Source organism: Pyrus communis, chromosome 1, assembly GCF_963583255.1.
Source record: "Pyrus communis chromosome 1, drPyrComm1.1, whole genome shotgun sequence".
Lineage (NCBI taxonomy): Eukaryota > Viridiplantae > Streptophyta > Magnoliopsida > Rosales > Rosaceae > Pyrus > Pyrus communis.
In genome coordinates, this window is record NC_084803.1 from 26,169,835 (window position 1) to 26,241,923 (window position 72,089).

Below are 72,089 nucleotides of genomic sequence, written 5' to 3' on the forward strand. Positions count from 1 at the left end.
TATATATATATATATATATAAACTTTACGATTTCCAGAAACGTTTTTTTTATATGGAACTATGCTTTGCTTGCCATGTCATGAATAAGTTACATTTTAAATATTGCATTGTTACACTTGTGAATTGTATTGTGTGATGATGCGGAGACTCAAGTAAGCTTCAGGTGAGTATTATGTGATGACTAAATAGCCAAAATGGCCCCTGAGATTTGCATAATCAATAGAAATGGTCCCTGAGATTGTCCACCATCCATGATTTTGGTCATTCTGTTAAAAACTCTTTGGGCAAATTTCAAAACTTCATAACTCAATCATTTCTTAACCAAATTCGACCCATAATATATCAAAATGAAGATAGGCAAGTGTCAAACAAGATTATACCATTTGGAAGCCCAATGGTTGCCGGAGATGGCCGAAAAATAGCCTGAAATGTGATTAGTCCGCGGGAAAATTGGAAAACTCGCCGGAAACTGGGTAAACTTTAAATGTTCATAACTTCTTCAATACTCAACGAAATTGAGTGATTCAAAAACAAAAATCATACTTCTCGACAAGATGAATATAATGGTATCTTTGTCGATGGCTAAATCGAAGTGGTTTGGCCCAAAAACTGCTCGAAAGTGGCTAACCATTTTCGAGTTAGCCACTTTCGAGCCATTTTCCTGCCAAATCATGGCGATTTAGTCACCAAAAAAGGAGCCATTCTCTTCATCTCATCGAGAAGTATGATTTTTGTTTTTGAATCACTCGATTTCATTGAGTATTGAAGAAGTTATGAACGTTTAAAGTTTACCCAATTTCCGGCTAGTTTTCCTGTTTTCCTGCGGACCAGTCACCTTTCAGGATATTTTCTGGCCATATCCGGCAACCATTGTGGCTTCCAAATAGGTATAATCTTGTTCTACACTTTCCTATCTTCATTTTGATATATTATAGGTCGAATTTGGTTAAGAATTGATTGAGTGACGAAGTTTTGAAAATTGCCCAAAGAGTTTTTAATGGAAGGACCAAAATCATGGATGATGGACAATTTCAGGGACCATTTCTATAGATTTTCAATCTCAGGGGTTCTGCAAATCTCAAGGACCACTTTGGCTATTTAGCCTTATATGATTGAATGGGTTGTATTGCATTGGTATGCACACATTTATTTAGAGCTCATCATGGTTGCACCCCTGTATTAGTGCTCCCACCTGGGGCTAGGGCCAACCTTCACGTGATTGTTCACCTCCCGCACTGCACGCTTACCTTGGATCCAAGTCTGGTGCCAGCTTGTCGTACAGACCACAATACGTGGTTCCGACTCGTAGGTGACCTGTGATTTATCGCACAGCTTTCACGTGATCATAGCACTTGAGCGTGCATATTCATACCCAGCCTGTCGTATAGGTCATATTAGGTGACTCCGACTCGTGTGCTAGCCTAGATTGATGAGTTACATGCCCAGTCGTACAGTTCACATTAGGTGATTCCGACTAGCATACTATTTTATATTGGTTTCATGCCTGGCTTACATTTATTATTGCTAAGATATTATGACATGGCAAACTTTAGTTTTTGCTGCTCTTGTGCATTGGTTTTTATATCTACATAGTAGTATTATTTTCTGGAAACTATACGGCGAGGGGTTATAATGCTTTCAAAAGGTTTTTATTAAAACTTTATTTTTAGGCCCATTCACCCTTATTTTTCACCCCTCTAGGTGTTAGTAGCAGAGTTTTTGTACCGACGAGGATTATTGGCAAATCTTGGTGTAGGTGATTATCATCGATAGTATAATTCTCACCCTATTTTACTGTACTGTATTGTACTTATGCTCTGCCATCACGTGTGAAATGGGTTCATACCCGCTCACTGCGCACTCTTGTATTTAGGCACTTTTAGGTTTAAATTTATTCACATGTTGCACATCAATACACCCTATGGCTTCGTCACCTTCCAAGTGTTGGCCAACATAACTCGATTCGGAGTCCTAGTGGGCATATCGGGTCAGGGTGTGTCACTATTAGATGAAGAGTTCTCACAGCTAAACCTTAAAATTGGAGGAGTAGGCATCAACTGTTGGTGAAGAAATGTGCACCCCTAAACGAAGATGAGTGTAGATGGTTAATTTTTTGCACTTTTCCTCATCTACGTTTTCTCTTTGCCTTTGTAGTTTCTTCCTTCGATTAAATATTTATGGAAGAATGAACTGTTAATTTTTGTAACATTATTTAGCTCAACTTTCCTTTCGATTATATGTGCTTCGTATTTAATTTTCCACACCTTTGCATTATTAAGGGTGTTGTTTGTGTCCGGATTCTGTTTTGAAGATTATCATTGACTATTGTAGTGAATCGAGATATTTGTTGTGTTCTTAGAAAGTGCAAAAGGCATATTTTAAGGTTTACGGAATATATATTCTTTGGGTGCATATTAGAAAAATTAGTGAAAGCACCACTTGATTATCGCACAAGAATTTTTTAATCAACAACTAGTTATTTGTATGAATTAAGGGTATTTGTGTCTATTTATGTGATATTTTGAATATATTTGAAAGCTTTTATAAAAATTGACATTTTTGAAATTAAAGGCTAACATTTGACTATAATTGATAAATACTAATTTCTGTTTGTCTAAAATTTACGAGAAAAGGAATATAGCATGCTAATCTTTGAAATCACAAAAATACCTAATGCAAATTACTTGAAACAACTTCCATGTTAGTAAATAAAATAACCTTGTACATAAACAGTTTGTTCTTGTACTAAGATTTGTAGCGGAGCCCACCAAGCTCCACGGACAACCCACAAGATTTGTAGTTAAAAACAAAAGATGTAAATAAAACAAAATTATCACTTAATATTACAGTATAGTGATATTCTTCTTCGCTTGCAAATAAAAGGTCTTAAATTCGATTCTCGCCAAAGACGAATTTGAACTACATTATTACTAGCCCATAAGTGAGGCTTAGCTCACTCCCCCCACCCCCTTAGTTTAGTGTGTAGATAATATCATTTGTTCTAAAAAAAAAAAAATGGTATTTATACAGTACCATGGAACAAAAATTCCAAAATATAATTATAAATTGGTCATAGTGATAACAGCTTCCCAATTCTCACCTGGACCTGGCAAAGCAAGTATTATACTCTGATAAATCTGAAAAATTACAAAAGCGCGCATAAATCTCATGGATTTGGGAATAATTGCACTCCAAAGTCGAAACCAGTCGGAGCCTTATTAAAACAGGAGGATTATTCCCCCAATTACCCCCAACTAAGTCATCAGTTTCCAGATTCTACCAAAATATTTGGTTCATCTCAAAACAAGCCACTCTCAATGCAATCCCAGATCCTTAGATGAAGTTTCGGATGTCTAACGACTTCACATCAACCATTGCCTCATCCTTAAATTCCTCCCTGACAAATATTCAAAACCAAAACTACATATCAGTCCTGTAAAGGGCAAGTTACATCGACTAAATTTCACCAATGCCAATTTAACGATAATAAAGACTCAAAATATATATTGTTAGGAGACTGCAAGCAAATGGTTCAATCTCCAACTCTAAACAAAACAGTATGCTGAATCCATAACGACCCTCAATGGTTTAGAGCTGCAAAAAAACATACATGACAAAAGAGGAAGTAGGCAAAGACATGGATAAATTACCGTTTCTTCTGAGTTTCCATTGCCTCAAGAGCATCCTTCTTAAGTTCCTCCAGCTGTGCTTTGGCTTTCTTGAGTTCTAGCTGTTCTTCATACTTTGGTAGGTCCTCCTTACGAATTCCAAGCCTTAAAAGACAAGGTTAGACTAGATCAGAATTTCGTATCTCATATCAGCTATGGAAGAATACGATAAGCAAGAGTTTAGCCATATGCAAACCAATCAGTGGACAGCGACTTGGAGCCTGAGACACAATGGGTTTACAATCCCCAGATTACAATTGTGACCATCATAAATAAGATTAACTTCACCCCGCTGATTATAATTTTTTCATAAAGAAAAGTAGTTTCTGGGGTTGGTGGTGGAGTGCAAAGAAGGAAATAGTGCAGCCAAAATCAGCTTGAGATTGAACATTGTTTGAAAATCCCAGCCTGTCAACAATGGGATTAGACGGGGCAATGCAATTTTAATCTAAAATCTAAAAGGAAAAAACAAATCAGTGCTTTAGCAGAAACTACTTTTTATATGAGAGTTCGCAATTAACCATGAAAAGATGTGATCCAAAAACTTGGACCATGCAAGCACAGTAAAGGTGTAAATAAAAGTTAATCGAGTGTCTTGCTCTGTATTTAAAACATTATTTAAATGAAAAAAAAAAAAAAAAAAAAAAAAAAAAAAGGGAAAACAATTGTTACCTACTTCTGGTTTATTTTCTCAAATTCTGCCATGAGAACAGCCATCCCCTTTTTATCACTCCTCAAAAGTGGTTTCTTCAGCTCCTTTTCAACTTTCTCCAATGCATCCATCATCATAGCCTCTGCACCAAGTTCGTCAGTGAGACCTCTCCTGCAAAAGGGAAAGAAATACGTTAATTGGCAAATGTAACGGTAAAAGCGTTAAGTATGGATGTTCGCAAGGCAGACGTATGCGTAAACAGAAAAACCCTAAATGACAATAGGTACTCAAACAAAATCCATCTTACATTACACATAATCCTACCAAAACAATACCACCACATAGAACTAGATTTTAGCATTACACTGCAGGCAATCAGACGATTCTGAAGTTATTGTAGCCCAAAGCTAAGTCCAAAATATAATATTCTCTTCAATCTCCTCCAATCAGCCCCTCCACAATCTTCAAAGTCCTCTTGCTTCTTTCCTACCAAACTAATTAAATAACTGCCACTGCCAGCATGCCGCATACCTTCAACACTTTAGCCGTCTTCCCTACCCCAAATAACTTCTGCCACTCACGTAACCATGCCTGACATCCTGCTGGGATCAACACAATTGAAGTCTACAGAATGGTGGATACACCATTTTCACCTCCACACATAACACACCAACAAGGTGATAGACAAGGTTTTGGTCTTTGCATTTCAATCTTATCACATGTACTCACTTTACCGTGAGCAATCAACTAGGACAAAATTTGCACCTTCACAGGTACCTCTGATTTCCAAATGGAGGAGTAAGAATAGAAGGCATTATCACCCGCATTGTCACACAGGCTTCGAAAGAAAGGTACAACATATTGAGTCCAGTAGCAACATACTAGAAACAGCTCTATTGCTAAAAAATATTAAAAGAATCTCCAAAGAAGAGAACAAATCAGCCATCTTCCTTGCCTTCCAACCATTTAAGTTCTTCATTAAATCATAGTCCCAGCTGAAAGACAGTTTTGCATGCTAAACCACCACCCCCCACCCCCCCCCACCACCCCACAAACAAAAAAAAAGGGGGAAAAAAAAAACCCAAAAATAGACAGTTTTGCATGCCATCCATCTTCTTGAATCCCATGCATGCTTCTTATTATCATATACCATAAAGCTTTGTTTTAAGGAAAGAGGCCACAACCATTTAGTGATTTGAATCCTTCCCAACTCAGCCCACAAGCATCTCTCATGATATCTTGCGCAACAAAAAATTGTGTAAAGGATGAGTTTGCTGTGTACTGGCCTCTCACCCTCCCAGTCGCCTCACCGCCTGAGAACCAGCCAGCCTTTCCACTTTATCTTCTTGGGAACTTATTCCAAATATACATTGGGACCCAGAATACATCCCCTCAATACAGAATCACAATTAGTAAACTTATCCAAAAATTCCCCTAAACATTACTCAGTGTTTAGAAACATCAGGTAGGATAAGCACAAATATTAATAGCATCAATGGCCAAAAGAATAAGGTAATTGTTTCTGACTTTAGATCACTAAAATGACAATCACACTAAGTTTGGTAGAAACTATATATTAAAATAAGGCTTCATGAGTAATAACAGAAACAACATGGAGTATAAGCACAAAAATTAAAAACCACATTAATCCCATTATACAAAGGACATCCAACAATTTGAAGAACAGAGTAGCACGTACTTGATCCTAATTTCTTTCAATGTCAACAGATATGTTCTAGCATCTAGGATATCTTGTGTTCGGGTTTGGATGGTGTGTTTGATGCGCTGGGATTCTGAGAACAAATCAGCCCTGCAAGACACAAAAATGCATTAGTAACCAATTCAAAAAAGTTAAAACGATGAAAGGTGGCATCTGATGAAGAAAAATACAGAACAGCACATAAGCTCCCTCCTCTAATGCGATAGTCATTTTATCTACAATTCTCAGTCATACAATACCAGTAGAAGTTTATGGAAATAAAAGCACAAGACAAAAGGAGATCTACAGTAACAATACAAAATTTTGGAAGTCAAAAGTAAATTATCCACTTACGAGTTACAGAATTACTAAATGTTCATGATGATAATCAATTGGTCAAATGAATTTGGATTTAAGTAACTTTTTGTACAGATGATTCCAAGATGGAGATCTGTAAACTAGATGGTTTGGATTATTAAACCTCATTCAAGAGTGCCTCGAACAATGAATCACTCTCAACGAATGGGATTACTCTTAAGAAGGGGGTCATATATATTATACATGCTATGGTTCAAGTTCCTTCACTGTTGATCACAAATATTGATTGTCCATACCCTTTTTCCCTTCTCATCTCTGTCAATTTCCTTATTTGCATTACCTACAACTCCTTTCCTCTGTAAACTGTAGCAGTATATTATGTAAAAACTATACAAAAAGATTACAAATGAAGATAATGTACATTCTAGAAACATAACACTGCCATCCCTTGTGTTTATATATTTGTCACCAAATGTGAAATTATACAACATGTGAAAACAAATAGGCACATCTGTGTAAAACAACAAAGAAATTATATTACTCTAAGAAATAGACTGGTAAAGGGTTAAAAAAACTCACTTCTCTCTTATGGTTTTCATGACCTTGGCATACTGAGAAACAGAAGCTGGATCCTCTGGGTCAATGGTGATCTTCTCTTTGCGAAGTATACCAAGAGCTGTCTCAAATTTCTTTTTAACATCCAAGAAGATGTTCTTCAGCATCTCTTTACCCCTCAAACGTAAGAAATGTTCAGTAAGGTTTCATCAAATAATAACAAAGGAAAGACATAAATAAGACCAACAATGGATAGCCAGTCACCCATAAATACATCCTATCTAAAAGACACAAAAATACCAGATATCAAGTTTGGAACTTAGCATTGTATAGCACTCACATATTAAAACCAATGTAAATTTGAGAAAAGCGTAAAGCAAACCATTGTTCTCAACGTTAACCTCGCAAATCACAATGAATAGCATCACATAACCTCTTAAATAGGGCCAAGCATTTTGACTCACCATCACCCTTTAGCACGGGGCGACTTGCTTCCTTGGCGAAATAACGGACCGGAATAACGCGATCCTGTTGAAGAATAACTCCATTGCCACACAGCTGAAACATTACAAAGAAAATTAATACAAAAATCCATGAATCCCTGGCTTTCATTTATCCAGAGATAAACACCCCCGAAGCATTTCGCATATTCATCATCTCTCGGATCACGAAGACTTCACATTACAGTATATCGCAAACTATGTCATCTGATACGCGATAATTTTAAGAAAATCAAAAATGAAAATCTGAAATGCCCTAATTATCTCAAACATTTTCTCAGAAGCCAAACAGCTAAAGAAAGAAATTTGAGAAATGAGGATCGAGTGACTGACCTGTCTGGATTTGGATAAGAGGCGGGAAGAGAAGGCCATGATCGTAGCTCAGTCCTCGTATTCTTCCTGTTCGTTTTCGATTTAGGGTTTTGATTTGATTGCTCTGAGGCCTCCGAGCTGTGAGAAGTACAGAGAGAAAGAATGAGAGAGACAACGAGTTCCTCGGCCTATATCTGGATTGTGAACCGTTGGATGCTCACTTGAGGACGTAGTCCCTGGTAATTTACCACAATACCACAACGTTTTCTTTTTTCTATTTTTTTTTTTTTTTAAAGAATAGAAGTATATTTTTTTTGAACAACCGATATTATCTACACTAAGGGGAGATGGTGAGCTTAGTCTCACAATGAGCTTGTAATAATGTGGTTCAAATTCGTCATTGACAAGAATTGAGCCTTAAGACCTCTTACTTACAAGTGAAGAAGAATACCGCTAAACTATAATACTGAGTGGCTTAAAAGAATATAAGTTAAAGTTGTCATATGCACTAATAGAATTTGTAATCTTACACGTTGATTACTGGACTATAGTACTAATAATAATTTCCTATTATCATATATTTGCTTTATGATTTACTATCAAAACATTTGTGCACGTGTCCTTTTCTTTTTGTTTTTCCACAGTACAGTTGCCTATCTAAGGTCATTTGTAAGGTGGTTTGCACAAAGGTGTAGGGCTTTTAGTATTTTGGTCTTACTAAGTTTTTCTTGTTTGTGACATGCAAGTTCTTGACAACTTTTCAAACAACAATCTAACATTCAAGTACAAATATAATGGTACGTATCACTCAGTAGTATAGGTTTTGCGAAATCGACCTGTTAGAAAGATTCACTAGATTTCTATATGCAAGATGTAATCATTGACAACTTGCTAATGATAGTCTAGCCTCCAACATATAATTTTAACAACCAAAGAAGAGGTGATGTGTTATTATACTTTAATTGCTCATACAGAGGTTGAGGGACTTGATGTTTGATTGGGAAATCCATCTACTTCAAGCACATGGAGTAATGAAGTAGGAGGAATCTTCTGAGGGCAATGCTCTCAAAAAGGAACTCTCGTGTAAACCGCACGCTCATATATTAACTTGGATGTACAAAAGTATTAATTGGAAAACTAAAAGGGAGATCATTCTCCTCTTGCTCATTTCTAACCGTTGTAGTTTATTTATTTCTAACTTTTGGATTGAACAAATCGTACAAGAATCAAATGACATAAACAAAATGAGGTGTAATAGAAGAATGTGAGAGTTACCGGAATAAATTATGCTCCAGATGACCGGAACAAATATTAACAAGAAGAATGTGAGAGAGTTACCGGGAAGAAATAAAATACAAAAAACTGGATGCAGACTTGTGCGGTAATGCAATTGACATTAATACATGGTTTTAAGTGCATCACTGAAACATGTAGCGCAACATACTAAGTTAATACACACTGGAAGTTTTCTTTATCATATTCTATTCATTCTATTCAAAGGTTCCATGTACGTCATGCTACATCTCTGCGGCAAAAGATTTACCGCATCCACATGTCTGTGTAGCATTGGGGTTCTTGAAAGAAAAGCCTCCACCGATAAGAGCATCACTGTAGTCTAATTGCATGCCATACAAGAACAGGAGGCTCTTTGGATCACAAACTGCAAAACAAGGGGAAACCGGAGTTGAAGCATCCTTGGCAAGCACAATGCATAAGTTATTGAGAAAAATCCAAACAAACCCAGTGCAATGTAATATGGCATGGCATAATGTATCAAATAGTCGAAATACAATCAATCACCCAGACAACGGAATGGTCAAGGGAGAATGTAAAACATATATACTTAACATCTTCTGCGCACAATCTTTTTGTTGCATAAGACCACATTAAGTGAGTAGATCTATTAGGCAAAGTGGAAAATGGTGCCCAAATCTTGAGAAAATGGGGGCAAAGAGAAATTTGGACTAGTTGAGAAGTAGTTGTGGAGATTTTCTTTGGAAAGGGAATACCTGTGAAATAATATCATCATAAGCAGATATTGCCTCGCCGACAAATAGAGGTTGATGCAGGAGCCAAGGTCAGATATTGATAATTACAGTCTTTGTAGTTCCTTACGTAATAAATGCAGTTTACACATACACTTTGTACGCTTATTGTCTTTTTAGTCACTCTATGTTACACAACTAATGTACTGGGTGTCATAAATTAGTATTTAGAATTCCCATGTATATTAATGTGGATCTTTCGTGATTCATGTAACAGTTTACCTATTGAAAGGATACTGTGTAAGCTTTTAAAATCATTGTTAGTGAAAAGAAGTTCTGAATTTTCTACTTGTGTGTGAGGCACAGCAACGTCGGGGTGATCCCAAGGCACCTTCCATGTGATGACAAACGCCGGTGTGGTGCCAGAATTTTTCTAGCTTGTCTGTTGGAGTAATTCCAATACACCTTTGACTGATGCCAAAGGCTAAAGTGAGTCTAGATGTCTACCATGTTCCTAACTATTCCTATTGTCCTGCATCGATTGCAAACCATTGTTAAGATGCCAAAGGCCCGAGTGAGTCCGGATATCTAAAATATTCCTATCTATTCCTATTGTCCTGCATCAAGGGTTCAACTAAAATCCCTTAGAACTTCATGGGATTCATCTTTTCCAACTTGTTGTGGGCAATGGGAACATAATTAGGTTTTGACAACATAAACTGATGGGGGAATTCATTCGTGATTATTATTCGTGTCCTGTGATCAGACATAAAAAGTAGATTTCAGATCTTCCATGAAAAACTGCATTGGGATTCGAATATTCAACTTAGCAATGCTGGTTTTTAAATACGACAGACTGTCAAATGTTGACATGAATACAGCAAGTCCTAAAGATGACTTTGTATGAAAGAAAGAAAGTGTCTAGACAGTTTAAGATATTCATGAGAATGCTTCAACATGCACCCTCAGGTAAATGGACAATCAATCAGTCATCTACAAGGCTACTAAAATTGAGAGTGGAACTCGTGCAGTCATAACACTAAAATACAACAAGTAACACACAGATCGATTATCTGTCACAAATAAGCACCTGCCTCACATGACAAAGAGAATGAAAATATAAAGACTTACCCATAATCAAGCCATTATATTCAATGATAGAATCATCTGGCCTTGCATTTGCTTTACTCTCGAAGTCCATGGTATAAGACATGCCGGAGCATCCACCCTGTTTAACACCAATTCTCAAGCATAAGTCTTCGCCGCGTTCAGATCTCATCTTATTGAAGTGCTTCAATGCGCTGTCTGTAAGTGAAATTGCAGGTGCGAGCCCCTCGGTTTTTGGCACAGCTGAAACACAAACAAATCTCAGTACCATTGGATTATGAACCAAACGTAAAAATCACTGGAGAAGAAAATGTCAAATTATCAGAGAGAAGGGCCAAAGGCCCATTTTCAACAACATTGATATTGTCCCCAACTTGGTAATTACCAAATGCCCAGTCCACCAAGCGTCAGGTTTTATCACAAATGGCCTCAGTATTAGTTGGAGTGGGATTGAGAAATTTAAACTTTTTTTTTCTCAGAAATACGGTCGATGTGAGATATTTCAACAGAAACTTAACCTGTTTTATCACAGGACTCAACACAACAATCTCAAACTACAGTCAAATCATTTCAACCAGAAGTTGGCTCAAGTTCAGCTAGTAAAAACTCTAGTTCACTAGGTATATAAGAGCATACCATGTACAAAACCCAAAATTCAAACAGCATCATTTGTACAACATGATTGATGAAATTGAAAAGGAAGACAACACCATTTCTAACCTATTCAGATCAATTTCAAGTCAAATCGAATCAAATTCAAAACAGAAGAAAATTAATAAAAATATAAAATTGTAACCACAAACTTTAAAAGAAAACAAAGACAAATTTTAATACAAAATACCCGAAATTGAAGTTGATCGAATTGAAACGGGTTTTCTACGGCTGAGGCTAATCGACGAAAGCCGAAAAGATACTGAGGTAGGAGGTAAGGAGGTTGAAGGGGCGTTCGCCGGCAGACGAACAAGAGATGGGCAGTGCGTGGTAATTGCAGACAGCGCCATCGTAGAAGAAGAAGTGAAACTGATTTTCTCGGGTTTCCTTTTCTTCGTTTTCTTTATTTTATAGAATCAGAAAATATGTTGTTATATACGTGTGACTCAGGTTGGGAGATTTTGAACAGAAAGATCCTAGCCGTCGAATTATCTGATGGTTTTCGTTGAGTGAGTGATGCATTCAGTGTTGCGCAGATAGATTATAGATACGGCTCTTATTAAATTTGCTAAACCCTTTTCATTTTTTCAATCAAAAATCAAGAAAAATACGTTTATGTTGTAATCATATTTATAATAAGAATGTAATTATTTAAATCTTAGAGTATCCAGTGATATCTTAGAATATTCCCTAAGTTAGATATTATCCTATTAGAGTTGTAATTCTATTAGGGTAAGATTTAATCTATCCTACTACTATAAATAAAGGCACAATGAGATAATAAAACACATCTCATAATTAAATCTCTATCTTCTCTCTCTTATCACTGGCCTCCCCCTCTTTATTCCCTTAGAATAGTTTAGTAAATTAGGCCTACAAGATTTTATTAGCATGCTCTTGCCAGAAGTTAAGCAACTAAAGAATTGTGGAGGAGGCTTTCTTCTACAAAATTCAAGGGCCTTTATTTGTTTTCTACCAATCACGTACGATTAAAATAAAGTAAGATATTTGAAACGTCCACGAAGCATGAAAACATTTCCCATGATGCATGAACCCCCTATATTTGTATTTTCCTTCAGAAAGATATATATATATATATATATATATATATATATATATATATATATATAGCTTCAGTATTAATGAAAACTGAAAGATGAACAAGATGAACAAATGTGCTTATTATAAGGATGATAACTCAATTACCACTCACTTGGCTCTGATACCAAATGGCGGAAGATCTAATGGTAATAACGATGAGGACGACTGAACCAAGGGCAATAACCAGGATTAAATATGCCATGAAATCAACTGTTATAAACAAATAGAAAGAATTGAACAAATGATTGGTATGTGTTTACCTTGAATTTGGGATATTCAATGAATTGACTGTGAGTAAGGATTTTATGTCATTCAGAATCAGTTGTTATGAAAATATTCTTCATAATGAAAATAATGAATTCAAAATAATGATGCAAATATAATTTGAAAATAAGTTTTATTGCAAAACTTACACTGAAACTTACAATTGATTTACTTAAGATTGAGTTAGCAAATAAGAAAATGACTGATGAAAAAGATATTGGTGTATGCAGGCATCCTTGACATTTGAAAAATTAAAAGTGTTTACAATTTTTGATTTCCTTGGGTACAGTGTGAACTCAAAGAAAGCTTTTACCATTGACATTTGAAACTTTCTCCTCTGTAGTCCACCTCTTATAGACTTGGAAAAGGAGTTGGATGATGACTTGCTTTTACTATTGATGAATAGTGAAATTTGTTGGAATAATTGCTACTTTCAATGTAGAACATCGATGATTGAATGACTCCAAGCTTTGTCAGAATCATTGGTGGGAACATGCTGGTTGACTGAATAATTCCATGTTGTGTCGGAATTATTGGTGCGAATAATGCCTGAACGCTTCACATGGTGATTTTGGAAAGATGACTGAAGTTTTCTCGTGACTTTATGCAAATGTGTCATGGGAATCTTGGTAGTCGACCCACTTGGCTAACTGTGTTGTAGAATTCCATAACTTATTGACTCATTTGGATTTTTGTTTTGCAGAATTTCATAACTTCTTAACTCATTTGGATTGGTATGGCTTTTATTGGTATTTTCTTTTCATGAAATTCCTTATTGTAAGGAAGTTTAACAATGCGTTGTTTTCTGTGCCAAAAGGCGTTGGGAATATCCAAACAAATTTCATTGACAACTTTCTTTTCAAAGTTGTCAATGCTTTGTAACAAAGATTTGTTTGTTAATTGTTCTTCAATTCTTTTGTAATTAATTTTTTATTTTTAAAATTAATTTGTTGTGATTTTTTGGTAACTAGATTGATGGTTTTTGAGATGCTATACTAGATTGATGGTTTTTGAGATGCTATCTTTGTCTTAATTTTTTGAGATCTATTTTCGTGCAAAACTCAAATGTGATTTTTCGTCTTAACATTCATGTGGTTATACGGTTATGGTGTACCTTAAAAGGATATAGGAGAGCTATGAAGGGGAAACCTAAAATGACTGGGTCTAAAATATTTTTTTATCAAAACAAATGGAGTTTTAAAACAAACATTGTTTTGACAGACAGGGGCTTTTGGGATTTCATATTTTAATTGCATTGGTGACTGATTTGCAGCACTAAGAATTTCTGTTGATTTATGAAAATACTTAGTGGGAATTAAACCTTCTTGAATACAATTTAAGTCTGCACTTGAGTCAATTAAGGCAATTATTTCTAACTGGAAGTCTTCAATTATTATTTTTATTTTAGAATACCATTTTTGAATCCTAATTTTTTGTAGTAATCCTAAAACTAGGTTTTTTGTTGGATTTTCTATGGACTTGGATTCTGATTCTTGGTCTGAGGAAGAACTATTGTGTTCTTCATCATTATTGCTAAGGAGTGCTTGTGTTTGGATACTACTGAGATGTGAGTGAATTTCTATGTTTTCTGATTTTAAGGACTTAATTTCTTCTTTACTTTTGTTGACTTTTCTTTGTAGATCTTTGACCGTAATTTCTTTCTTAGCCTTGTTAAACCTTTCCAGGGTTGTGCTAAGACAGATTTTTGGGGCCACTTGGGGTTGACTAGTACTGACTTCTTCAAGGGAAACTAACTTCTTAAGTTTCTTTAAATAAAATGACTTTAATTCAGGGTCATCTACTTTGCTGATTAATTTGATAAGAAGATCTTCTTATTCTTCTTGTTTACTGATGACTGAAATCTTTTTACAACAAGTATCAGTGCATCCTATTTTAATGTTGGAGGATGAAAGACTACTTGAGGAATTACTGGAAGAAGACGTATTAGAGCCTAAATCATCTTCGGATTGACTATGGTCTATATCTCTTAATTCTAAGACTTGGATTAGCTGGGTTTTCTCTTCTTCAGAGATTTTCAATTGGTTGATTGTTTTCTTGACTCTACATTTATTTGCATAATGGCCGAATTTGCCACACTTGTAGCAATTTCCTTTTTGTTCTTGGTTTTTGGAATGGAATTTTCCTGAGGGTTTCCTCTTCTACTTGTTGGACTTGAGTTTCTCGTAAAATTTATTTGTTTCAAAATTCTTAATTTTGAATTTGTTATATTTGGGGTGTCTCCTACTGGAGTACCTATTTGGATACCTATTGTAGGCTTCTGATTTTTTCTTTTTGTTGGATGGAGCAATATGAGGTAATCTGTACTGTTCACAAAATGTGCCTAATTCATATTTGGTTATTGACCTGTCTTTGTTGACTTGTTTTGTAATTTTCATATCAATACACATTTTCAATCCTTCTTTTTGGATAATATTAATAATATTTCCATAAGTAAGGGTATGATATGGTATCATACCTTCTTCATTAATTAAAACATTTCTAATTTTATAGGCAAATAGATTGGTAATCCATTAATGAAAATTTTTTTTTCCAACATGGTTGATTACTATCCTGTCTAAGCATGACTCTAGACATGAAAACATCTTTGTACCATCTAAAATCAGTTAGGGTTGGACATCTTAAGTTACAAAGTTGGTCATGAATTTTGAAAGTGACATTACTGGGTGTCCCTATGAAATGTTCTATAATGATGAAAAGTAATGTGTTGACTGCATATGGGACTCCTCGTCTTATATGCTCATCAAAGATGGGTGTTCTATCTTAGTCTCTTTTGACTGCATTTTTTATTTCATTTCTTGATTGTTCAGTGAGATGTTTTTCCCATCAAGAATGGAGCATTCTTGTAAATCCAGTGACCAAAAGGTCGACAACTTGAGTTTGACTGAGGTTATGATTGGTAATATAACTATTAGCAACCATGGAGATGTGTTGTAATTTGTTCAAAAGTTCTTGTTCTGATAATCCATCTATGTTCCATTCATAGAGTTTATTAGCTGATACTAAGAATTGCTTTTGGATGTTTCTTTCTTCAAATTGAATATCTGAGGGTATTGTCCTTGGATACCAATTTTTGGTAAGAGTTGTTGGGTTGACTCTTTTGTTTGTGATTTGTTTTAGTTCAAGATTTTGAAAAGCTTCTTTTACTTTTCTGGTGGAATTTGTTTCACTTTCACCTTCAGAATCCCATATTGCAAAAGTTGTTTCTAGTTGAGATTCATCTGGGTGCTGTAAAACATTGATTGTTTTTTCTTGTTTTAACTCTTGTAACATTTGATTTATTTTCTGACGTGTGGAAATTGTTTTCAAAGCGATTGTGCTGGAGGAAGACTCTGGGAAGTTAGCTAAGGGCTTTTCCCTAATTATTGGTTTTGGGTAAGAAAGTCTATCTATTTTGGTTTCAATTTTGTCTAACTATTTTCCTATGGTGTGTAGACTCTAGTTTGTGAAATTTTTTTGTTTGATGACTAGCTTAACTCTTGCATCTTCTTTTGGAAGTTTGAAAGGAGTGGCTGGTACTTGTGTATTTGTAGTTGTAATTAAAATTATTTCTTGTGGAGGGTGACTAGAAGAGACTATGGTTTTGTCTTCTTTAACCCAATTTTCTTTGATGATGACTTCTAACTTCTTTTCAGACTAGTAATATTTTTCAACGAAATCGAAGAAAAATACTTCAAATATGTGCTTTTTCATGAAATTGGTCCATTTATTGTAAATGTCCAATTTTTGTTCTTTTGTATATTTTGTTTCGAAAAATATTCCTTCTTGGAATATTTTCTGTTGCTTCGATGTCAGCATTGAGTTTCTTACATCGAGGTTTGAATGGTTTATTTAAGATTAGTAATTGGTGGTTGATTTGACTTGCTTCGAAGTCAGATTCTGTTGGAGAGGTTTGTTCTCCTTGGTTATGAGTATTGGGGTGATATCTTGGGTGAGTCACTTGAGAGACCGTTTCTATTGATTTTGGATACTAACTGGTTTACTTTCATTAATCAAACACCAATCTGAAGGCAAATTGATATCTGACCACCTAATGGTTCTGGGTATTTTGATGGCGTTTTCTTGATTAGTTTGGATTAGGAGTGTATGGTCTTTAGGACTTTTAACTAGGGCTTGGAAATTCATGTTTGTTCCTGTGACTTTATAGTAGACTCTGAAAATTAAAGCTAATGGTTGGACTCCTTCAAGGACTTGGTACCCTGAAGTTTTTATGTTTAATTTTAGTGCTTTCAGCATGTGGGGATCTGAGAGACTTATTGTGAGATCTAGGAAACAATAAAAATGAATTGGTCCATTGTAAAGACTTGACTCGATCATTCCAAGAATACTATAATTAAAGTCAGTGAATCTTGCATCTTAGAGACATAATAAAATAAAGGTATTGAGGCCTCTTCTTGTTAAGGGCTTGACTACTATTTAGACTGGACCTATGTGAATGTAATTGTAACCATCTTTTCTACAAGTTTTGATTTGTTCTAGTGTGAATAATTGACAAGTTTCATGTTCTTTACTAAGAGCATAAGTTTTTTCAACTGTTTTGACATGATGTTCACTTCTAAAAGAAACAACTGACCATTTCTTTTTGTAAATATTTTTACTAGAAACCTTGGGGATATTCCAATCTCCAAAGTCGACACTGTCATTTGTTTGAAATTCTAATTTTTGTTCTTTTATTTACTATGTCTGGAATTCTACTTAAACTGGACCTGGAGCTAGTGCTAGCAGTTGAATTAGTTCTAAATAATCTACTCATATTGCTCAAAAAGTAGGTTTTCAAAATACAGAATCTTACTGGCTTTTACCTTTCTCGCATATTTGCTAAACTCCCACTCTGCTCATGCGATCCGCTCATGTCAATCCTATGGACTTATTGTTTGAAACACGCTTTACTGTTTGGGTTGAGAGTAAACAATCCTACATAGAAGGTTAACAAATAAGATAAGCTGTAAATGAAAACTGAAAGATGAACAAATGTGCTAATTATAAAGATGATAACTCAATTACGACTCACTTGTCCTTGATACCAAATGGGGCGGAAAATCTAATGATAATAATGATGAGGACAATTAAACCAAGGGCAATGATGATCTGATCATCATTGAATGAACTGTTAATTGAATTATTGGTAACTTAAGATGTCCAACCCTAAGTGATTTTAGATGGTACAAAGATGTTTTTATGCCTAGAGTTATGCTTAGACAGGATAGTAATCAACCATTTTGGCAAGAAAAATTCATTAATGGATTACCAAATCTATTTGCCCATAAAATTAGAAATGTTTTAGTTATCGAAAAATGTATCATACCATATCATACCCTTACTTATGGAAATACGTATTGAAAATGTTTACTGATATGAAAATTACAAAACAAGTCAACAAAGACAGGTCAATAGCCAAATATGAATTAGGCACATTTACATTTTGTGAACAATACGGATTACCTCCTATTGCTCCATCCAACAAAAAGAAAAAAATCAGAAGCCTACAATATGTATCCAAATAGGTACTCCAGTAGGAGACACCCTAAATATAACAAATTCAAAAATAAGAATTTTGAAACAAATAAATTTTACGAGAAACCTAAGTCCAGCAAGTGGAAAATGAAACCTTCAGGAAAATTCCATTAAAAAAACCAAGAACAAAAAGGAAATTGCTACAAGTGTGGCAAATTTGGTCATTATGCAAATAAATGTAAAGTCAAGAAAACAATCAACCATTTGAAAATCTCTGAAAAAGAGAAAACCCAGCTAATCCAAGTCTTAGAATTAAGAGATATAGACCATAGTCAATCCAAAGATAATTTAGGTTCTAATTCGTCTTCTTCCAGTAATTCCTCATGTGGTTTTCCATCCCTCGACATTAAAATAGGATGAACTGATACTTGTTGTCAAAAGATTTCAGTCCTCAGTAACCAAGAAGAACAAGAAGTTCTTCTTATCGAGTTAATCAACAAAGTAGATGACCCTGAATTAAAGTCATTTTCTTTAAAGAAACTTAAGAAGTTAGTCTCCCTTGAAGAAGTCAGTACTAGTTAACCCCAAGTGGCCCCAAAAATCTGTCTTAGCATAACCCTGGAAAGGTTTAACAAGGCTAAGAAAGAAATTACGGTCAAAGATCTACAAAGAGAAGTCAACAAAATTAAGGAAGAAATTAAGTCCTTAAAAATTAGAAAACATAGAAATTTGCTCATATCTTAGTAGCATCCAAACACAAGCACTCCTTAGCAATAATGATGAAGAACACAATAGTTCTTCCTCAGACCAAGAATCAGAATCCAAGTCCATAAAAAATCAAACAGAAAACCTAGTTTTAGGATTACTACAAAAAATTAGGATCCATAAATGGTATTCTAAAATAAAAATAATAATTGAAGACTTCCAGTTAGAAACAATTGCCTTAATTGACTAAGGTGCAGACTTGAATTGTATTCAAGAAGGTTTAATTCCCACTAAGTACTTTCATAAACCAACATAAATTCTTAGTGCTGTAAAATCAGTCACCAATGCAATTAAATATGAAATCCCAAAGGCCCATGTCTGTCAAAACAATGTTTGTCTTAAAACTCCATTTGTTTTGATAAAAAATATTTTAGACCCAGTCATTTTAGGTCTCCCCTTCGTAGCTTTCCTATATCCTTTTAAGGTACACCATAATCGTATAACCACCTGAATGTTAGGATAAAAAATCACATTTGAGTTCTGCACGGAAACAGATATAAAAAAATTAAGACAATTATAAAAAGATAGCATCTCAAAAACCATCAATCTAGTTACCAAAAAATCACAAAAAATTAATTTCTTAAAAGAAGAAATTAATTACAAAAGAATTGAAGAATAATTAACAAACAAATCTTTGTTACAAAGCATTGACAACTTTCAAAAGAAACTTGTTAATGAAATTTGTTCGGATATTCCCAACGCCTTTTGGCACAGAAAATAACACATTGTTAAACTTCCTTACAATAAGGAATTTAATGAAAAGAAAATACCAACAAAAGCCAGACCAATCCAAATGAGTCAAGAAGTTATGGAATTCTGCAAACAGAAATCCAAGAACTTCTCAATAAAGGAATCATTAGGAAATTTGAATCACCCTGGTCTTGTCTTGCTTTCTATGTCTAGAAAAATGCTGAGTCAGAAAGCGGAACTCCTAGGTTAGTCATTAATTACAAACCTCTTAATGAAGTCTTGAAATGGATACGGTATCCAATTCCTAAGAAAAGAGATTTAATTAAGAGACTTAATCAAGCTGTAATCTTCTCAAAATTAAACATGAAGTCTGGATTTTGACAGATTCAAATTCATGAGGATGATAAATACAAAATAGCATTTGTCACTCCTTTTGGTTACTATGAATGGAATGTAATGCCATTTGGTCTTAAGAATGCACCCAGTGAACTTCAGAATATCATGAACGAAATATTTAATCAATGCAGTTATTTCTCAATTGTTTATATTGACGATGTTCTCATTTATTCCAAATCGATAGATGAGCATTGGAAACACTTAAATATGTTTGCTAGGATGATTAAGTCAAATGGATTAGTTGTCTTAGCAACCAAAATTAAGTTATTCCAGACCAAAATTAGATTTTTAGGATACAATATCCACTAGTTAACCATTCAACCAATAGATAGAGTAATTCAATTTGCAGATAAGTTCCCGGATGAAATCAAAACCCAATTACAGAGATTTTTAGGATTTTTAAATTATGTTGCAGAATTTTATCCACATCTTAGACGTTTGATCATCTAAAAGAAAATCCCTCATCATGGTCCAATACTTATACCTCCATGGTCAAACAATTAAATCACATGTTAAGACTTTGCCCTGTCTTGGCATTCCAACTCTTAATTCCTTCAAAATTGTTGAAACTGATAAATCTGAAATTAGTTAGGGGGTATTCTCAAATAGTCAATCTCTTCCGGATCTCCTGAACAAATTGTTCGTTTCCATTCCGAAGTATGGAATCCAGTAGAAAGTAATTATAGTACTACTAAGAAAGAAATATTATCTATAGTATTATGCATTAGCAAATTTCAAGATGATTTATTAAATCAAAAGTTTTTAGTCAAAGTTGATTGCAAATCTGCAAAACATGTTTTACAAAAAGATGTTCAAAACATTGCATCAAAAAAGATTTTTGCATGATGGCAAGCTATATTATGTATTTTTGATTTTGAAATCGAATATATCAAAGGTAGTCAAAATTATATCTTTGATTTCCTAACCAGAGAATTTATGCAAGGAAAGAATGATAGCAAGAAGACTTGATCAGAGGAGGCTTCTAGCCACTCTACCACCACCATCAATCAAACAAGAATCAAGCCTAAATTCTTCATTGGCCTTAGCCATTACCAATCGTTTCACTCCTTTAGGTTCCACAATAGGAAACCTTAGGCCAAATTACCAAACACCACGTCCCAACTATCAAATGGCATTAGTCAGTCAATATGATCCTTATTCAACCCCAACATACCAATCATCATCATCCCAACCAATCAGTTATACCAAAACATCACCATATGTCAAGAAAATTCCTAGTGAATATCTTTTCAGTATCCCTTTCAATCTCAATCAAGAACAAGCACAAACAAAATTAGCCAAAATGGTATTTCCACCCAATTTCCATTATCATCCTACATAACCGCATAAAACACTAAAATACTATCAAGCCATCCTCAGCGAAACCGAGTCCATTTCAATCAAACCTCTCTACAGCGAAACCCATGAAAACAAAATCCTCTAGCATTTTCTCTACATTGGATGGTTTTTAACCGAATCAGATTGGGGAATCCCCCTTTACAAAACCAAACCTCTTCATACCCAATATGTCCACATTCCCAATAACCATTACAATTACTTTGATTATATTGATTCATGGACTAACATATTTCTCCATCAAACAAAAGATTTTAGTCATTCATGGTTCATTAATTTTGACAAGAGTTTCAGATTGAATGTTCTTGCATGGTTCCCGAAATGGTGGTCAATTCACGGCCCAATAGCTAGTTTCCTACCAGAAGAGCTTATGCAGGTCATCTCCACCAGTTTCCTGAAGAAATTTGACAAAAGCCGATTCAACTATAGAATTACACTTCTCCCAATATTCATGGACAAATACAAAGTCCCATAGATCATGAAGTGGAATTATGAAGTCGAAACAGGTGAAGTCTACAGAGCCAGATCAGTCAAGTGGTGGGATAAATTCAACCATCAGAAGACCATTAGTCTGGTTCTCACAGAATTTCCCATTACTCTATCTCCAGTAATTCCAGCATAGCGAGCACATCCATCTCTGCTAGCCATCTCGAAACAGTCATTATCGGACATTAGTCCATCATCATCATTCAAAGGAACGACCAAGTCATCCATGTTAACTAGCTCAAAAGGCAAAGAAAAAGCCACCCAACTCAAAGACCTAGTTCAACAATTACTTGCAGAAGCAGCGATGCTCCATACTGAAGAAGAAGAAGCCGCATAATCCGAATCTTTAGACGCATCCTCACATCAACCAGCCAACTCAGCAAGCCAAAAAACATAGTTAGCCAAATGGGTCGACTACCAAGATTCCCAGGACCCATTTACATAAAGTCTCAAGAAAACTTCAGTCATCTTTCCAAAATCACCATGTGAAGCGTTCATGCATTATTCGCACTAATAATTCCGACAAAGTATGAAATTATTCAGTCAGCCAACACGTTCCCACCAATGATTTTGAGAAAGCTTGGAGTCATTTAATCATCCATGTTCTACAGTGAAAGTAGCAATTATTCCAACAAATTTCACTGTTCAATAGTGAAAGCAAGTCATCATTCATCAATAGTAAAAGTAAGTCATCATCCAACTCCTTTTCCAAGTCTATAAGAGGTGGACTACGGAGGAGAAAGTTTCAAGTTTGGAATTTCCACAATTTCTCAGTAAAAGCTTTCTTTGAGTTCACACTGCACCCAAAGAAATCGAAAATTGTAAACACTTTTAATTTTCAAATGTTAAGGATGCCTGTGTGCACCAATAACCTTTTCATTAGTCATTTTCTTATTTGCTGACTCAATAATCAGTAAATCAATTGTAAGTTTCAGTGTAAGTTTTGCAATAAAACTTATTTTCAAATTATATTCTCACAGTCAATTCATCGAATATCTCAAATTCAAGGTAAACCCAGACCAATCATTTGTTCAATTCTTTCTATTTGTTTATAATAGTTGGTTTCATGGCATATTTAATCCTGGTTATCCTCCACATCAAATTACCAATAATTCAATTAACAGTATATATATAAATTAAAAGCGAATAGGATTTTACAAACCCTAGACAAAGTCGAAAAAAAAAATTGAAATTTTCTAGGATTTTTGCAGCATAGGCCGTGGCTCTCCACCCCTGGCCTGTAACCCGGCAGCGTCGAGCACACCATAAGGATGACGTCGCTTTGACATTTGGACCATATGGCAGCAGCCATTTGGGCTTTACTACGCTTACATGGACACCATGCCTTGCCCTGGTAGGGTTATCGTGGGCTTGTAGCCCCTCTAGCCTTTTTTAGAAACTTTTGAGTTGTTGGGCTTTATTCCACGTGTCCCTGGCCAACCTGCAGCAAGCCCAGATGCTTGTTGGGTCCATTTTGTGCCCTAGGCCCTCATGCAGCAAGCCTACGTTGCTTGTTGGCTTCCCCAACCCTCAGCCCAACTTGCCAGCAGATTTAGATGCTGCTGGGCTTGAACTGCCTAGGCCCAAAACCCAACCCCACATTCGGCTAAGCTTTCTGCACTAACCCTTAGGCCAACAATTGCTGGGCCCATATCCCGTGCTTGTTTTTGGCCCAAACCAGTAGCCTTTGTTGCTGTGCTTACCCTATACCACATGGCTCAAAGGTCCATAGCCCTTCTCGAGGCCAAATGGTTTGCAACCATGCTACGTGGCCTATCCCAGCACCACAGCTAGCCTATTTTTGGCTGGGCCACGTTATTTTTCGACCCAATTATTTTATTTGGGTTCTTTGGCTTACCCTAATTAATTTTAATTTAATTATAACTTGGCCTATTGCCAATTGACGCTAATATGACCCATCTGTCTTTATTTTTGCTTCCACGATCGACCTTGTTTAATCTCGATCTGTTGAATTAATTAATGGACCAGCAGTCTATTAATCTGATAATTAATCCAAAATTATTGACCTGAAGATCACTTTTGGACATTAACGATTCAATAATTTATTTTTCTACTTTGAACTGTTGACATCCTTTCGTAGTCCTAAAGCTCTCACACTTGAGTTCCCGAAGCAACTCAAATCCATTGCACTTAAATCAGCATATTGCATTATGTGTTCTTGCAGGAACCTTTCCTTTATGAACTATTCATTCATAAAACTAAATTGAACCTATAGTTTCGTATTTAGTGCATTTCAAGCCTGAAGTTTTCATTCAAAACTTACCACATGAAACCTGCAACGTTCATGTTTAAATTAAACCTACACATGTTTATAGAACCCGAATGTTCTACAGTGTATGTCTAAGGCTTACCATATGACTAACCACATTTTGTTGTACCCTCCGTTTTGGGGACATGTCGAACTTGAACAAGCTCGATTTTGCTGTTTTGGAAGTATTTGGAGGAAACTACCTGAAGTGGGTTCAAGATGTGAAGCTCCATCTTACCGCAAAGGGTATTAGAGCTACTATCGAGGAACCTATCGATGACAACCCTGTCGAGGAAGTTGAGAAAGCTACTGCAATGATTTTCATTCGAAGACACATCCGTGATGCATTGCAGACCGAGTACTTTGGTAAGGAGGACCCATGCACCATCTGGTTAACTTTGGCCGATCGTTTCGATCACCAGAAAGACATTTACTTGCCTGAAACAAGACAAGACTGGCAGCATTTACGCTTCTAAGACTTTAAGTTTGTGAATGAATACTACTCTAAAGTTTGTAGAATCCAATCACTGCTTAAGTTCTGTAAAGTGGACTTAACCGACAAGAAGACCCATTTGACCTTCAATGCCACCAATATTGTCTTGTAGCAACAATATAAGGCACATAAGTTAACCCATTTGACCTTCAAATTTGATCTTTGTTTTTCTTCTTGCTTAAGACCAGAACTAGCTTTTGATGAGAAATCATCAAGCTTAACCCACTGGCTCGAACTCTCCACCTGATGCGCATACGACTAATTCTAGCAGCCATAAACGATGAAAGAGTCATCGTGGCCATCAAAATGGGCAGCAAAGCCAACCATGGGTCCAAGCTCAACAGAGTAGAGGCCCAGCCAGGGGAGGAAATTTGACCTAGAAGCACTAACCCCTTACCCCTAAGGCCCTAAACTTTAAGAACAAGGGAAAAGTTATCGTTCAATTGGCTTTTACTGAATTGGAGATTTGCTACCACTATGGATCAAAGGATCACTGGTCACGCTGATAGGAGCATATTTATGCTACTTAGTTATGTTGTTTCCTTGCATTTAGTGAGTTAATTACTATTTATTTCAGTCTTTTAAGTTATTTTCGTATGTTTTTAGGTCCTAATGACAAAAGGAGCAAGAAAGGGCATTTTGAATCTAAAAAGAGCATTTTTGGGCATGGATTGGATAGCTTAACCATGGAGTAAAGAGGATGGACGAAATTGAAAACAAGAATGGCTAGGAAAGGCTACAAATCTGGTGGAAGAAGTCCAAACGCAAAGAAGATAAGGAAATAGCAAGAAATAAGGAACCTTATCCAACCTTATCTTATCCTATCCTGACCAACCTTATCCTATCCTATCCTGACCAACCTTATCCTTTCCTAACTCTAACATTACCCTATCTTATGCTATCCAATTTAGGTTGTGCCTTAAATCTAGCTAATTAGATGGGATTAGGTGCATATTTAAACACTTAGAACAGGTTCTAGAAGCTTATCCATTTGTTTTGCCGCATAAACACCATTCCATATAGGTTTAGGAATTGTAATCCTTCTTCTACACCTATATCATGTGTCCTTGCCCCTTTAGGTTTAGGAATCTGCCCTAAACCATTCCTTCTAGAAACCTTATCTCATCCCTACAAAGATGCCGCACCTAACCTTCTAGAATTCCCTAAATCCTAGCCGTGCATTACCTAGTCCATTCCCATTTGGTTTCTGCCTTGAATTAACCCTTTTTCAATGGGATTGTGCAATCCTTTTCCTTCACTAAGTGTGCCTAATTAGCCTATATAAATAGCCCTATGCCGCACCATTCATTGATCCACTCACTCATTCATTCATTCATACTTTCATCCATCAAACACCACAATCCATTCTACACCACCCTAGTGCCGCAAGTAAGGAAGTAAGGAGATGAGGACTTGTGCAATCTGCCATCCAAGGGAGTGCCGTGCATGCCATTGAACTGTGGAGCGTTTTTCTTGGTTCTTTCTATCCTTAGTCTTAGTTCAATGTTTAAATTTAATTATCTTTATTTTGCGAACATGAGGAACTAACTTCTTTTTAGTTAGAGGAGAATTTGAAGCCATGATTATATGTTTTATATGAATTGATTACGTCCGGTTATTATTTCTCAAGGCATGAATGTGATTTGCTTATCTAAGTTATTAAAACTGGTTTATGTATGTGGGTTGGGGGTTAACACTTAATTTGCATGCATAAACTTGATGCTAGAGTATAGGGGGGTTTCATGTAATTGTTATTCACTTATATTCACAAGTAGTGGAGGTTGCTAGTCACAATTGCGTTAAGTAAATCCTTGGTATGAATCTCATGCGTTTCATAGTGATGAATGCCTTGTCAATGCTTATAGTTTTCACAAAACTTAATGACTGTTGATATGTATCTTTGTTATGCATCTCATATAAAGAACTTGGAAAAGATAATTTGGTTGTAATGCGTTTTCATTCAATTCAATGAAATAAGGAAAACTTGAGGGTTAGTTGTGCGATGCAACTAATTTGGGGCATTGTCATTCATGGTCTAAAGGAGTAATAACTGGACATTGGTTCGTATGCACATATCATGTGTGGAGAAGGACCCTCTAACTAGCCTTCCACCCATTTATTTTACTTAAATTCGTTTTTCAAAAGTGTTTCCTATAAAGTTTTTGTTTTGAGTCTAAAATTCGTCAAAAACAATCCCCATGTTATTTAGTCTTCATATTTGAGTCAAAACTTGTTTTCCTTGAGTCTTTTCAGTCAAGTCAAGTCCTATTTTCGTCCAAAACCCTTATTGGGTCTAAAATTGAGTATTGGTCGCTGTTTTAAGTGTCTAAAGTTAGTTTTGAGTCCATAGAGTCTAGTTTAGTGTTTTTGAGTCTTATTTACATAGATTAGCATCCCTAGTTAATCTCCGGTCTAGAACGATCCCTACTTACATATCTACTACAATTGTCACAAATAGGGTTTAATTTGTGTGTCAAGTTAATTTTCACATCACACGCATATCCCAAGCTACCCCTAAGGCCATTGCCAAGTATCATTCCCGTCGTGAGTCTAACTTTGCTAATGTAGAACATCCTAAAGATACTACTACATCTATGGAGATATCATATTTTCAGGAGGCATCAGCTCCAATGGAAGAATAAATTTTTATTTTTCTAGACATGTTTTAAGGGTGTTTTTACCCCTAGTGGCCGAACCCCCTAGGTGTGGCCGAAACCCCCCTATTTTCTTAGGTTTATGGTTTAATTTTTGGACAATTTTTCTAAGTCTTTGGAATAATTTGTTTGGTTTGGTTTGTTTTGAATTATGGATAATTATTTTCTCGATTGATTAATTGAATGAATGAAATTATATTTATGCATGTGACAGATTTAATTAATTTATTCTTGTGTATGAATAGTGGGGAAGTTAGTTGTCTGGCTGATAATGCTACTCCACACACCATCTTGCGTGAGCGACACTATTTTACTAACTTCGTACCTAAAAATGCACCTATAACAACCCTCTCAAGCTCATCCAACTTGATAGAAGGATACGGAAAGGCCCATATAATGTTGTCTAATGGTACTGTCTTAACCATTAAAGAGGCATTATATTCTCCATGTTCCAGAAGAACGTTGCTGAGTTTTAGAGATATTCGAGATAATAAATATCATGTTGAAACTATTGAAGAGAATGGTTCTGAATTTCTTTGTATCACTTCTTATGAGTATGGCCAGAAGCGTATTCATGAAAAGCTGAGGAACGGGTTATACATGATGACCATTCGCGGCATAGAGACCCACCATGTGGCTGGCCCTGTGCCTGGGTTGCAGAGCACTTTGCTGCTTTGGCATGACCGTATAGGACATTCCGAACATGACATGATGCGCCGTATCCTCAAATCATCACATAAGCATCATTTACCTCCCTACGTTAGATTCCCGCCATGTAAAGCTTGTTCTTTGGGGAAGTTGAATACTCAACCCTCAATTACAAGGATTATTCACTACCCTCCTAACTTTCTTCATAAGATTCAAGGAGATATTTGTGGACCTATCTAGTCAATATGCGGACCATTTAGATACTTTATGGTGTTGGTTGATGCATCAACACATTGGTCACATGACTGCTTATTGTACACACGCAATGCTGCATTTGAGAAACTCTTATCACAAATAGTTAAGCTTAGGGCTCACCACCCTGATTATTTGATCAAGTTGATTCGACTAGATAATGCTGGAAAGTTTACGTCACAAACTTTTGACGATTATTGCATGTCAGTTGGGATTGAAGTTGAACATCCTATACCCCATGTTCACACCCAAATTGCCTTGGCAGAAGCTTTCATAAAGCGCATTCAATTGATAGCTAGGACTTTGGTTATGCGAACCAAACTGCCTGTAGATGCTATACAATATTGCACGTAGCTATGTTGGTTTGCCTAAGGCCCACCGCTACCCAATCTTATTCACAGTTACAGTTAGTTATTGGATACGACCCTGACGTCTTGCATTTACGTGTGTTTGGGTATGTAGTCTATGTGCCAATAGCATTGCCACTACGTACCAATATGTGTCATCAGAGAAGAATGAGAATCTATATCGGTTATGATTCGCCATTAATTATTCACTACTTAGAGCCCTTGACAAGCGATCTCTTTACCACACGTTTTGCAGATTGTCACTTTGATGAGACAATTTTCCCATCGTTAAGGGGGATAAGAACACTAACGTTCCTGTAGAATGCTACGAATTATCGTGGTATGCTCCCACTATGTCTCATTTAGATCCCCGTACTGCTCAGTCTGAAACTGAAGTGCGTTATATTTTAGATCTTTAAAGCATTGCTCAAAGCATGTTAGATGTTTTTACTGATCTAGCAAAGGCGACGAGATCACATATACCAGTTGGAAACACACCTACAAAGGTAGGGCGGCTGAACCTTCCGTGGGGCATGGTACATTGGCGGCTAGCCAATCTTCTACTTTTACCATGAAACATGGAAGACCTCATGGTTCAAAGGATTCACAATCTCGGAAGAAGAAAACGGCAAAAACTAGTGACCCTAGTTTTAATCCAACCATTGCGTACTCATCTATTCCAACGCATAAGGTTATTCTAGATTGCGATGGTCTTAGATGAGACAACCCGGCCTCCTGAGAATCACAAGATTTTGGTTAATTATGTTGTATTGGATAAGGTTTAGAATGGAATGAGATGATCGTCGATGATGCATTTGCGTACACAACAGCTACTGACATCATGCTTAGCGATGACATTGAATCACTTTCCGTTGATGAATGTCAACATAGAACGGGTTGGTCAAACGGGAAACAAGCAAGCTAGGTCGAACTAGATTCGCTTGTGAAACGTAAGGTGTTTGGGCTCATAGCTTCTACTCCACCACATGTGAAGCCTGTGGGCTACAAGTGGGTTTTCGTGAGGAAGCGTAATAAGAAGAATGAAATAGTGTTATACAAAACACACCTCATAGCGTAAGGCTTCTCTTAATGCCCTGGGATTGATTATGATGAGACGTATTCCCCTGTAATGGACGTCATAACGTTTCGCTATTTTATCGGTTTAGTAGTTTCCAAAAAATTGAATATGTAGCTTATGGACGTGGTAACTGCGTATCTCCATAGGGATCTAGATATGAAAATCTACATGAAAGTTCCAGAAAGAATTCCATTGACTGGTTCAAATAATTCTAGACCACGGAACACTCTCTCGATTAGATTGAGGAGATCATTCTATGATTTGAAACAATCCAGACAGATGTGGTATAACCATCTAAGTGAATATTTGACAAGTTAGGGTTTTGTGAACAACGAACTATACCTATGTGTGTTCATTAAGAAGTCACATTTCAGATATGCAGTTGCAGTTTATGTCGATGACATGAACCTCATCAGAACTCCTGCAGAGCGTGAGGAAATTGTCACTTAAAATCAGAAATTGAGATAAAGGATCTTGGGAAAACTCGATATTATCACAAAAGGTTTTGCAACATTTTAATGAGGATAAAGTGAAGCCTTCGAGTAGTCCTATGGTCATTCGGACTCTACGAGATCTTTTCCGTCCCAAGGAAGATGAGGAAGAGATTTTAGAGCTTGAAGTTCCATACCTAAGTGCAATTGATGCTTTATTGTACTTGGCTCAATGTACTAGACCTACATCTCCTTCATTGTTAATCTTTTGGCTAGATGCAACAATGCGCTTACTCGCAAACAATGGAATGGTGTCAAAGACATTTTCTACTACCTCATAGGTATGATGAATTTGGGCTTGTTCTACACCCATGAATCCTCGAGAGGAGTAACCGCCCCCTTGGTCCTCGGGTTAATTCTCGCCTTGTTGGTTACGCATATACTGGTTATCTGTTTGACCCACATAGGGCACGTTCTTAAACAGGCTATATCTTTATCGTTGGAGACACTGCAATATCTTGAAGGTCTACTAAGCAAACGCTAGTTGCGACTTCTTTGAACCATGCTGAGATTCTCGCTTTGCATGAAGAATTGTGTGGGTACTTTTGGTTGAGCGTAGTCATGGAGCATATTCAAAGTACTGGTGGTTTTACTACCATTGTTGACCATCCAATGACTATCTTTGAAGATAATGCAACATGTATCAAATAGTTAAAGAAGAGATACATCAAGGGAGACAACACCAAGCACATTGTGCCGTCTTTTATACTCACCAGCAGCAACAACATCAGAACATTGAAGTTAAGCAAATCCATTCCCAGGACAACTTGGCCGATCTCTTCACCAAGGCATTGCCTAAGTCTACTTTTTGGAAGCTCGTCCAAGGAATCGATATGCGTAAATTATCTAAGTTGAATTGCTTATAGTTCTCTTATTTGGAAGTTATGTCTAACTCAGGGGAAACATCCAAAAGCATACTCAATTGATCTTAATGTACTATTTTTCCAACAATTAGGAGCATTTTTCTCACTAGATTTTTGCTACCTAACGAGGTTTTGATGAGGCACCTATCATGGGATGATCATACTCTGTTGAGTTCACTACCTTCGTCATGTATGACGTTTGTTTTAGTCATTATGTATACTTCTCATTTTTCTCCTTAGTCTATGAGTTTTTACCTATCTTAGGTTTTACCATAGCGAGGTTTTGTGAATTTTACTATCAATGCATACTTTCTTTAATTTGAGACTTGCATTCGCTAGTTGTGCCGACGACTTCATCAATTGTTCTACCTCAATTGGCGAAGACTTGATGCGATGTATTGTTTGAGTATTTACACACTCAAGGGGGAGCGTTGCAGTCGTGTTTAGAATAGGAACGTGACTGTGCAAATCCTAGTGTATCTAGAGATATCTTGGAATATTCCCTAAGTTAGATATTATCGTATTAGAGTTGTAATCCTATTAGGGTAAGGATTTAACCTATCCTACTACTATAAATAAAGGCACAATGGGGTGATATGACACACACCTCATAATTAAATCTCTCTCTTCTATCTCTCTTGCCGCCGGTCTCCCCAACTTTATTCCCTTAGAATAGTTTAGTAAATTAAGCCTACAACAATTTATACAATTTCATGCATGATTGAAGGAAAATACCCAAAAAATGAACATTAATGTAATTTCACAAAAATAAAATTGAGCGGTGCTAAACCCACCCATTGTCCTATTTTCTTACCTACATTATAATCTTAACCAACATAAGAGCAACTCCAACCCATTCAAGGCAACTGAATTGCCTCCCCCCAAAAAAATCCCTCTGCCCACACCAATCCACTAGGCTCCAGGGGAGCCTGACACCGCCACCAGGTGGTCCAAATCACCTTGGCTAGGGCCTGGGTGGTGTGACATCACGTTGACGTCAGCCACAGTTAAAAAATTGCAAAAATAATTAAAAATAAAAAAAACTATAAAAATTAATTAAAAATATAAAAAAATTATATATTTTTCCGATAAATACCTAACCATGTTCCTCCACCTTACATCACATTTCAATATTTTCAAATACTTTCAACCAATCTTTGATTATTATATGGAATTAAAAATAAAATTATCTTTTATTATTTTGAAAAAAAATAACAATATTTTAATACCAATAGCTTGGGCTATTCAGTTAGGGGTAGAGATGCACTTGGGCAGTTCTTGTTCACTAAAGGCAATTACTGTTCACTTTATGGGATTTGGTTGCCTATAGCCCAGGAGAACATTTAGGGGTTGAGTTGCTCTAAAAGGTTAAAGATACTTATTACTCTTACTCGACACACCGTTATGTCTAAAATGTCTTGAATACAATTCACACCATCCGGCCCAATGAGACAACAACCCCTTCCCACAAGCAATAACTTTTTCTCTTTAGAAATTTGGAGGGTAAGACCTTGACGCGGCCCATTTTTGTGACGACTGAAAAGAGGAACGACATCCACAGTTGAAGTTAAAGTTGAGTTTGAATATTTGTGGGTTTGATTGAGGTGGAGAAAGAAAAAGATTAGGTTGAAGTGCCAAGGCCGTGGAGGATGGTTACCGTCAAATTGAATAGGGTGGGTAGCTTGTATATGTGTGGAGTTCGTTGTTGGGCTCTCCGCTTTTGTTACAACCCATTTGAGAAATTATTCTATTTTATTTCTGAAGGTTTGAAGTGACCAAACACCTTATAAGAGAAAATGTTGACTTTTGTTGACTATCGTGTCATGGTAATGACACGTATGATTATCTTAATATATTATCGTAAAGTTCGACTCCACAAATGCGTAGACAAAACCATTCACGTAACAGAGTGTAATGAAGGAGACATAAGCAAGTAAAATCAGGGGCAATTTGGTAATTCTATATATACCTATTAGCCTAATCAGATGGGTAGAACCCAACAAACCTGAATTGGGTCTCGTGACCCGATTTATGACCCAGTCGAATTTCACTATTCTTGCTACCTTTTTTGACCCCATTTCTTGGGTTTGATTCCTCTTAACCTCTTCTACGTCCAAGTGATTTTAGATCTCCTCATTCCTACCCCTATTTTCAAATCGAAGCCACAAAGTTTTGAAAAGGTTTCCAATAGTTATTTCTTTTTTCTTTTTTTTTTGTTTTTCGGGTAATTCTGGTAACCGTTTTCATCGAGTGAGGTAAGAAACTTCATCTACACTTCATGATGTCCATGTTGGTATGGAAATTTGATTTTTCCTGGTAATTTTGGCCGTTTTCGGTTACAATTGGTTGATGAGCTAGTTATGAAAGTTGTCCCATTCATCGACGTCTAGCTATACTGTGAATTTGAGCTCATTTGGTTAAAGGTTGAAAACTTGGGTTTTTGAAACTTGCCATGTCACCACCATAGCTGCCACCACGCGTGGCGATATGTGCAGCCCAATCATTGAGTTTCCTTAAGCGCCAGAGAGCGACTAGTGACCTTGTGAACCTGTGTCTAGTTTAGTTTCCCAAGATTCAGTAGTGTGGTAATCAAATTAGACTGCCACTAGTTTTTATGATTGATGAAGATCTAATTGCTGGATCGTTGTAAATTAGCAGAATGTGATACTCCTAGGATTTTATGGATCAGAAATTCAATGTACTAGTCTTCCGAATTGGATTGTGTAGGGTTGTTGACCCTACCATTAACCACGACCAATGGTTGAATTTTGGTTAATATGCCCGAGTCATTCTTAAATAACAACTGAGACCCAATTGAGCCCTATGGACCTACCTTCATCAGGGTGTCATTCTTAGGATGTGCACCTCAGTTCGTGTGCAAGTGGCACGTACAGAGAATTAAGTGTTTATTAGGCTTCTAAATGAGATTGACGTTATGTGTGATTGCTAGTATGAGTAAATAAGTTTTGGATCATGTCGAATGATCCTGTAGAACCTGTACATCTGTGTGGCTAGGTGTTGGAAGTCATTGCAAATACAATTTGTTTTTTTTTTTATATTTGTATTTTTTATGCTTAATGGTGAACTACGATTAGTTTGATTCCTTCATAGGGTATGTAGGGAGTCTAACTCAAAAGTTAAATTCAGCCATAAGGTTAATAAACTTAAACCGTGTATTCTCTAAGTTTGGGACGTGATATTATTACGATTCAGTCTAGGTACAAATTGACAAGGGCAAAACTCTTGTAGGGAGTGCTACCCGGAGGTGTGAGGACATTTATTAAATGTTTTAGTCATTAAACTTTCTAAGCATGCCAAGATAAATATGAATTTTAGTTACAGTTTATTAGTTAGACAGACTTTGTGATTTTATTACCAGGCTTTATGGTTTATGAATTATATTGATGTTGACGATTTTATAAATATTGTTTTCTTTATTATTACGTATCTTTTGGCATGCATACACCCACACGGACTTAAAGTATTTTACCAGCCCACAGCTGTAGGACACAACTTGCACATGTATGAGTTATATTTCAGCTTGTTCATATTTTGAACATCCTCCTTCTAGCTTGCACCAGCTACGACTAGTCATTACTTTGAGATTACTCAGTAATGACATTAGTATATGTTTATTCCCTCAACATGTCATTACTTCGACATTATTCAGCAATGACATAATTATACAATTATACCCTTAGCTTGCCATTACTTTGAGACTACTCAATAACTACATGATTATTACCTCGCTTACATTAATTACCGCTAGTGCATGATATTGTATGATATACCACGAGTAAGTAACATCTCAGTACATGTACGTATCAGTTTTTCAGTTTCTATGGCAGGCTCAAATTTCCAAAAGATATGATATAGGTAATCAAAATAGGGTTTTGTGTGTTTTTTTTTTTTTGGGGGTGGGGTGGGGTGGGGTGTGGTTTAGTATGTTCAAAAAACAAAATATTTTAGAAAATTTATTTTTCACCCCTGAGGACTTAATGGCATAAATCTTCTTGACGTCAAAGCAAACTTCGATGGTTCTGATCAGTTTCTCTTATTTTCTCTTAGTTTGTATGAACCGTCCATCCTTTAATGTAAAACATATGTCATGCTTTGAACAACTTGTCATGCATATAGTGGATCATTACTTAGGTGTGGCCCTTGGGGCATGTGGTCTTGAAATAATTATAATATTTTTAGTAAGTTTCAAATTTGGACCCAAACTAAATTCAAGGGAAACTCTGCTGAATTTTCAGTAGATTATTTGAAGTCCTTTGATTAGATTGTAATGCATGCTCGTTATGGCTACGTCACCTCGGTGACGGCTATCATGCTTTAATTTCGGTGTTCATCTTGACATCAGGGTCAGAGTGTGTCAGTTTGGTATCAAAGTCAAAGGTACTACTTTGGAAATGGAAGACCGTATGTGGGTTCAGTTCCACTTTGGTGTTGATGTACTTGTGAAAATTTCAAGAATGATATTTTCTTAAAAGGAGTAGATTGTTTCGACCTATCCGAAAATTATCCTATGTTATTTTCAAAGGTTTGATGACCAAAATACCCCCAGAAGGAAGAGTGTAGACTTTTGTTGACCATCGTGTCGTGACACGTATAAGGATCCAAGTGAAGAAGAAAACAGCTATCCAAGTGAAGAGAAGATCAAGGGTCAAACTAAATGACACTTGTCAATAGATTAAAAAGATGAGCTGTTAGAAGTAGTTAAAAGCTGTTAGAATTATAGTTGAGATAAGGAGGTGGAAGATTAGCAGCTAAGGAAAGTGAGAATATATAACTGAAATTGTAATCATAACGAAATTAACAAGATATCAATACATTTCTCTCTCTCTTTCGATCTCTCTCTCTTCTTCCTCTACATTCTGTGTAATTCTTAAGAACATATTCATTGAAGTTTTCTTAATGTTTACAACACGGATGATGAATTATTTTGGTATATTCTGGTAGTAGAGCTTGATCCCACAAACATGTAGACAAAAACCGTTTGCGTAAGGGAGTTGTAACAAAAGAGAAATAAGTAAGCAAAGTCAGAGGCTCGCACTTTGGCAGAATGACTCCATCCCAGTGCTGGCAGTTGTGGCGATGGTGTCCTTGAACACGTCGCTGCAGTCAGACATGTTGCTCTGGCCAGATAAGATGATGATCTATTTGGCGTCGGCGGGTTGGGAGTCCATTCTGGCCGGGTCATTGTTTGGTTGTAGGGATAGGGAGGTCTTGATGTTCTTCCTAGGTCTAAATAGGGCGTAACCATAGCTGTTTAGAGAGGAGTGGGACTCGGTGGTTGTGGGTTCGGTGCTTTTGATGGGCATAATAGTCCTACGAGTTGGACAACATTGTCTTCGGGTAGTCCTGCTGTTGGCGAGAAGTAATAATAGACAATTTTACATCATAAATCATTGACATCAAAAGCTGAAGAAAATAAGTAATCCCTGATCAGAAGAAATAGAGTTTTAAATATTGTAAAAATGATTTAAATTTGTGGGTTTAGTGAAACTGAAAGAAGGCATGATGATTTAGATTTGTTAAGTTTAGAAAAAATGTACCCTTTTAATTATTCTGGAGCCAAGATGCCACGCGTCAGAGGAATTAAAACAGTATATACTTTGACTTACTCTGAAAGCTATGGTCTTTGGATGACTATCTATTCTCAAAGATAACAAGTCATTTTTCTGAAACATAGTTGGGGGCAATTGTTGGACCATAATTTTCTAGGGCCGGAGTAAGACGGATCAGAATACGAATACCTCAAAAGTTCAATCATGGATTTAACAGTGTTCTAATAAAGCTGAATAAACTGAGTAGCAATGCCACCATCATCATCTTCTGGAGCAGTGGGCGAGGTTTGACAGCTTCGCTGGGATTGAACATGCTTGTTTCGCAAGATAAGGAAACCCAACCCAACAAAGAATCAACATGTTTCTTATAATTTTGGAGTCCTTACAATCTATAGATTGGCGTGCCACACTAGTAATCACACTCCTAAGAGGATTGAATATCTACTTCCTAGATATCCTTAGGGGTTCTTCTAATTAAATATGGATTTCCTATCCTAAAAGGTCTCTACCTTGACTAGTATAAATACAGCCTTCTAGGGTTCATCTCTGGTAGTGCAATTATCGCACACTTATTCTCTTGCCTACTGCTTGAGTTACATAATAGCTACTAACTGGATTGTCGGAACACCCTTGACCGACACCTCTTGGGCTTTAGCCACTTACAGTTGCCTACTATTTTGTAGGTAAACAGATTTTTACATCTCCACCCTTCACGGTAGTGTGTGAATTTGGTTTGACACTGAACAAATCATACTTGAGCAAGCTTTGAAGCTTGAATTTCAAGCAAGCAACAACTAGGATGAGTATGGAATGCTACTCCCCGGACTTAGGACATCAACGGAACTTTAAGTGAAAGAACTATCAATCCATTGGGACTCGACTCTGATTCTTAACCAAGTCAAGGGAGAGAATACGTCACCCATAATCTAGCTATGGGGCTTTGTTTGGCCAAGGCCAAGAAACTATTCAAAAAGTACGAATTCAGCAAGTCCCACATAATGAAAACAGTCATGTCGATGCACTTGAAAACATCGCATCCACTGTGAATCACTGTCCGATGAATTATTCTCTTCGAGTACCTCACCACCCCAAGAGTTCGCGAAACAGAGCCAGACATGGTTGCTACTATCGATACGAGAGAGAATTGGATTGATGAAATCATCGACTACATCCAGGACAAGAAAATTCTTAAAGATGCTCACTTGACAGGAAATTTGTCCAAAAGGCTTCAAGGTGAACTGTTATTCACGAAAGACTCTACTGGCGTTCTTACTCTAGACCTTATATATTGTGCGTGACTCCGGAAAGGGGCTTACAAATCCTCAGTGATATTTATTCGGGTATCTGAGAACCACTCTAGTGGAAGATCCCTAACAGATAAGGCACTAATGGTAGGAAACAAGGAGTACTTGATAGCAGCAACATATTACTTAACATGAACATGCATATGTGACAAGTGCCAGAGGTACACATCAATGAATCATGAACTTGCAGAAGAACTGAACATCCTTACTGGGGCATGACCCTTCAAGAAATGGGGAATCGATCTTGTTGATCCGCTTAAGAAGGCCATAGGAAACAAGGAGTACTTGATAGTAGCAACATATTACTTATGTAAGTGGATTGAGGCAGAACCTCTATCTTGGATAACTAGCGTAGTGGTCATACCTTTTTTTTTTTTTTCTTTTTCCTGGAAGAAACATTTCCTATCATTTTAGAATGCCTCACACTATATTTATCAACAATGGTTTGCAATTCACCAGTTTCGAAGTCATGGACTGGTACAAGGTTTTAGAATCCGTCATCTCACCTCCACTCTGCGATACCTCAGGGCAACGGTCGAGCAGAAGCTTCAAACAAGACAATTTTACAATGTCTGAAGAAAAGGCTTGAGGAGAAGGGCATACGGCCAAAAGAACTGCCTGGAGTTCCATGGCATATCGCATCACTGTTTGTAAAGCAACTGGGAAACCTCCATTTTCACTTATGGAACATAAGCTATTATTACTGTCCAAGTCACAATGATGCCAAACTTATACATTCAAGAAACGACTGTGTTAGAAAAAGTTGAGATCGTCAAATCAGACCTCAACTTTGTGGAAAAACGCAGGGAATGTGCCCAAGTTTGATTTGCCGCCTATCAACTTCAGATTCGGTCATACTAAAGTGTTAAGCCTCAAAGTCTTCATGTTGGAGACCTTGTCTTAAGGAAAATCTTCGAAAACACAAGACTACCAAAGAAGGCAAGCTCGGGGCAAACTGGAAGGGTTGTATAGAGTCGTGGGAGTAGGAGACAGGGGAACATAGTACCTGACTCACATCGATAGAACTCCAATCGCCAAAAGGTGAAATATCACAATTTCCAGTGGTACTACTAAAGATCTCACAATGCTACGGCCTATGTATAAACAAATTTATGGAGAACTCATCTTCTTAATGCCCCGCCATAGGCTACTCACCAAGAATGGTTCATGATGCATTACAAATCATGACATTCTTTCTTAGAACTAGACCAGTGATTTGATTCTTCTTCCCAAAGATATAGGCAGTTTAATTCGGGTTCAATCACACCCCCTTATTAAACCCCTATTTCTTTTATAATAAAAAAGTTTAAAGTTTAGTTCTCTCCCGACTTTTGTCTGTTCCTTCATTTGTTTTTCTTTTTTTGGGGTACAGGGAATCCCTAATATCCTAAATAATACAAGCTTTGAAATTTCGCATAATTGCAAGTTTAAAAATTCAAATTGATAATGTAAGAAGAGTCTCTTATAGCCCATTCCGTGGTGTTCCAGTTAGCATCTTAGGAGGCTCGAGCCGTATTAAGTGCGGCCAACAGACACGGAGACATTGCCCCTTGCTTTGCAAGTTCCAACTTACCATCCAGCTTTTGAAAAGATTATACAACCAAATGATTGTGGGTTATAACATCTGAACCTAAGCTATACAGTATACACCATTTGAGCGAATAATCGAAAAGGCTATCCAAAAATTATCCGAATGGTTGCTCTGAACTCCGACTTGGAGTATGATTACTTTTATACTGAACCAGCGTACTACGCCAAGTACATTATGCGGTACCATATGTCTAATGCAGGTTTGAATTAGGCATCTAGACTAGGAAACCCTCTAGAGGATTTTTTTATTTTAGTGGAGCTCTAAAACACGAAAACACCTTAGACAAGTTAACTAAGTGTAGTCCGACCAGAAATGCTTAGGTCCAACACATATGGTCTGACAAAAAGATCAAAAAGGTGTTTCCGATCCACACACAAGCGACCAATTCTCTAATAAACTTTCATTTAAGATTCACTAGGATGAACACATAATTTGGACTAAGAAGAAAACCCCTTCTTGGTGGCACGTTGCAACTATTAAAATCCTCAAACTTGGAATGGGCAAGATGAAAGAACAAACGGACATATAGTCTCACTTAAAGGAAGAAGATTATACTAACATTAAAAACTGTAGATCATTCCGAGCATGACTCATCAATTTCTCATCCTTTATCTGACCAATGCATCAAAGCATGCTTTAGAGTAGAAGATTTTTCATGAGTTTTTAAACCTGGTGTCAGAATATGGTGGTACTCCGATTATCACAGTGAAAATCTCTGCAAACACTAAGTTTGGGAGGCAACATTTTTCCGAATCAATGTTATCGAGAGAGGCTTATAGCTTTGTCCCATGCTTACAAGCTTATTCGTGTTCTGCTCTGTTACTTATTACTCCATAGGTTTACTTCATAAAGATTTGTTAGATTAAAACTTTATTCCGTGATTAGGAAACACAGGATGAAAAGTTCCAAGCGCTTTACTCTAACAGGATTAATAACTTCGGTAAAACAACACTTAAAAAACATGTGTAGGCACATGTGTATTGCATAATCAAAGTCCCATGAGTTGGGAAAAAAGTAAAATTCTTTGGGAAGACACGCCTTCACCCTTATCGCAAAATTCCTGTAAGAAAGGTGCTTGCTCAGTTGACTTTACGAGGATGATGAGAGGATTCAATGAAGAAGAACCCACTGAACAATCTCCACACTCTGCTTAAGTTGAACGCGTATGCAAAGACTGCAAGGAGGATGTTTCTATGGAGCAGAGTATGGAGATATAGAATCCGATGAGGACAAAAGTTTACTAGAGAAAGGTTTTGGCTTGTCCTTAATTTTTTATAACAATTAATGTTGCAGATTTCTTGGCTACATGTCCTAATTATCAAGGGCTAAAAGTGAGGAATGGGTACAAGAGTTGGAGTATAGCAAGAATGGAGGAGAGCCACACTTTGGAAATGAAATTTGAAAGAGAAAAGTTTGAAAAAAAGGAAAGAAAATATAAGCTATGAGAAGAGTCTTTGAATAATCTCACAGTTGAATTCAAAATGCCTCACCTCAAGATTCATGTGTCCAAAGGTAGAAGTCAATTGATAATGTAAGGAGCCACCCCTTGTTTATTGTGCACATGTAATATGACATCCCTCATCACTGTTGTCTTCGTGCCACAACTTTCGAGCCCGCATGTCTGAATCTAGAACATCACAACTCACGGCTTACGAAGTTGAATTACCACATGTTAGAAAAATTCAAAATGATATGTATTTCGCTTTACTTCAAAAGGCATGGTCTTTGGATCCTCAAGGGGAACAACCCCTTCAGTTGCACAGTTAGGGGCAATTATATAGGACCATAATTTTTCAGGACCGGAGTAAGGTGGATCGGAACAAGAATACCTCAGAAGTCCCGTCATGGACAACTTTCACCACGGAACTGTGCAAATGGATCAATGATCCCACCATTATCTTGTTTTGAATAAGTAGGAAGTCCGTCGACTTAGCTAAGATTGACCATGCTTGTTCCGCAAGATAGAGATGTTGGATAGTGGCCAAATTAGTGCCATGTTTTGTGGTTTTTTTCAAAGCCATGTTTTGTGGCTTTTTCAAAGCAATGTTTTGTGGCTTTTTCAAAGCCATGTTTTGTGGCTTTTTCAAAAGCAATGTTTTGTGGCTTTCGGATGGATGAAAGGAGGAGAAGAAAAGTGGGTTGTTTTTATTTAAATGACTTGCCAAAGGAGAAGGAACGGATGAAGAGATGTAAAGCATCCAAAGAGATGGTGAGAGCATTTGGCTCTACCATGGGCAAGGGAGAGAGAAATCAAGAGAGCTAGAGTGAAAGGTCTCTAGTGAAAGAACTCTTGGGGTAGAGTGAGGCTCTTGGGAAAATTCTGTGAGTGGGTGTACAAGGGATATGGGATTGGGTTATGTCGATTTAACTCATGTGTAACTTGTACTGTTTTTCTCATAGTAAAGAGCAATATCTCTCCGAGGACGTAGGCAGGTTTTTGCCGAACCTCGTAAATTTCTCTGTGTCTTTATTTCTTGTATTTTATTTTGTTCAACTGTGTGTGATTTTGGTGAGGTTGTAATCTGAATCTCGGTTCCGCACTAACGAACGGGCCAAGGCACAACAAGAGAAACCAGATCTGGTATGGAATCAACCAAGTTTCCTATATTCTTGGACATTCCTACAATTGAGAGATTTGGCGTGCGGTATATGTAATCACTTTCTTATGAGGATGCAATATTTACTCCTAGATATCCTTTGGGATTCTCAAAGTTTAATACGGATTCTATATCCTAAAAGGACTCTATCTCGTCTGGTATAAATACATCCATTCAGGGTTCATCTTTGGTAACACAATTATCACATACTCCATTCTCTAGCCATTGCTTGAATTTCAAGTATTTGCTTATTAACTTGACCGTTAGAGAGCCTTTGGCAGGCGCCCAACCAGTCCTAAGGTTGCTCATGGTAGTTTCTTGTTTTATAGGTAGTTAAGTTTGTGCATCTCTACTGCTCTGGCTGTGCACGAATTGGTTCCAACAAGCACCAAAAATAATTTGAAATCAGGTTTCATTTTCTCATTAATCCTACTCCTCTTTCTCTGCCCTCCAAACAATACAGTCAGAATCAAAATCATTTGGGCCAAGGATTGCAAGGGAAAGGGTGGGTTGATGATTCGACGGAAAGGGGTTGGGTTACAGATAGACAGGAAAGGGAGGAGTCGACGTATTATAGAGGACGGGTGGCTCGACGAAGCTGGCGACTTAGATCTGGAAGAAGACTGACTGGCGGGAGTTGATGCTTGACTTTGCTATTGTTGAGGAGACAAGTGAGCCGCGAGATGTTATTATTTTTAAAACACTTTTTAAATTTTTTTGGTTTTTATATAATTCACATGGCACAATATTATTATAACATTGGATTCTATCCGTGTGCCAAGTGAGCGCATTGATAAATTTTTTGATGGGATTCTAACGGAAGAACGAGATTGATTTACGGTATCTAATTTTCAGGATGATTTCAATGACTAAAATAAAGAGTTTGATCAATTTATGATGAAACATTTTTTATTTTATTATTTTTTTTTCTACTTCCGTTCTTCCATGGCCACTTCTCTAGTGTTGCTTACTTTTCAAGCTTCTGAAATCAAGTCAGATGCATATTCCTTATTTTTGTTGGGCATCACCTTATATGATCCTATGGAAGTCAATCATGCATGTTCTTGTAGGCACCAAGTCTGTCTCTACTCACTACGAGCCACCAGCAGAGATTTGGTTTTTGATTCTAAAGTAACTAAAGATATTGCAACCAATTTGCAACTTAATTGAAAACAAACCAACCAACAATGTCCAACCTGTCAAATTACAATCAAACACTATACAGAGATGAGAGATGTTTCTTTTACGTTGAGGCAACCACGACTGGCACTAAGGCCAATAGCAAGTCAACTAACAAGCACTTTTTTTAAGTCCTCTCTACTGCTGATTAATTGACATTGTCAATCAATTAATTTTATCAAATATTAAAAAAAAATAATATTGAAAGAGCTCAGCTGGCGGGTAACGTTGGTTTTGGTTGGCAAAGTTCACATGGCTCTCACTTTGTATCATTCAATTCAACACATCACATGAAAAATAAATAAATAAATAAATTAAAAAAAAGAAAAAAAAAAAAAGAAATTTTAGAAAAGAAAAGTGTAGCCCAAGAAAAAGTTGAGCACCTAGTTAGTGAATTAAGAAGAATCAGGAACCACCTTGAAAATGGCCTCCCCTTTTCTTTATCAAACGTGATCATAGTTTCTTTTTCCAAACTTTTCCCAACATTTTGCATCCTATTGGATTTAAAGGAAGCAAACACTTTAACTTTGATCATTAAAGCTTGGAGCTCGATCAGCAAAAAACTTTTCTTTATTTGTCTTCAACAATAATACAGCCAGCCATGGATACTTCTATGAAAAGAAGAACGCTGCTTAAGGTCATCGTCCTTGGAGATAGTGGGTATGTGATGCCATAACTATTTTTCTTTCTGCTGTTAGTTTTTTATACAAGGATATTGGAAGAGGGTAATTGAACTTGAGCCCTCATGTGTAAGGACGAATGTCCTTCAACCAACTTAGTTACAAGTCCCTTACACTAATTCTTCTTTTCCCCTGTAATGGGCTTTGTTCACTGATATGAACTATTTTCTTCTTTGGCGCTCCCTACCCCCCACCCCCCCCCTCCCCAAACAAATCCCAAAAAAACGAAAAGAAAAAGTACAGATCTATTCTTTTGAGCATTTTCTTTACTGATATGAACTATGTTCTTCTTGTTTGTGTGCCATTTCAGGGTGGGAAAGACGTCTTTGATGAATCAGTATCCTTTCCATATATGCAACCGGAACCGTAATTATATATGAACACACACACAGACAGAGAATTGATCAGTTGTCATTAATTCTGTATTTTATGATGTTGGTGTTTCATTTCTCTTCGCTTGTATGTCCAAGCATTAAACTGGAACTTATAGTTAGTAATTGATTCCACATAACATGGTTTTATGCAAACTTGTGCATGGCTACATTTGAATATACTGCAATGTGTGGATCCTTTATGTTTTGTCCAGATATGTTTATAAGAAGTTCAATCGACAATATAAAGCTACAATTGGTGCAGATTTTGTCACCAAGGAACTTCAGATTGATGACAAATTGGTGACTTTGCAAGTGAGTAATTAGAACATTAATAGTATCTTATATATTATTCACATACAGCTAACTAAACAAGGCTTAATTATGCTCTTTTTTAATATGTTTACTGTGTTCGTATTTGACAGATTTGGGACACAGCAGGGCAAGAAAGATTTCATAGTCTTGGAGCTGCGTTTTATCGAGGATCAGATTGCTGCGTTCTTGTGTATGATGTGAATGTTAATAAATCATTTGAAGCACTTCAGAACTGGCATGAAGAGTTTCTCAAACAGGTTTCCAAAAACGCTTCTTCATTTTTCCAATTTGTCAGTTCATGGTACTTAATATTTATTTCCGAATATTTTCATTTTCATTTTCATTAATGGTTATCAGGCAGATCCAACTGACCCGGCAGCATTTCCCTTCATACTACTGGGAAACAAAATTGACATAGATGGTGGAAACAGCCGTGAGGTATATATACATGGATAAATGATGCATCCTGAAAATTTTCAAAGCTTTTATTCTTGGAATTAATACAACATATTAATTTTGCAGGTTTCTGAGAAGAAAGCTAGGGAATGGTGTGCTGCAAAGGGAAACATACCTTACTTTGAGACCTCGGCTAAAGAGGATTACAATGTTGATGAAGCATTTCTATGTGTTGCAAAAACAGGACTAACCAATGAACATGAACAAGACATGTAAGTACACAACTTGACATGATTACCATTCTTTCCATACACAACAAAATGTACAGGGTTCATTCTGGTTCCTTCCACATCTTTTATTGTTGCCTATCTTAATTATGGTATGCTTGGCTGTTCTTTCAGCTAAAAGTATTTCAAGAACGGCTAAAAGTGTTTTTAGAATGGCTAAAAGTGCTTTCACATAACCAAAAACACCCGTGATAACATTTGGAAGCAAATGTTCAAATGCTTCTAAGTTCCGGGCTCGGAAAAAAGATAATGCTTCCAAGTTAAAAGATTTGTAGTGTGCATACGGAGAAGGACCTAGTAGCAAGGTGTTCAACACACTTCTGAGTGTTCATCTAGGAAAACCACTGTTCTAAAAATCCCTGCCTAGCCGCTAGACGGCTAGCCACCGTCCCGATTAATGCCTAGGCGTTTGAAAATTAAGAAAGGGCAAGTAGACTAGTTGAGGCGCCCGCCTAGCCCACCCAGACCTGCCTAGGCACCTGCTTAGGTTACAATTTACTTAGACAAAAAAAATAGATAACTTTCATTTTGCATTTAATTTTTTTAATAAATTGTAAGAGACTTGTTGAATACTTAAATGAGCACACACTATATGCATGTTCCCCATGTTTTCGTTATGTTCCAATACTTTATAATACATATGTCATTCTATTTTGTAGTTTATGATGAAATTATATATATTTAAAGTATAAACAGAAACTTATTTATACGAAATATAATGGATTTACTTAAATCCGCCTAATCCGCCTAGGCGCCTCGCCTAGACCCCGCCTAGCCACCTAGACACTAGGCCTTAGCTCGCCACCCAACTAGCGCCTAACGTCTTTTAGAACCTTGAGGAAAACTTGGATTTCATCGTGCTTATTAAAACAGTTCTAGCGAAAAGTTTTTATGAGCATAAATGTTTCGTACAAAATCACTCTCAAACAAACCCATCGTCACCTTTTCATTTCTATCTCGAAGGTACAACATAACCAAGCTAATATGCTAGTTTTCAATGCTGCAGTTACTTCCAAGGTATTTCAGAAACTGTTTCAGAAGCAGATCAAAGAGGAGGCTGTGCATGCTAAGGATGGGCCACCTCTTCTGAATATGTAAATTTTTTCTATAATTTTTTCATTCTTTTGAGGGTGGAAGAAAATATGTCATACCTTCATGTGTTATAGTGTGCCATCGAGTATTCCTAAATGTACCATTGTGAGTCTATATTTTGGCTCTAATTTTCACAACTGCGTATGAAATGAACTATGTACCATTGTTTCTGTTCGAATTAAAATAACCAAGACAGAAATATCTTATTATGAGTATGGTTTTCCCTTCTCATGAAGCTTTTACTTTTAGGTTCCGAGTCTTTTCTCTTTCTTTTCAATATAACGGTATTAAGAGTGGGGAATTTGGATTAAGCCACATAGTGAAACAACCATAATAGGATATCAAAATGTATTATTCACGGGACTTTAATCCAAAACCTTTCACTTACAAGTGAAGAGGAATACCACTAGATTATAGTGTTAGTGGCTAAACTTTAACTATAACTATAAGACACCTAGATAAATACTTTATTTTATACAACTATGTTGACATTAAGGGTTGAGAATAAATTGGTATAGAACTTGTCACGCCCAATCGTGACATATGTCTAGGATCGACACATGGTGCTTTACTGTAGGGGATGTGAGGAAATACAAACAAGAAATACCGAACTGAAATTATAATAAAATAAGCTGGTGGGTTCTGGTCATAATCAAAACACCGAGAATCCCGAAAGATGCACCCATACATCCATTAGCCTTTCTAAATCAAAACACAAGGTTCTCAAATCTATCGTTCATAAATACAAAACTACGGCTAGAGAGACACAGTTTGGTCAAAGCCTATACCTCCTAAGCTTCACATTGTAGACTGAATCCAAGGTATCAATGAACCAATAGAAACAAGGTATGCGATTTCGGACCACTTAATGAAATCAATTAAGATTGGGTTCTGGACCACTCAATGGAACTGAAAGGAAACAAGATTCTAGACCACTTAACGGAATCTGACAAGAAAGGGTTCTAGATCACTCAACGGAATCGAGGAGTAGGAGGGATTCCAGATCACTTTTGAAGTCAAGATTTAGTTGTTTTTGGCTTTCTTTGTCAATCTTGTAATTATGTACCATAGATGCTCTTTAGATCAATTTTCCTTAGATTAGACTTTAGGATACTTGGTTCTAAAGTCTGGGTTATCGAAGATCAAAGTGCTAATGGTGTTGCCTCAACGCAAGTAAGGTTTGTACATGTATATGCATTTTACGTTTAAATTTTTTACGCATTATGACTAGTGAAGTTGTCCTGTCAGAATTGCTTGCTGTTTTTATGCTAGCTGGGCACGCAATTTAAGGCAGCCCACATGGGTTGACTGACACCTTTTATATGAGATTGAATCTATTGATCTGCTCAGATTGCTTTTACATTTGACAAGTGTCTTTTTGTATTCTTTTCTGCAGCAATCAAAGGTTTTGCTTTATAGGGTTAGAAGATTTCATTTCCTCATTGGCGAGAAAGATTATTTTTTAGAGAGTGTCTTTGTTTTGCGTCTCCAACTCAGATCTCCTAGGAGTACCAAGCATTTTCTGGGTATATTTCTTCATTGAATATTTATTAAACTATCCATGAAAATGCTTGCTTAAATCTTCTTAGAGGCTTTAATATGCTAGTTTTCAATGATGCAGTCACTTCCAAGGTATTTAGAAACTGTTTGAGAAGCAGATCAAAGAGGAGGCTATGCATGCTATGAGCATCCCCAATTAGGGGTTCTATAGGAGGCTGGAAAAGTGGTGGATATACCTCATTTTAGAGCTCTAAGAACTCTTTGCGTCTCTAAAAAAGAATCTGCCCCAGTGAGGGGCTATATACCTTTCAAGCTCTATATAGGGCTATACATTTTTTATGTGGTGATTTCATTGCGCAACAACTTTTTTGTGTGTGTTAACTTTTCTTAAGTTAATTTTTGAACGTATTATCTAAATTCTTTTTATGAACCTTTCAACCTAAAAAAATTTAAATTCTAACAAAGTTAGATTTCATCACTTATGAACCGTTGGATTAGATTTTCTTATCTCAATCTCATCTGTTGGAAAATTCAAATGTCCACTTTGCACTCCGAAATAATTAGATTGCACATATGTGGAACTAATATGCACATAAAGGCTAAGTCTTGTCTTTGTAGCATTTAATAACTAAATTGTAATGACTTTACAATTTAGGTTGGTTTGCTTGTTTATTCTTTCAAATAAATAAATTGTAATGCCCATACAATTTAGGTATGTTGTTTTTTATGTTTTTGGTTTAGGTCTTAAACTACCAATGTCATTTCAATATATAGTGTCTTTTTATTTGGAAATTAATAAAAGCAAGTCATCCTTTTAGTAGAACATCTTATATCATATTATGTCTTAAGCATTAAACATACAAACAAAATGTAGGACCTTTGGAAAAAAAATATGTAAAAAAAAAAAATCAAAGAAAAAGAATAAAAAATGAGAGTATAAGTGTACTCGCAAGTAAAGGGAGTGTGATAGAATTTTGCTCATATTGGTTGCTACTTTTCTCATGGGACCCATTGTTTTTTGGGGCTGGATGTAGCCTAATTTTTTGCTACCCAAGGAATAAAGTTGCCAACCCAAGTGGTGGATCTAGTCCAATTTTCTCGTTCATTAGGGATGAAATTTCTCTTTTTTATTTTTTATTTTTTTATTTTTTTGTCGAAAGTAGGGATGAAATTTCTCACTAGGACTTCAAATGTAGTAGCCTCATGAAGGATAAAGTCCCCATTGGGGATACTCTAAGGATGGGCTATCTCTTCTGAATATGTAAAAAAATTTCTTTTGAGGGTGGAAGAAAATATGTCATACCTTCATGTGTTATAGTGTGCCATCGAGCATTCCTAAATGCACTATTATGAATCTACATTTCAGCTCTCTAATTTTCACTTCTGCGTATGAAAATGAACAATGTACCATTTTCCTACTCGAAATAAAATAACCATGACAGAAATATCTTATTATGACTGGTTTTCCCTTCCGATGAAGCCTTTATTTTCACGTTCCGAGTCATTTTTATTTCTTTCAGTATAATGGTATTAAGAGTGGGGAATTTGGATTAAGCCACATAGTGAGACAACCACAACACGATATCAAATGTAATATTTGTGGAGCCAAAAATAATTTCAAAAATTCTAGAGGATTAAAGATAAGGATTAATAACCCAAATCCTATATTTAATACATTCCCAATTTACGATTCACTGCATTCCCAATTAAAGATTGACTTCATTCAAGTAAGTAATATCTATTTAACTCAATTAGAGATATTTATACCATTATCTCAAGATATTATTTCCTACTTAATATCTTGAGAATATTCTCTCCATAAACCTTGGATGCTACCATGTGTAGGGTAAAACCCTAACAACATAGCCGGCCATTCCCCTATACATTCCTCCATCTCTACCAAATTTCGGTAAGCTTTTGGAACCCCTCTCCCTCCACCTCGTGGGCCTGTGAGGCTTAGGACTTTGATCAAAAGCGTTGATTGTTTTACAGGTGCATTTTTGCCAAAGGAAGAGACGGCGGAAATTTGCATCGACAAATTGGTGCTTTCATTGAGAGCTCATTCAAATACTCAAAGAAGACTCTCGCGATTGGTTTTTAAAATTTTCTGCTATGTTGAATTTCTCACACATCGCATCAATTAAGTTTTCCTAGAAAAGTTTCTTGATCAATCCTTGGAGAAAGAATACAATGATAGGAAATTCAGAAACCACGGTGAACGGAATTAGTACGTTCAAGGATTTGGACCCGAGGGTGAAGGCAAGGACATAGCCCCATGATGGTGATCCTTAAGACTTAACGTGACCCAGTAGCCACAGCAGGGCTACCAGGCCACGACCCAAGAAGGTGTCATCTAGCGCACTGATCCCCAAATCCCTGGGCAGGAGGCCTATGTCTATGCAATGGCCCATGAGTATAAGGCTTGAGGTGTGGCAAGCCTATGGCAGAAGGCCCATCCCATTGTAGTAGCAAGCCTTGCTGCATAACTATACCAGCCAACAGGAGGAGCCTACAGGCAGGTGGCCCAAGCCCACCTAGCTGCCAACTTGGCCTACCTCACTTCCAGCCAAGCCCAAGCCTGCGAGGAGCAAGCACTAGCTTAACACTCAGTACAGACCCAAGGCCAGCTAGTACAGGAGATCCCCGCGCACGGCCCAACCACCTAAGAGAGTTGGCCCGCCCGGCGACTCGTTCTAGCAACTTGTTGTACAGCCCCAGACTAGTCCAAGATCATTTTAGGCAATCCAAATTCTGACCATTGAACTAACGGTCGACCCAGGGATGTTTTCACCCATTTTTTCATAGGTATGACCACACTGAGCTCGAGTTTTATATCTGTAGCTCATTACACTTCCATCACATATGGAGACGCCGATCATCCATACTCTTCTACTCCAAATGGCGGACGTCACCTGCCCTGGCAAGTCATCGACTTAACTAGCGCCCTCGGGCAGTAGACCACCTTGGTAAATCAGCTTCTTAAGTGCACTGAGACGCAGCGCGTCCCAGACAAGGTGTCCCAAGCAGGACAAAGACAGATGATCGTGACTCATTCCAGCAACGTCCTAGAAAACAGCCGTTTAGCCGGCCACGAACCATGTGTTTGGGTAATGTACACTCTTGGTTTGGCCCTCGAGAAAATGTCTTCTCCTGCCTCAGTGCGCAGAGAAACTTTCATTCTCGACTTATATCACGTGTTAGTGTGCATTCAAGGTTGGGTCCACACTCTAACGAGCACTCCGAACATTCTTGGGGAAATGTCCACACGAGGTTAGGTCCACAAAGAGATCTTTCTGCAAGGCACCAAAGTAGGCAGCTGCAAGACGGACCGAGGAGAGCACGAGAGCAGGCTGGCTTAAGTTCAACTGGCTGGCCCCACTAAGTGCGACAGCGAGTAGCTCTCTCACTAACCATAAATGAACCGTTTGCACCGCAGTCCCGACATATATGAGCAGGACATGCAGAAGAGCAACATGGGCCAGCAGGCCAACACCGGGGGCAGCCGGAGGCTCCGTTGCCCCAACAAAAGCAAATCCAGAAGGAAGTACAAAGACTCGTAGTATAGCTGCTTGGCTTCTAGCACATTAAAACAATCGACGATATCATTCGGAGAGACTTGGCCAATATGAGCATGCCACCAGTCACGGATGAGATCGAGTAGACGGAACCACCGCATAAGTTTAGCCAGCTACGTTTCACCCTTTGTCAAGGGAAATGAAGATCCAAATAGGCACCTGAAGCACTACCGCACACAATGACTCCTTACAGCAACAATGACGTTCTCATGTGTAAGATTTTCGCTGCAACATTGCAAGGCGAGGCCCAAGATTATTTCCACGCCTTATTACCAGGCTCAATCTAGAACTTCAACGAAGTTTCTTTAGTTTTCACCAAGGAATATTCGTCATACTGCTTAATAAAAAAGATGTCTGACCACCTCTTCAGCATTATGAAAGACCTGAAGAAGTTAATTCGCAATTATGTCAAGAGGTTCAAGGCGGAGAAAGTCTAAGATTGTCTACTGTAACGAAGGCATAGCAACTGTAGCATTCAAAAATAGGCTTCCCACTGAACACCCTTTATTTGGAAATTGATCATGGGTGGGGAATTGACCCTGGCAGCTTTGTGTGTTTTGGCAGAGAAACACGCACTATAGGAAGAGGCTAAGCAGTCATGTAGAAACAAGTACAACAAAAAAAAGTGCATGGACGGTTCCCCAAACAGAGATGACTCAGCGCTTGAAACGTTCACCAACTTCACAGTTCTAATTGGCCAGATTCTCTGTAAGCTTAAGAATGAACTGTGGTTCGAACTGTTGGCACCCATGAAGGATGATCTTACCAGGCTAGATTAGACAAAGTATTGCGCATTCCACTAAGGGCCTAGTCATATTGCCAACGGCCGCCTGAAGTGGAAGCAGTACCTTGAGGAGCTGTCGAAGGAAGGTTGGTGTTACGAATACCTCGACAAGTCAGTTGCACAACCTACGTAAGTAGTAGATGCCAACACTGAACCCTTATTGAAAACGATGCGGATTAATGGCATTTTTGCCAAGTCTAAGCACTTTCGGACCACACGTAGCTTTGGAAGAATGAAACATTCAACTTCCATTAAGTAGCAATACGAAGGAATGCTTGGGGAAATCTTCTATCACCTCCCGAACTCCATTCAAGCCTATCCAAATAAGTTTGAAGCCTTAAGTAATTTGACGAACAAGACCTCACAGGGCAAGGATTATCCAAGTAGTTATGTAGTTTCTACTTTCCAGCATAGTTGATACATTTCTTTATTCTCAATGAAGATCCAAGAAGTTATTCACAAACCTGGCTTAACTACTGCCTACAACAACTGCTTAAACCCTCATTTGGGTAAACCTCACACCCATTTGGGTCTGCTCTTTAAAGCGAGAGGGTAAACTAATTACCCAACACCTATCTGGGTCCGCTTTCCCATGAGGATAGGGTAAACTACTCTGAGATATCTATATGTGGATGTTGTTCGATTGCTCAGTTACCCAGAAGGCTTTCAACTACCTGCATTGGGACAGTCCCAGAATTGGCCACAATAGTTTTTTCTTAAAAGTCTTGGCTGACTGAATGATTCATTTCTATAGGAGCTTGGGTCTTTAATCAGAAAAGGCCCTAAGTGCAGAATCCTTGCCCATGAAAGATTTACGTGACTATATGGTCTGCCCACGACATCTAATCTTTATGAATGTAACTTGGCTCTAAAGTGTTGGAATACTAACCAAGCGACCCACGGAATCAATTATAATGTTGCCCAAAAGATTCGTAGCGAGCTTTACGCAGCTTAAAAGATCAGGGGACAACACCTCGGCAGGATAAGGCCACTTAGTTGTGATTTTATGCACAATATAAGCTTAAAATGCCTCCAAAAACTAAGGCTAATGCCTAAAGTGGTCATGCAGTTTGTTTGCTTTTGTAAGTAAGACACCTGGCCGATGATTGAACGGTTATCAGCCCTACGCAATTTGTAAGCCAAGATTTAAGCCTACCATGACTACGTGTAACCATCTACTTATTCAAAAGCAGTGTTTCTGGTCGACGGTCTATGGCTTAAGTTTTGCAAAACCCAAAGCCGAAATGTACCACTATTGTAGCTACGCGAACTTATATGCTTTCTATGAAAACCACGCATCCGCCGCTCTATAAGTTAAAAATTTCGCAATTTGCCCTGGGAAGGTCAAAGGCTCGTGAAGCCATTAAAGCAGAGATTCACGACTATAGCAGCTACGTAGACTCGTCTGCTTTCTACGAAAGCCACATGTTTGGTTACCAGGTCTATAAGTTGAAAATTTCGCAATCTGTCATGGGAAAACCCAGGCTCGTGAAGCTACCGAAGTCAAAGTTCACGACTGTAGTAGCCACGCAGACTCGTATGTTTTCTATGAAAGTGACACATCTTACCGCCGACTCTACAAGTTAGAAATTTTGCAAATTGCCTCATGCAGGTAAAGCCTTTGAGCATTAAAGCCAAGACTGTAGCCTAAAGTGATGACATGGGATCAACCACTTTATTGAAGTAGCCTACCTAGCTGCTCGTTGTACGGTAAAGTTTTGCAAAAGACATGGTAAAATAGCGAGGATGAAGCAAAGCAAACAAAGCTGTTTATTTGACAAATCCTAGCACTAATAACATAGGTTGCAAGGTCATGATGTGCTGGCCAACACTAAATTGACCATATGACCCTATCCGGAGATGACGCCACAAGCCAACTTAATGACGAAGCCACAATAAGATATTTATGATGTGTAAGGATTTGAGCAATGATGTTCATTTAATATAAATCCAAAGCTGCTACAAGAAAATACTTATCATCCCTCTTACTTGGAGACACAAATTATCTCGGGTTTAACCCCGTTATTTTCACATAACATCTAAGTAGCTAGAAGTTTCACACAACAGTAGATACAACAAAGTGTAGTGCTATGCATAATCAAAAGTACGATCGTGCCATAATTATTACAACAAAGATAAAACTGTAGTAAATGAGACATCACCCAAAGTCCAGAGGATGAAAGCCTCACTGCAAACCTATTCGTCCCTACCGATGTTCTCCTTATTCTCGTTACGTCCTGAAGGGGTCAATAAAACAAAACGTGAGTGTACTAGTTTTATCACAGTTATAAAATCATCATTAAACATAATAACCCCTATTTTGAAACATATATAGTGAAAACTATATAATAATAATACTACCACAATAGTAAAATCTCATTCATCAATATCGTCAAAAAAACAATCAAGTCAAGTCGAGAAATCATACCTTCCGTCAATCAATCATGTTAGCATCCACTAACACATGTGTAGTAAGCAAGAAATATACTAGCATCAACTAGTTAACTCAATACTGGTAATAATTATCAACCCTAGCGTTTATTAGGACAAATATCACTGTAAATAAATCTACGGCTGAAGATAGCTATATGACATATCACATGATGACCATGTGGTGAAAATAGATTACTGATGATCTAAAGATATTATCAAATATCATCATGTCTCGTCAGAGACTACCATATTAATATGCATCGGCATATTAGGCATATATATATATATATATATATGTAAAAACGTTTTAGTTTTTCGAAGGGGTCCACTCACAGGTAAGCAGAGTGTCCATCTCAAATAGGCTTTTTGCCCCCTGTGACAATCAACAGAAGCTAGAATAAGCTTAAAACATGAATTTGTAGAACATTGTCCAAATCTACTATTTAGGTGTCAAATTTGCACAAAATGAGGGTACAACGTGATTTAGAACACCGAAAAACCTAGAGTTAGGTCTTATGTCTATCACGAGCCACCGTGCTCCGGCCACGCATCGCCGAGGGCTGCTGTACCTAACGAATGCTCCATCGTACTCATGCTGTGGTTCAGCAAGTAGACATCACACTCATCATCGCTGGTGCCAAGCACTGGTGTGGTGAGGTTTATATAGGGTTTAACGAAATATACCTTCTTCATTACAAGATTCTGTTAAAGTTAACAGAATCTCAACCTCTACCATTAGAACTAATGGTGACAATCACAGATCACCGTGGTCGATCACTGGAGTCTCACCAAAAACTGCAATTATAGCCCAGAACACGATTTAGGGCCGCTCGAGCTTGATTAGGACAAGGAGAGTTTGAATCCCTCTTGGATTCAACGATTGGCGATCGATGTAACTTGCCAGAACCTAGAAAAAGGGTTGGTAGAGTGCATGCATGTCAAAACTTGGCGATTTCAAGCCCAAAACTCACATGCAAATAGGTATTTAGTTACCTGGAATGGTGTTCAAAAGAGTTCGAGTGCCAAAACCCTTAAACTCGCCGGAAAGTGCTTGGGGTTCACCATCGAAAATTCATACAGAGAGTGTGGGTGGATGCAAAGAATTAAACCCACGAATTCAAGCTTAGGTTAGCCCAACAAAACGTTAAAAATCTAAATCAAGCTAAATTCCAAGAAGACAGTCACCACTTAGCTTCGAACTCGACGACATTCGGTAGAATTCATCGCCAAGGTAAGATGCATGCATATATTCAAAACAAAAATTAAACCCCAGAGATTTTCGACATAATGTTCATCACAGATAGATTAGAACCCATAGTAACCAAAAGGGGTAGATTAATCATACATGAGATGGAGATCGGGATAGCTCAAGCTCTCGATGTTAATGACAGAACACATAGAGGACTGAAGATAGAGATAACTTAAGCTCTTATTGACACATGAAACACTGCAGGTGAATTCCCCATGTCCTAAAGGTTCAAGGTTCATATTTTTAGGAGATGATGGACTGGTGGTTGTTCCTTCTCGGAGCTTAGTGAGAGAAAGAGAGAGTGTCGAGAATTAGAGAGAGGTTGTAGAAATGGTTAGGGAGATACATAGAAAATGAGCCGGGTGTGGGTATAACCCCACTTAAAATGATTTAAGTGAAATTACATTGTTGTCGATTCAATTGTTTTTAATTACAAAAAAACCCTTGAGGTCTTGATTCGTAATTCAATTTTAATGTTAAACAATGTATGAAGAGTAAAGTTATGAAACTTAAGAAAGTACGAGGATATAATTCTCAAGTCGAAGCACAATAATTAGACGCCTACTCAAGGGCAAAATAGTCATTTCACATGTCTCGGGAATAAAATACAATATTTTAAGGTATGGCTTGTAACATTATTAAATTTCTAGCAAATTGATAAACTGTCTTGAAGGCCAACAAAGTTCAAAAAAGGTAGAACAAAAAAGAAAAGAAGAAAATTCCTAAGTCTAAGAAAAAAGACTACTCATCGGCAGCCTGCATAACCATTGGTTCCTCGACTACTATGCATTCAGCAACCACACCGCTTTTAGCAGCCAAAGTTTCCATCAGCTCATTCGTAACCACCTTTGCCTAGACAGATTAACCTTTGCTACTCCACCAAAGGCAGCTTCAAACTAGAAGTCAAGCAAATCAATTGGAGAAATGGAGTAAGTCTCGAAGCCCTTCTCGAAAACTCGTAATCCGATGGTGTACCTTAGAGATTGTCTACATAGCCAAGGTTGTAGAAATCAGCCTGACAAGAAGCAAGAGCCACTTCGTGATCGACTCTCTCATTCTTCAGCTGAGCATTCTCCTTAGCAAGCTCAATGTGAGCATCATACAGGTTATCTGGTTCTTTTTTCATGTTTTCGTTAACAGATAGTGCACCTTGTAGATCCACTTCCTTGGACTCAAGTTGACTGGCAACATCCTTAAGACGAGACATTTCACCATGCATGAAGATAAGTTTTTCACCCTTGGCAAAACAAGCATATCGTAGCTTCGAATTGACACTCTCATGGTCTTAGACCAATAATGTAACACGACTGACTTCCTTCTCTGCAGCTTCCAGCATTGCTTGAGTCACACTAAGCTTAGCTTTCAAATCGATGACCTCTTAAAGAACGGTTTCCAGTTGCATAAAAGTGGGTGTAGAGACATCAGACTTATTCAAAATGGCAAGTTCAGATTCGAGTTTCTCAATCTTTTCAGCAGCTGAATGAAGCTAAGTTGTCAATGCCACTTCAACCTTCTTAGCATCCTTGATAGCATCCGGATCAACATGGATAGACTCAGCTGTCGGGATCAAAGTTTCCTGCATTATTGCAGACAAAGAAAACCTCATCGAGTAAGCAGAACACTTATTAAAAGAGTGAACGGATCACCTTCTCGACGTTATCAACAAATTTGGCACATGGATTGACGCCTTCAAGTAGGTCAGCCTTCAACAGCACATAAACCTCGGGAATTCCTCAGAACCAAACTCAGTGGACTTCTCATAACTGCCTATGCGAGTAGACTTCCCCTTCTCAGCAGACGGATCAGTCGCAGTAGTTGGAGAAATAGGCCGAGGCGCCACTTTGATAGCAGAATCCACCTTCCTGTTCTTCGATATAAACCCAGACACTGGTGTCACCACTAAACCCTTTTGTTGGCCAATCCTCTTAATTATGGTCGTAGCTACCTTCAGAGCAGTAGGTTTACAGGCTCAGACTCAACAATTTTTTTCTTCTCCTTAGGAGAAGTCAAATTAATTAACAAGCTTTTCAACAATAGAAGAAGCCCTTGGCTTTTTCTCGGTCGAAGGCTTACTAACAGGTAAGGAAAATCTCTTATTTCCATTCTCATTAGTAGCAGGGTCCACGACAATGATTAGACAAGCAAATGCCTCATCTTTTATCCTCTTAATCTTCATTCGGAGGCAGCCTGGCTTTCTCTTGACGAAGAGGATTGAGCAGCCAGAGCTACTCACATTACTCAACTGGAATGCTCAAGGCAACAAGCGTTTTCTTCATATTCGGTGAAGTTTTTGGAGTTGAGCCAAATTTCGAATCTACACAAAGTAAGAAAGACGATCAATGAATTAAAGTCAGGACAAGCTCAACAAAATACTTTAAGCAGACCATGAATGAAACAGTTCACTTACCATCGATGAACTCAGTTGGGACTCATAACTTAAGTGAGGGGTTGGCCTCACACTCTTCGTTGATCTTTAAGGTGATTCTTGCCCACTCATGATCACCTTAGCAGCTCCAGACCATCTGGTATGCCTGACTAGCTCGTGCCAGATTCAGGCTTCCAGAAAGAGCTCGAGCCTCGTGGTTCGCTCCACATTGCACCTTAGCGCTCCAAGTCGTGGCCCATGCCATGCCACATTCTTAGCCCATGTTAAGCCAACTTCTGACACTTGCCAACCGACATGCCATACGACACCGATGGCTGCCCTGCGATAGCACCACCCAAGGTGAAGAAGAACAAAAAAATTCAATTTCATCTTACTTTGGTGCTGCACAAAGAAGAATAACAACTAGAAATGACTTTTTGCAAGGGCCAGAGAAAAAGAGAGATAGGGAGGGGGAACAAATTTCCTCTAGTATCTTTCTTCCTTATTGGAATGAAGATTGTTCTCCAAATTTATTTAATCCCCTGCTTAAGGCAAAATTAAATAGTTGTTGGGGCAATTGGTTTCCTTTTCTAGAAGAGTTTATCTCCAAGTCAAAGAATGAGGTCTAAATCAAATTGAGAAAAACCTCTATGCACTCACGCAGCTTGGGATTTCTACACCTACTGCCATTTTTCTATATGCAACCTAGTAGGTTTGGGGGCATTTGTGGAGCCTAAAATAATCCCAAATATTTTAGAGGCGACATGTGAACTTTTGCTTAAGAAACAAAAGATTGCCCTCATTAAATGGGCAGGCTCCTCAGATACTTCTATGCGCAGCTCAGCAACCCTGAAGATTTATGTAGCTGAATACGACTGTCCACAACTTACCTGCCCATGGTAATGAAAAGTCAAAGCATTAAAGATAAAGATTAATTACCCAAATCCCTTCTTTAATAAATTTCTCAATTGAAGATTGACTCCATTCAAGTAAGTAATCCATATTTAAATCAATTGGGGATATTTATGACATTATCTCAAGATATTATTTCCTATTTAATATCTTGAGAATATTATCTCCATAAACCTTGGCCAACATGATGCCATCATGTGTAGGGTAAAACCCTAACACCATGGCCTACCACTCCCCTACATATTCTTCCATCTTTACCAAATTTTGGTAAGCTTTTGCTACCCCTAAAAGCCCTAAACACATACTCTTTCCAGAGAAACTAACTTAGGTATTGTAGATCCATTGGCCTAACCATCCCCTCCCCTCCCCCCCCCGCCGCGCCCCAAAACCTCGTGGGCGCGTGAGGCTTACATCTTTGATCAAAGATGTTGATTGTTTTGTAGGTGCATTTTTGTCAAAGAAAGAGATGACGGAAATTTGCATCGACAATATTTACGGACTTGTCTAAAACCTCTTACTTACAAGTGAAGAAAAATATGCTAGTCGCTACACTTTAACTTGTTAAAACATGCATCAAATATAACTATAAGACACTTAGATAAATACTGTATTTTATACAACTATACATTGACATTAAGGGGGGAAGGAATAAATTAGTATAGAACTCACTATCATGAAGACCTCCCATGTACAGGTGAAGATGAATACCATTCGACCGTAATAGTAAGTGGTGGATATATACATTAATAATTATGTGTTAATACTAATGTAAATATAAAGACATTTACACAGTGATAATTACAACCTTTTGCCTTGAATGTACAAAGGTAAAAATTGTGAAAACTGAGTGACATAAAACTTTAGCAAAGGAAAAAAAAATACTAAAAACAATCTTTGTATGAATGACGAAGCAAATTCTACTAATGTTTATTGCTGCCCACATTAGAAAAGAGGGATGGTTTGAAATTGGGGATATACTGGGATAATGTAAATAAGACACAATACATATGTGGTTCGGAAAGTATGTCTACGTCTTAGTCTAGCACAATTGTATTTTCCTGTTGTTGAACCATGTGGCACAACTCAAGCCGTGAGCAAAGCTACCAGAAGCGGGCTAAGCGCAAGTAGCAGGTCTTCCAGAACAGACTAATGCGCGTGCCCAATACAAAAACCCAGGCGATCAGTATTGGGCTCAAGCTTTAGCTCACAAGTGTCAACCCATTTCCACACAAGCCCATCGCGCTCTCCAATAGTTGCTTGCGGGTGGACTCACTCCACCAATCTAATCCTCGCCCACGCATCTAACCCACGACATGGATTCGTACGTTTTAGTGCCTAGACCAAACCAAATCGGACCCAGACCATTAAGGCGAACTGTCAGCCGGCTGGCAGACTTGACATGGTTCTAACCAAACCGACTGGCTAAAATTTTTTTGGCGATGTCCTTGACCTATTTTTCGATGTTTCAGACCTGGTTTTCGATGTTTCAGACTTTTTTTCGGTGTTTTGACTTGTTTTTATACAGATTTGACTCGTTGAAGCTCAAATTCCATGATCAATGTCCTCTACATTTCCACCATTCATGGGGATATACTTCAGACGGGCTGCTCAACAACATATGGCTATCTATATGTCCTGATAAACAACTATTCAGCTAGCCATGAACCAAGCGTTCAGGCAATATGCACTCCCTCATCGGCCTCCGCGAAAACATTTTCTCCCATCTTAGTACGCTGAGAGGGTAATCACCCATTGGAAAGGCTAGTAGGCGAGTTCACACCTACGGTTGGGTCAATGCTCTGATGAACACTCAAGACCTAAATCCGGCGTAGTTTTACTTGTGGCATGGTTTGTAGGTAATTCTTTCGACTTTTTACCAGAGCAAGCAACACAGAGGAACATGAAAAAGCTCGAGGATACTCAAGCTCAAGTTCAACTAGCACTCAACACTTAGCACAGTCACGAGCAGCCTGCTCGCTAGCTAGAGATGAATGACATGTAATGCAGTCATGACACAAATGAGCAAACAGCTAGGAGAAGCAGTATAGACCTGTAAACCACCACCGGAGGCAGCCGAGGCATTATCACCTCAACAAAGGTAGAACCAGAATGAAGCAGAAACGCTTAAACTAAGTTCAGTTGGCAATTTACGCCAAGCATGACCACGAGCAACTAGCTCACCAGCCAAATATAAACAACGTGTATTGTAGTCGCGACACGAAAGAGCAGGACACAAGAAGAGCAACACAGACCCACAGGTCATCGTTGGAGGCAGTTAAAGGCTCCGACACCTTATAACAATGCAAAGAGGTCCAACGACGAGAACAAGCCGATAGGCAAGTCCACAGACCATTCCCAAATAAAAGAAAGCTAGACACCTAAAGAATGCATTAAGTTCTCAATTACAATCAACTAGATCCTCCGCGACCTCAAGAGGGGACCGTGGTTCAAACAGCCGTTACTCTGAAGGAGATCCAAAGTTTAACCACGCAAGCTATGGTACTCAATCATCATCATGATGCATATTTTGCACAATCCAGACGTGTGATGGTAAGGGCGCAGACACTAGCGGACATTTCGAAAAATGCAACTTAGCCCAAAGACGTGTTGGGGCAGACAAACACTAGAATGACGCATTGTGATCATTTGCTAGACGGTTCCTTCAACCACTAGGGATCAGAAGCATGTCTTGTCATCATTACCTAGACGGTTCCATACATGGAGCAGCTTAGCGCCAACAATCACACATCGCCTCCTGCTGCACGCAACTCAGCTCTGGAACAACTTAATACTAGCAGTTGAGCATCATCTTCTACTGCAATAACATTGCCCAATCAGCCTCAGTTCTATGGTTCCTTGCCATCCCTATCATGCATAACAGCTCTTGGCAATTCCAAACTTGTCTCTTAGCTCCCCGTCGCGCCAACTCATGCTCCACGGCTTCCCGTCACTCAAATCCAGCCAGCGGTATTCCTAACTTCAAAGCATCTAATGACGAAGTAGAATACAAGACTTTACCAACAGCACCTGGCTAGTGAAAGATTTAATGATAAAGAAGCTCGCGATCCATTCAGATTCTCAACAGATCACTAATCAAAGCCTCAGTGGAGCACACAACAAAATGTCCAAGGATGGCATACTACTTGGAAAATGTCCAGGAGCAGTTCACTGCATTCCCCACTTACACCCTTACGTAGGTTTCATAACAGTTCACCAAATAAGACCCCACATGCTAAGGATTATTTTAGTTGTTTAGCAATCTAACTTTCTTTAGTTGCACTTACAATGACTTGCATGTTCTCCAGTGCGAGAGCGTAAACCAATCTTCTAACATTCATCTGGGTCAACTCTCTAGTGTGAAAAGGGAAACTGATTTCCCGATACCCATATAGGTAACTCTTCAATGTGAGAGGGTAAACTAATTCCTCGACACCCATATGGGTCAGCTCTCCTATGAGAGATGGTAAACTAATTCCTCGACACCCATCTGGGTAAGTTCTCCAGTGCGAAAGCGTAAACTGATACCCCATCTGGGTAAGCTCTTTAGTGCGATAGGGTAAACTAATTCCCTAACACCCATATGGGTCTATTATCCAGTGCGAGAGGGTAAACCAATTCCCCGACACCCGTCTACTCTCTAGTGTGAAAGGGTAAACCAACTCCCCAACACCCATCTAGGTAATCTCTCAAGTGCCCGGGGGGTAAATTAATTCCTCGACACACATTTGGGTAAGCTCTCTAATGTGAGAGGGTAAACTAATTCTCTGACACCCATCTGGGTCTACTCTTCAACGGAAGGGGGCAAACTACCCATGAATTTCCACATAACTACTTATTTTGATTTGATTAGTTAATGACTATCATATTCCACAAAATCTTTATCATGTTGTGATGTAGGCCATATAGCTTAAAGACTAGCTAAGCAATAAATGGACAAGGGGCAGCAGCTCACACGAACTCAACAACTCCACACCCCAATAAACCAAGACTTACGGCCATAATGGCTACACAGACTCATCTGCTTTTCTAAAAGTAGCGTCTCCAGGTGTTAGCCCTATGGTTAAAAGTTTTGCAAGACGCTTCAAACAAGCAGACTACTCATTTAGTAAAGAAAACAATTTATTAAATTTTTAGAAAATTAATAAACTTCAAAATTGCATGAAGGTCGTCGAAATTCGCAGATTGCTCATTTAGTAGCTTGGACGACCTTGGACTCTCAAGCAGCCATCCTACCTTCAGCAACCACTTTGCACTCAGCAATTTGCTCATTCGACACTTCATCTCTAACAGCTCTGATCTTGGTAGCTCTATTGTTGACTACTCCATCTAGGGCAGCTGATAAATTAAACTTAAGCAGTTTCTTCCTTCTTGGCAAGCAATATAAACGTGGTAGCAGTAGAAGGAGTAAGCTCTGACCTCTCTTTAACAACTGAATCCATTTTTCCAAGTGACGGATTTTCATCCCCTACTTCTCGTAGTGGTGAGCCTTTTACAAACCGATCAAGACTTAGCCATAGATGGATACTTTACTCTGTCTCTAGACCCGGATGCTAGAAACAACTTGATGTCAAGCTTTCTGGAGGCAGCCAAAGACTACTTCTCAACTGAAAGTCTAGTAAGCAAACTAGCACAGCCCCCGTGCCATTCTCCTTGGCCCAAGCCAAGCTAGCTCCTGGCCCTAAAAACAAGCCACGCCACGCTAACCCACAACAGCTCACCTGAGCTGCCTTAGCTACACTACAGCCCCGTGACTGCCCAATCTTTTCCTCGACCCCTGCCAAGCCATTCTGTTAAGCCCCGAGGCTCCAAAAAAAAAAAAAGGAAGAAATAAAATTAATTTTTTTTTTCTTACCTTGGTGTGGTGCAGAGAAGAAGAAGAACGATGATGAACAACTCTTTGCATGGGCAAGAGAAAAACAAAATCTAGAGGAGGGGTTTACAATATCCTCTACAGGACAAAATCACTACAGGACAAATTGTTTTACGTAAAGGAGGCCCAAAATCACTACATGATAAATTGTTTTGCTCCTTTAATGAAGTTTTTGTAATTGTTGAAATTTTTTGGGTTCTAGTTGTAATTACATGAAGTTGTGGACTCTTGTGTTTTTACAAAGTGACCCCAAAAGTTTATGTTTTAGCATTGTGGCCCAATAGTTGTGGTCATTGCAATTTCGGCCCAAATTACGATGAGAACGAAAATGGCTTTGTTTCTTTAATGAGCATTGGATTTTCATTTCATTTAGTTCCATTTGAATCAATTCTATGAATCTGAAAACCAATTGCAGTTGCTTTGTTAGCTAATGTGATTGATTAAGAAAATGGTGATTATGAACCAAAGGCCACGATAATTGAGTTATGTGATTGGCCGCTTTACATTATGAATGTTTGGGTTAAGTAGTTTAGATTTGAATGTAATTTGATTAGTTCAAATGTGTTGTAAAAGGGCATAAGTCCTTCAGATGTGTTGTAAAAGGGCATAAGCCCTTCTCTTTATTTCAAGTATTCATTTTTTGTTTATTTGCATGCAAATTGGAATAGTTGGGTCCAATGCCCAATAAGAAATGACGGTTTAATTAGATTAAACGTGTAACTAAAATCAGCAATTACCTACCTTAGACCCAAGGTCTAACACAAGGCTCCTGTTGGATCAAATCAAACGGTTCATAATCATCCTAAGACCTAAAATGATTATATAGTCCATATGAGGATGCAATGCATTCGTTAGTCGTTCCATATAGCCTTGCTTGTTTCATCGAAATAGTGGGAGTATTATATACTACTAATTCATATAAACTTGGACCAATGGTTGTGATAGGCCCAAGTTCTTTTAATAAGATTAAAATGAAATTGATGTAGCCCAACACCACTCCCTCAACAAAACAAACATTAAGTTGATAAGCGAGAGATGCTTTGAACATCTCTTCGTAGGCCTTCCACCGTGGTGGGCTCCAATCGTTTGTGACTCATACATCGGCTTCACCCTATCATGGGGAAGTTCAAAGTATGTGCTTACCCAAAAACCACCAAATGTGGCCGGTTCTTACCTCTCCAAAGGGGGCCGGCCACACCCCTATAAATACCACTTCATTTCTCCAAAAACCTAAGTTGAATCCTCTTGCAAAATTCTCTAAATTCTCCAAACACTTTTCCATCAAAATTCTAACTTTGGCATCGGAGGTTTATCGGCCAAAGCCCCCTTCCAATTCATCATGGGCATGTGAGGGTCTTGGCCTTAACCTAAGTTGTTGATTGCTTTTGCAGGTGCATTTTCCTCCAAGAACAAGAAGGAAGAAATTTGGTTCCACAAATTGGTGCTTTAATTGAGAGTCTTGATCAAACGCTGGTAGAATATTCTCGCATTCAAGGTTTTTCGTTTTCTTGTTCACTTGTAGATTTTTTGTACGTTCTTATTCTTGAAATTTTTATTGAAAAAAAATTATTTGATAAAACGTAAAAGAAGAGTACAATGGCAAGAGATTCGATACCTCGACGAGTGAAAATTCCAACTTTCAAGGATTAGGACCGAGCGATCTTCGAGGCTTAAAACAATTATGAGTGGAACGGCATCACCCCCATAGGGCACCACCGTGGCAACCACCACGGTAGCCTCCCTCAGCAAGGCCCACAATGTCACAACCACGGCTTAAGTCATGCTATTCAAGCCCACACGGGCCCAAGCTCTAAGTAAGACAGCCTAAGCCACTCAAGCCCGACATGAACCAAACACGTTGCCAAGTCGAGCCCTAGCCTCGCACCCATGTGCGCCACACGTCGAGCAGCCCACTCCCGTTGCCCAGCTTGCGTCTGTGGGCCAGCTTTCTCCCGTTGCCTTCCAAGCTGCCCAAATCGGTCTAAGATTAGTTCAATCGTCTCGACTTCAAATTTTTGGGCCTACAATTGAACGAATGACATTTTCACCACATTTCTCCATGGATTTGAGATTTCGTAACTCAAATCTCACGCCCAGAGTCTACCACACTTTCATTGTTTAAGGAGACGCATTCCTTCCAAGCTCTTCTGACCCAAATGAAGAACAACACTTGTCTCGACAACTCATAGAATTGACGAACGACCTCGCACAACAGATAACCTTGGTGAATCAACTTTAGCACCACACCGAGATGTAACGTGCCCCAGACGAGGTGTCCCGAAGTAGGATAAAGGCAGACGAATAACCTCTCCAGTAGCGTGTTGACAAGTAGCCACTCGACCAACCATGAACTGAGCGTTTAGGCAATGCATAATCAAGACTAGGCCCTCGAGATGGTGTATACTATCATCTTAGCGTGCAGAGGAATGTGCACTCTCAACTAGGCCCACAAACGAACATATATTCACAGTTGGGGCCACATTCCGATAGTCAACTTGAGCAACTTTCTAGGCGAAATGTTCATTTGCAGCTAGGCCTTTAAGAGCATTATCCACCTCACATCGGAGTAGGCAGCACAATGGATAGAGAGAAACCGTCACTCAGTCTGGCTCAAGCTTAACCAGTAGTATGTGAAGAATTTCCTCGCCTGCTAGGAATAAACAATATGCACCGTAGCCGTGGCATAAACGAGCTGAGCACGTAGAAGAGCAGCTTAGACCAGTAGGTCATTGCTGGGACTAGCCCAGAGCTTCATTACCCCGAACAATGGTAAATTCATGAAGAAGTAGAAAGGCTCCTGACCTAATAATTATGCGATTTCCAACGCAACATAAGTAGGTCACCCTTCACAGATGAGGCACTACGATGGGACATGACCAACATAAGCAGGTCACCCTTCACAGATGAGATCGAGCAAACAGAGCCTCCATGCAAGTTCAGTATGCCACATTTCACATCCTTCGAAGAGGATGGAGACCTGAAGAAACACTTAAAGCACAACCGAAGTGCAATGATCCTCTATCAAGAAAAAAGTCCTACCACTTGTTCAATGTCAAGAAGAACCCAAAGGAGTCGCTTCGCGACTATATGAAAAGGTTCAAAGCATAGAAGGCAAAGATAGTCAAACACAACGACTCAATAGCTAGAGCAACCTTCCAAAAATCACTCCCAGCAGACCATCCGCTGTTCAAAGAATTAATCACGAAAGAAGATCTAACTCTGGCAGACTCTTTCGCTTTGGCAGACAAGTATGCACTTTGGGACGAGGTTTGCCGATGCATATTCAAGGAAAATTCGAACGATCTTGAATATGAGGTCTTCTACTGCTCTGAAGAAGATTTAAGGTCTGACTCGACGAGTAACTGCATTTGAAGCAACAATAAGCTCTCCTCGATACGGAAACCAGCTACCCGAAATTCAAAAGCTAACTTTTGAGATAATTGTTGCAACCCGAAAGCTTAAGTTATACCTTCAGACACACGCAGTCATCCTCATGACGCACTATTCCGCCTAATCCAGACGCGCGATGATAAAGGCGTAAAAACTGGCGGTGCAAAGTTTTTTGACAAACGCAACAACTCAGCTCAAAAGGCAAGCCAAGGGCATATGAACACTAGAAGGACACTCAAAAGCAAGTTTTGTCCTCGTCGTCTAAGAAGATTCTACATATGAGCAACATGTACTGGCAAGTTGAGCACCACCTCCTGCTTCGTGTCACACTACCCCAGCTGACCCTTGCTTCATAGTTCAGCTATAGAGCGACCTAATACTGAGAATTGAGCATCTCCTGCTACGTGTAACATGGGCCCAACTCCATGACTCCCTACTGTGCCTTCATGCCTAGCCTAGGCAACGTAATAGAGCAACTTAACGATGCCCTGGAAGCAACCGAGCACACCTTAGCCACACCCACTTCGCCTAATGGAGACTTCTGGCATTTGCATGTCGACGGCGCATCCAACTACAAAGGTTTGGGAGCAGGCGTTGTCCTTGTCACCCCAGATGGTTCGATGCCCGAGTAGGTGATCACTCTAGGCTTCAAAACATCCAACAATGAAGCAGAGTACAAGGCTCTACTAGTAGGCCTCTGAATAACAAAAGACTTGGCGGGGAAAAAACTCGCAATTCATTCTAATTCCCAACTAATCTCTAGCCAGACTACTTGAGACATTTTAGACTTACACCCTTACTCAAATTCCACATGCAGACAACGCTCATACGGAAGCACTAGTCGGCCTAGGCTCTGCCCTTAACCACCAACTCAAATGCTCTATTCTAGTGGAGTATCTAGACAAGCCAAGCATAGAGGCGGAGCCAACAGCCGAGGTTTCACAGGTTTGTACAACTTTAAACTAGCAAGATTTCATTATAAACCACCTGGTTAATGGCACACTTTTCATGGAAATATTGGAGTCTAGAAAGCTCCAAATAAAGGCAGCACAGTACTACATGTAGAACGGCATTCTCGTTCGACTATCTTATGCTGGACCACATCTCCGCTGCCTAGCGCCTCTAGACGACCTAAAGGTTCTAAGCTTAATCCACGAAGGAGTTTGTGGAAATCACTCTGAAGGTTGATCCTTAGCACATAAGCCTGTAAACGCAGGCTACTATTGGCCTACCATGCACCAAGACGCTAAGGAATTAGTACAAAAGTGCGACCACTGCCAACTCTATAAGCTAGTACTAGCATTACCTGCCAGCGAACTACACCCGTAGACGAGTCATTGGCTGTTTATGAAGTAGGCAATAAACTTAGTAGAGATAATACCACACACTATCGGTTGTAGATGCATGATAATTGTGGTAACCAATTACTTCACCAAATAGGTGGAAGCAGAGCCAATGACAACCACAACTTATAAAGACATAAAGTGTTTCATAAGACGGAACATCATTTGCCGATTTAGCTTCACTCAATCCATCATCACCGACAATGGCCCGTAATTCGTGGGCAAAGATTTGGCGATGTTTTTCCAAAAGTATGGCATCAAGCAACACATGTCCACATCGAGATATCTTCAAGGAAATGGGTAGGCCAAAGCATCCAACAAGATGATCCTCGACTGCCTCAAGAAATCCCCCTCCAACAAGAAGGGAAAGTAGCCAGATGAACTCCTTGGATGTCTATGTGCATATCGCATGACCAAACGACGAGCCACCGGTGAGACTCCTTTCTTTTTAGCATTTAGTTCAAAGGCAATTCATCCCGATGTCATCATGCCAAGTTTTAGCATTCTACTGCCAAGCATTGAGCAGAATAGTAAGGGGATGGCCACAAGCATAGATCTGGTAGAAGAGAAACGCGAGCAGACCATCACTAACATCGCAGCCTACCAGCAGCAGCTCTTCTCGAACTACAACAAAAAGGGCAAGATCCGGTAGTTCCAGCCTAGAGATCTAGTCATAAGAAATTTGATAGGATTAAAAGCACACCAAAAAGTAGCACACAAATGTCCTATTAATTTTCCTTATTAACAATAAGATTTGTCAATTGTAGCATATGAAAATAAATGTCTTTCCCGTAGAAGATTGTTTTATCTAACTACTTAACATGTCACAAAAACTGGGCTGCTGTCCATACTGACCAGCCACCAAAAAATAATTATTAGACCGACTTACACTTATCTAAAGTCTACGAAATTTTATATGCAGATACTAGACACACGGAGCTACACTCACAGATTTTTAAATCGAACAAAAACAGGACAAAAACAGATTTTTAGTAGTTTGCAAATTAAGAAAAACGAGTTAGGGGAATTGCTATCCACCACCAAATAATCATGGGTTATGTTTCATTCAAATTCCTTTCATTTTCGGATGAAGATACTCAAGTTGGCTCAATGTTAGAACTCAACCTATTACTCTTTCTTATGTAGTATGTTAAGAGAATGGCGTTTTCAACTTAACTTAGTCCCTAACATGCAATCTAGAATGGTGTGTTCATAGATTTAACCAATAGAAATCATTAAGAACGAAAAGAGTTTGAGTCATCACAAGGCATCTTAAGTACTAGCGTTATCTTACTTATCCTAGAAATTGATTCACATGTTAATCGCAATTAACAAGTATTACTCTAGAACATATGTAGGTCCTCATTCGACAAGGGCAGGCACACACATATTCATAGCATTAGAATCCTAGATATGCTTACTAAGTATGCATCCGTAGAAAATACATAAAGAATTCATCAATGAGACAAGTAGTGAACCAATTTTCGTCCATTCATAAAAGTAATTCAAACGAAATGTCATAACAAACTTGCAATCATATTCGGGGTTTCAAAACAGCCCCTAACTACTAAAAATTAGTTACACATAATCCTCAAATTATACCAAAAGAAGGAGATGAGTTTGAGAAGATAAAACCCCTCATTCCTTTCCTTCCTTCCCTAACGCAGCAGCCTTGCCTTTTTTCCTTGCTTTCCTTCCTTTTTTTCTATCTTTTTTTCCACCTTTTTTTCCACCCTTTTTTTCCACGCTTTGCCGCTGCAACCTGCAGTCCTTTTCTTCTTTTCTGCTGCCACAGTTTTTTCTGCATAACTCACACCACTAATAGTCATTTAGTGATGACAATAAGTGAGAGGAAATGCTAAAACAATTGTAACTCTTTGGGCAACCTTTATGCCCATTACTCCCACTTAATTTTCCATTTCCTCTGATATTTGAATAGATGTCAGCTGGCTTGTTCTTGGCTGCATCAGTTTTGGCTGCTAGTTTTATTGGATTTATTGCTTTCAATGCTTTCTTATCAGTTACAAACTGCTCAGCCTCTTGGGAACCTTTTAGTGTTAAAACGACCATAACTTCTTCTAGAAAAATGATATTTACAATCCGTGAAATCCAGAAAATAGACATCCGTAACTTTCCAAGAATATAAGGCTCATTCTCTAATTTATTCTGAGCTGTCCGCAACTTGCTTCCAAAGTAGGTGATGCGAGAATTATACGCACACAAATTAAACCCTCTTTTTGTCAATTGTAGTATAAGTATATAAGTAGGGATCGTTCTGGACCGGGGATTAGGAGGGATTGTTAATCACTTGGATTTGACTCAAAAACGTAAAAACACAATATAAAACACTACACTAGACTCAAAGAATGCAAAACTAAACTTTAAAACACTCAAACAAACTTAAAGACTCAAAACAGCACAAATACACTCAAATCTGCCTAAAAACCACTTTCTGGGCAGTTTTGAGTATAAACACAAATTTGGACGAAATTAAGTTGTAACTTGACTCAAGACTCTTAAAAACACAAACTAAATTGATTTCTAACTAATTTGACATTAAAGTAAAGGGGGATTTAGGTTTATACGAAATTAAATTAAATGAACAAATTGCAATGAAAACAGAATGTAAATATGAAATTGATGAAATGGAATGAATGGATGATAGAATAGCTAAGGGGTTCATCTCCATACATGTTACACATGCATAATAAAATGATTTCCAATTGCATTTCAATAAACCATGACTTCTCAACGCTCCAAGTTAATTAGATCCGCTTAAATTAACTTTCAGATTTCCCTAGATTCATTGGATTGAATGGAATACGCATTACAACCAAATTATTCCTAATCAAAGTCCCTAACTATGGAATACGCATGATAGAGACATTCAACAAAGATCATTAAGTTCAACGGAAATCATAAACATCGACGAGGCATTCGTTAGTATGGAATACGCATGAAACTTATGCCAAGAATTCATTTAACGCGATTGTTTATAAGCAACCTCCACTACTTGTGAATATAAGTTCGTAACTATTAGGTGAAACTCACTTATATTCTAGCGTCATATTCATGCATGAAAATTAAGCGTGCACTCTCAATAAACATACATAAATAAGTTATCAATCAAACAGTTAAACAAATTGAATCCACAACTTATGAAACGCAATTAGAAGTAATCAAATCAAAATGCAAGCATAAACATATATTTCGA

The 72,089-nt window shown here is 38.0% G+C and overlaps 3 protein-coding genes across 3 annotated transcripts; 1 reads left to right on the forward strand and 2 right to left on the reverse strand.

Moving 5' to 3' along the window:
• Positions 1-3,037: 3,037 nt before the first annotated feature.
• LOC137734745 (probable ATP synthase 24 kDa subunit, mitochondrial) lies at positions 3,038-7,887 on the reverse strand. Its single transcript, XM_068474024.1, has 7 exons — positions 7,726-7,887; positions 7,357-7,450; positions 6,917-7,061; positions 6,020-6,130; positions 4,345-4,491; positions 3,651-3,773; positions 3,038-3,397 (listed from the first exon to the last, which is right to left on the reverse strand). Exons 1-7 carry the CDS (start codon positions 7,762-7,764, stop codon positions 3,334-3,336), a joined length of 723 nt encoding a protein of 240 aa, XP_068330125.1. The 5' UTR covers positions 7,765-7,887; the 3' UTR covers positions 3,038-3,333.
• Positions 7,888-8,935: 1,048 nt separating this feature from the next.
• Positions 8,936-11,855, reverse strand: LOC137739637 (iron-sulfur assembly protein IscA, chloroplastic). The gene is made up of 3 exons (XM_068479282.1): positions 11,638-11,855; positions 10,821-11,039; positions 8,936-9,364 (listed from the first exon to the last, which is right to left on the reverse strand). Exons 1-3 carry the CDS (start codon positions 11,795-11,797, stop codon positions 9,222-9,224), a joined length of 522 nt encoding a protein of 173 aa, XP_068335383.1. The 5' UTR covers positions 11,798-11,855; the 3' UTR covers positions 8,936-9,221.
• Positions 11,856-43,914: 32,059 nt separating this feature from the next.
• On the forward strand, positions 43,915-46,533 carry LOC137719602 (ras-related protein Rab7-like). The gene is made up of 7 exons (XM_068458639.1): positions 43,915-43,973; positions 44,304-44,330; positions 44,580-44,679; positions 44,790-44,936; positions 45,037-45,117; positions 45,202-45,347; positions 46,369-46,533. Exons 1-7 carry the CDS (start codon positions 43,915-43,917, stop codon positions 46,430-46,432), a joined length of 624 nt encoding a protein of 207 aa, XP_068314740.1. The 3' UTR covers positions 46,433-46,533.
• Positions 46,534-72,089: the final 25,556 nt, after the last annotated feature.

Bases quoted from the DNA above. Each gene is read 5' to 3' on its own strand.
- LOC137734745 (XM_068474024.1), bottom strand. From the start codon at position 7,764: ATGGCCTTCTCTTCCCGCCTCTTATCCAAATCCAGACAG. The intron at 7,062-7,356 runs GTGAGTCAAAAT...TGAGGGGTAAAG, and splicing joins CCCCGTGCTAAAGGGTGATG to AGATGCTGAAGAACATCTTC. The intron at 3,774-4,344 runs GTAGGTAACAAT...TTGTCTTTTAAG, and splicing joins TTTGAGAAAATAAACCAGAA to GCTTGGAATTCGTAAGGAGG.
- LOC137739637 (XM_068479282.1), bottom strand. From the start codon at position 11,797: ATGGCGCTGTCTGCAATTACCACGCACTGCCCATCTCTTGTTCGTCTG. The intron at 11,040-11,637 runs GTATTTTGTATT...TTTGTGTTTCAG, and splicing joins TCGATCAACTTCAATTTCGG to CTGTGCCAAAAACCGAGGGG. The intron at 9,365-10,820 runs GTAAGTCTTTAT...CTTGTTTTGCAG, and splicing joins ATATAATGGCTTGATTATGG to TTTGTGATCCAAAGAGCCTC.
- LOC137719602 (XM_068458639.1), top strand. From the start codon at position 43,915: ATGGATACTTCTATGAAAAGAAGAACGCTGCTTAAGGTCATCGTCCTT. The intron at 44,937-45,036 runs GTTTCCAAAAAC...AATGGTTATCAG, and splicing joins ATGAAGAGTTTCTCAAACAG to GCAGATCCAACTGACCCGGC. The intron at 45,118-45,201 runs GTATATATACAT...TTAATTTTGCAG, and splicing joins ATGGTGGAAACAGCCGTGAG to GTTTCTGAGAAGAAAGCTAG.